This window comes from Spinacia oleracea, chromosome 1 (genome assembly GCF_020520425.1).
Source record: "Spinacia oleracea cultivar Varoflay chromosome 1, BTI_SOV_V1, whole genome shotgun sequence".
In the NCBI taxonomy this organism is placed as follows: Eukaryota; Viridiplantae; Streptophyta; class Magnoliopsida; order Caryophyllales; family Amaranthaceae; genus Spinacia; species Spinacia oleracea.
The window spans coordinates 100,396,553-100,468,641 of record NC_079487.1 but is presented as its reverse complement, the minus strand read 5'-3'; the positions used below and the strand labels follow the sequence as shown (position 1 = coordinate 100,468,641).

The 72,089-nt window shown below is 36.5% G+C and overlaps 5 protein-coding genes across 7 annotated transcripts; 2 read left to right on the top strand and 3 right to left on the bottom strand.

Annotated features, from left to right (window-relative positions):
- Positions 1-14,160: 14,160 nt before the first annotated feature.
- LOC110799084 (protein NARROW LEAF 1) lies at positions 14,161-25,233 on the top strand. Of its 2 annotated transcripts, none has more exons than XM_022004287.2 (6): positions 14,161-14,406; positions 15,862-16,356; positions 17,247-17,390; positions 21,869-22,109; positions 23,330-23,830; positions 24,545-25,233. In XM_022004287.2, the coding sequence occupies exons 2-6, from the start codon at positions 15,868-15,870 to the stop codon at positions 24,937-24,939; spliced, it is 1,770 nt and encodes a 589-aa protein (XP_021859979.1). In that variant the 5' UTR covers positions 14,161-14,406; positions 15,862-15,867; the 3' UTR covers positions 24,940-25,233. The 2 variants fall into 2 exon arrangements, with proteins under 2 accessions (XP_021859979.1, XP_021859978.1); XM_022004286.2 differs by having other exon boundaries at positions 14,162-14,406; positions 15,858-16,356.
- A 13,532-nt stretch (positions 25,234-38,765) lies between these two features.
- Positions 38,766-43,327, top strand: LOC110799077 (aluminum-activated malate transporter 2). The gene is made up of 6 exons (XM_022004278.2): positions 38,766-39,122; positions 39,335-39,475; positions 40,012-40,284; positions 41,415-41,524; positions 41,621-41,767; positions 42,560-43,327. The coding sequence occupies exons 1-6, from the start codon at positions 38,816-38,818 to the stop codon at positions 43,031-43,033; spliced, it is 1,452 nt and encodes a 483-aa protein (XP_021859970.2). The 5' UTR covers positions 38,766-38,815; the 3' UTR covers positions 43,034-43,327.
- An 8,886-nt stretch (positions 43,328-52,213) lies between these two features.
- LOC110799074 (uncharacterized) lies at positions 52,214-56,450 on the bottom strand. The gene is made up of 2 exons (XM_022004275.2): positions 56,271-56,450; positions 52,214-52,710 (listed from the first exon to the last, which is right to left on the bottom strand). Exon 2 carries the CDS (start codon positions 52,680-52,682, stop codon positions 52,437-52,439), a length of 246 nt encoding a protein of 81 aa, XP_021859967.1. The 5' UTR covers positions 52,683-52,710; positions 56,271-56,450; the 3' UTR covers positions 52,214-52,436.
- Positions 56,451-57,694: 1,244 nt separating this feature from the next.
- Positions 57,695-61,835, bottom strand: LOC110799080 (pentatricopeptide repeat-containing protein At4g02750). The gene is made up of 2 exons (XM_022004283.2): positions 60,244-61,835; positions 57,695-59,534 (listed from the first exon to the last, which is right to left on the bottom strand). The coding sequence occupies exons 1-2, from the start codon at positions 61,771-61,773 to the stop codon at positions 58,728-58,730; spliced, it is 2,337 nt and encodes a 778-aa protein (XP_021859975.1). The 5' UTR covers positions 61,774-61,835; the 3' UTR covers positions 57,695-58,727.
- Positions 61,836-63,430: 1,595 nt separating this feature from the next.
- Positions 63,431-68,712, bottom strand: LOC110799079 (syntaxin-61). 2 transcript variants are annotated; one of them, XM_022004281.2, is made up of 8 exons: positions 68,568-68,712; positions 68,266-68,383; positions 67,869-67,982; positions 66,567-66,680; positions 65,972-66,150; positions 64,241-64,331; positions 64,013-64,078; positions 63,431-63,898 (listed from the first exon to the last, which is right to left on the bottom strand). In XM_022004281.2, the coding sequence occupies exons 2-8, from the start codon at positions 68,314-68,316 to the stop codon at positions 63,788-63,790; spliced, it is 726 nt and encodes a 241-aa protein (XP_021859973.1). In that variant the 5' UTR covers positions 68,317-68,383; positions 68,568-68,712; the 3' UTR covers positions 63,431-63,787. The 2 variants fall into 2 exon arrangements, with proteins under 2 accessions (XP_021859973.1, XP_021859974.1); XM_022004282.2 differs by lacking the exon at positions 68,568-68,712 and having other exon boundaries at positions 66,567-66,684.
- Positions 68,713-72,089: the final 3,377 nt, after the last annotated feature.

Sequence of the window (72,089 nt, the reverse complement as noted above, 5' to 3'; positions counted from 1 at the left end):
CGAGAGAGCATGCTAGTCTAATTAACTGTTTGATTGATTGTTGTCGATTGTCTGTCATCCTGGATTGTTGTTCATTGGTGAACCTATGCCCTAGACCTTTTAATATCTGAATTCTCTTGTTTAATTATTGTCGTAGTTTTAGTATCCAAATGTAACACCCCGACCTCTAATTCAATTATTTAATCATAATTAGCAGCGGAATTAACCTAATTCGGTCGGGACATTACCCGCCGTAACTCCCTCTTGGGAATTACAAGGCAACCATCAATCATAAACTATTAAACTCCAAAATTAACATAATAATCCTTTTTAATTCTTCGTTAAAAATACGTAACTTAATCAAAAATCTTTACTTAAACTTGTTACAACTTAACATTAACTTAGGTGAACTTTGTAATAGTGAAATCCTCGCCACTACTCGTTTCCATGGTCCCCAGCAGTACCTAAAACGGAAAACAAAACAGTGAGCCGAAGACTCAGTAACAAGTTACCCTAGCATCGTAACATCATTTCAATTCATTTTATTTAATAAACAGGGAGAATAGAATATAGTAAAACATTTAATAAATCAATATTTCAGAAGCATCATTTCAAAAACCTCATTTCAGGAACATTAATTACAGGAACGTCATTTCATTAATCTTTTTCCTTTTAACAGTATTTATTCTGGTCGTCATGACTTTACAGGAAAACATGGTAGGACGTCTCCTACGAACAGGGGAAGCCAGTGCTTCATAACAGGGGGAGTCAATGCTCCATAACAGGGGAAGCCACTGCTTCATTTCAGGGGGAACCTGTTAGGTTATGATACATATGACAATTCATAAATCATGCGGAAACAACCATTTAGCCAGGAATACATATTATTTACACATAATCATATAGCATAATTTAGATGCATACTCTTTGTTGCGTGCCTTCCCTAGCTGCGCCCGAACCGAACAAGAACAAGTCTTTAGGACTCCAAGTGTCGTCCCTCCGTAGATAGTCCACAGCACGTCCGGATCCGCCTTAAGATTGACCAACTAGAATCGCCCTTAAGGTACTAGAATTTTCGGCACTCTTAGGTAAGAAATATGGCTGAATTTTTCTCTCAAAACTCACTTTGAATACTTGAAATTAATCTCTGAAAATATGTGACCCTAGGCACGTATTTATAGAGTTATGGAAAGGGAATTGGAATCCTAGTAGGATACGAATTAATTAAACTTAGAATCCTACAAGAACTCTATTTAATTAATTTATCCTTTTAGGAATAGAAATTTAATCATGTACTAATTCTAATAGTTTTAGGAATCGTGCATGAACACAAACTCACACACACACGGCAGCCACAAGGGCCGCCCATGCGCGTGCGTGCGAGCAGCAGCCCACGCAGCGAGGCCCACGCAGCCGTGGCCTTGGCGCGCGCTGGGCCTGCCTTGCGGTAGGCCTGGGCGCTGCCTTGGCTGGGCTTGTGGCGCGCGTTTTGGCTTGCTGGGCGATGGCCCGACTTCGTGCTGGGCCTTCGTCCGGCAGGCCTCGTCCGATGCTAATTCGTACGATACGCTTCCGATTAAATTCCCGGTTCCGGAATTCATTTCCGATACGAACAATATTTAATATTTCCGATTCCGGAATCAATTTCCGTTTCGAACAAATATTTAATATTTCCGTTTCCGAAATTATTTTCCGATTCCGATAATATTTCCGATTCTGACAATATTTCCGTTTCCGGCAATATTTCCGATTCTGGCAATATTTCCATTTCCGATAATATTTTCCGATACGTACCATGTTTCCATTTCCGGCAACATCTACGACTTGGATAATATTTATATTTCCGATACGATCCATATTTCCGTTTCCGGCAATATCATCGTTTCCGGAGTATTCATTTCTTGCCTGTGACGATCTCAGCTCCCACTGAAACCAAGATCCGTCGATTCCGAATATCCATAGATGGAGTATCTAATGCCATTAAATACTTGATCCGTTTACGTACTATTTGTGTGACCCTACGGGTTCAGTCAAGAGTAAGCTGTGGATTAATATCATTAATTCCACTTGAACTGAAGCGGCCTCTAGCTAGGCATTTAGCTCACTTGATCTCACTGAATTATTAACTTGTTAATTAATACTGAACCGCATTTATTAGACTTAACATAGAATGCATACTTGGACCAAGGGCATTATTTCCTTCAGTCTCCCACTTGTCCTTAGGGACAAGTGTGCATTTCCTAATTCATTTGTCGCTCGATGCTTGCTCTTGAACATAAGGTAAGAGTTGTCATCCTTATTATGTCCAGAGGTGTTCCTCGGTTTCAGAGTTCAACTGATCAAATAAACAGATAATCATAGCCTATGATTCATCCGAGCACGGCCATGCATTTCACAGTTTCTAGCTCTCCGAGTGGCCTTGTACAACTTTTAAGCATCTCATCCCGATTTATGGGAGGACAATCCCAATCTTGCGATCTTGAGATTAGAATTCGTTTGATAGGTGATTACCTGAGCGTTGCCTTTATAGCCTCCTTTTACGGTGCGACGGTTGGTCAACGTCAAAGCAACCAGTTCTCAAACAAGTAATCTCAAATCACTCAGGTATTGAGGATTTAGTGTCTAATAATTTAATGAAATTTACTTATGACAGACTTTCATCTCTTACAGTAAAGTTTCATAGGTCTTGTCCGATACTAGTCTTCCCAAAGTAAGTATCTATGCAAATGATTATGACATTGCCATGTCCACATAGTTCAAGAAACAGAACTACTAGTCATCTTGCATTCTAGTCGTCTAACATTTTCTATGCGTCCAATTTTATAGAAAACTCCGACTAGGGACCATTTTCAACCTTTGACATTCAAGTTCACTTGATAGACATTTCTTAGTCACAGGACTGGTCCTGACAGTCTATCTTGAATATATCGTCAAATTTGAAGGGACTCATCATTTAATACTAAACCAAGATTAAATGGAATATGAAAATACATTTCATATATGATAAATGTTCAACCCCAATGTTTTATAACCATGGGCCTCAAACCCATCTTCTAAAACAATTCATGGAATTCAAAGCTATGCTTGATTTCCAGTGCTACAACGTGAGTGTTGCTTCTCACTTGTTGCATAGGTTTAGTTATCATGCTTTGCCAATCTTAATATCCTTTTCATCGAATGTTCTTCGAGATATGATGATAAGATCTTTTCGAGTTTGTTTATTATGTGATCTAGTCTTTCTTACTTCGATGGTGTTTTACTCATTTTGCAATGAAGAACCATCAAGTTAGCAGACGTTTTTCTTGCTTCAAGAGTGGTTCTACGCATTTTTCAATGAAGAACCATCAAGCCAGCAGATAGGTGATCTACCCAAGTTCAGTGAAGAACTTTAAACAACCCTGTTTTATTGCTTCTTAGGCAATAATTACTTTTACTTCAACTGTATAGGTTGCTAGTGATGCTTTGTTTGGATTTACCTATCCAGGCAGTTCATAGATATGTGGAAGATTCTCCAACTATATCTTAGAACGTAGAAATTATTATTTTAATTTCCCACGCAACAACTCATGGTCTCCAACCCATGTTGCCATTTTCAAAACACGATGCTCTATAGCTCGTCCTTATCAATGGGTAACTCCAAAGGGTCTTGCTTGATCCTTTGCCAGTGTTTATGCGTGTAGCATCAATATTTAGCATATCTTTATTTCCTTGAATCAAGAACTATTCCTATGTACCTTTTCAAGTACCATAAGTATTCTTGATCTCAATCTAGTTGATCTTTACTTAGATCAATAGAGATTGGTATATGTTCGTCATGCCTAAAGTCATACGATACGTTTTTGGCGATCCTCATATTATATCATACATGATAAATTCTTTTGCAGAATAATTCCCAATTGAATTCTATTCATGTAACTTTAGCTTATCTAGTTTCAGTAGATACTAAATTCAGCTAAATTCTTTGACATATAATATAGGTTAAGAATCTCATTTAGACTCTTTGATGTTTAACTTAGTAAATGCTTATACATAGTTCAAACATCCTTTACTTAGATTTATTCACATGGGTCGAATATCTCCAATGGAGACTTTCGTGTTTGATTTAGTAAATGCCATTACTTAATCCAAAACAATATCATAAGATCTTTGTAAATAGATCTTAATACCCAGTATGTACTAAGTTTCGCCATGGTCCATCATTGATGAATAATCTCAAATCTAAGTCATTAGCATTTGAATGTTATTTTACAATAGAGAGATATGTGTGTGATACACATAGGACCAATTAAGTTTTTATGTACTCCCACTAAACTTCTTATATATCTATAAGAATCATGTATATTTTATGAAACTAAAATACTTATTAGCTTCATTAAAATATAATTCCAATCCCCAATTGCTTGCTTAAATCTGTACTTAGATTTTATAAGCTAGCTTTCTCTTTCAAGCATTTATTTGGATCCACAAATCCTATGACATACCATGTACATAGTTTATTCCAACATTTGATTGAGGAATACGTTTTGTCATCCAATTGCTATATGTACCGATATGCAATCATTGCTTGAATTATAGACTTGAGCATTACGATTATGCATGAGGTTTCAACACAATCCATGCCATGAATTTGCTTGTAACCTTTTAGCAACTAATCTAGCTTTGTGCGTGAACACAATTCTATGTTTGATGGTTTTTATCTTTAAAACAAACTTGCAACCAATAGGTGTGAAACTATTCTTGCAAATCAACAAAATTTCAATTTTGTCATCAAAACATTGAGTATGTTTTATGGCCTCTAACCATTTAAACATATAGTCTATATATGGCCTCTAACCATTTTAGGGAATCTATATTTCGTCATAGCTTTCTTACAAGTCACAAACTCATTAATCTATATGATAATAGTTTGACTGCAAGTTGTAGGTTTCTTCACTATTTAATAGAAGAATCTCATAGTTTCATTGACCTGATCTCTATGTTTCTTCACTATCTAATAGAAGAATCTCATAGTTTCAGTGACTTGAATTCTATGCCTACTTGGGTATAGAACATCAAACAATAGAATATCAATAGCCACTTGAAAGTCCTTTGAATATTCTGTTCTCCTTGAAGCACTTGTAAAGTCTTCTAAGAGATGTCTATTCTTTAAAGCCACTTGTAAAGTCCTTACAGAATAAGTTCGGATTTTCTGAAGCACTTCGAAAAGCCTCCGGAATGTCCGTTTATGTTTGTTGTTTTCCTCGAAGACTTTCGAGGTCTATTTTCTCCCACTTGTCATTTTGGAAACGAATCTCCAAAAGGACATCATTTCGAGCAAACAAACATTATGTTCTCAAAAATTCGTGGTAGAAACAATACCCTTGTGTCTCATTTGAATAATCATAATGAAACATATATCTAGACTTGGGCCTTAGTTTGTCGAATGACAAACACTAAGCTCCCACTGAGTTTTGCAACTCTCTAGATATATTTTATGAAAAGTTATTCTGAAATTACTTTTCAATAGCTTTGACGAATTTGGTTTAGTTTGGTGGTAGTTGAGCATTTTGTTTTAGAAATTATAGGAAAAGTCTTTATGATTCATCATTGATCGAATCAAGTACTAATTGACTTCGATCATTCCAACGTAGATATGCCATATCTTATGGACCTAGATTGTGAAATTATAACACACAATCATTGATGATCATATTTGGTCTCAAGTAATCATCAACATGATCTAATCTAGATCTTTATGATTTCTTGCCAAGTGGATTTTATACTTCTGAATCTTTGAACTAGCCAAATAGATTCAACTTATATCACATTTGAGTAAATAAACCTATATTCACTCAAATCCATGTGAAATAATAAAGTCATAAAATCTTTCTTTAGCTTTGAACTCTATTGTCTAGGCGTTCTAACAATAGTTCATATCTTTTGTTACTTTCAACAAGTAAGACTAGTTGTCTTAAATTGATTTAGAAATCAATCAACTTTCAAAATTCCATCAAAACAGAGATTTTGAATGTTAACTTGTTGATATGGTCTAAGCAACAATGCCAAAGATTAGTGGAACTCAAATCAAGGGGTTGATTTGAACCTAGTAAAGTTCTTTAAAGAGTTGTTTGTTTTAATCAAGCATATTGACTCAACCTGTAATTGACCATTTCATTCAAATAAACAAACAAACATTGTTTTTGTTTTTCTTGAATGTGAGTCTTTCTGTGTTTGAAGCAGAAATTTAGGTATGCTGATTATGGAACAAAATAGCCATTAAGTTCCAGCCTTTGAAAGGACTTAAAACAAACTAGATGACCCTACAACTAATGTAGCATTGCCATGCTTCATTTTCCACTTGTAGGTCATTAGTGTAGCCTAGCTTCCATTGTTTGAGTTATTACCGAAGTAAGAACCTCAAGCGGTATATGATACCAAGGAAGTTTGATTGCTAGGTCACTTCTCTTTAAACATAAACTTATAGGTAGAAACGGAATCGTAAATTCCTTTCATTTGTTCCTTGTTTTCCTATTTCTTGTACACTTTCTTATAATCTTAAGAACTGAATTCTATAGTGTTGACTTTTATACTTTGTTAGACATGTCCAATGTCACCAACAAGGTTCTTTACCATTTTAATTTATGTTGAATATTTTGTTTCAACTAGATGATCTTACCAGAAGCTTCTAAAGTTCTCTAAGCACCGATCTATTCGAATGTCTAGGGACTAGACTCATTCGAAAATTAAATGGGCAAAGATATTAGGTTGTTAACCATTGGTAAAGCTGAGCGTATTAAACTCAATGCTTTATGATCTCAAAACTACATTGTATTTTGAATTCACAAGCACCAATTGGTTTGCCATTCGATTTTGATGTTCGAAAACAACCATAAAAGTCTCTATAAGAAACGTACATTTTAAATTGCTCACTTTCTCTCATTTCCGTGAATCGTTCTTGGATTCACTACCAATCGAGGAAATTTACTGTTACCTTTCTAAAAGGATTTATTGCAGTGCAAGATATTTAATTATAAACAATAATTAAGACATACATTGAAGCATGCAAAGACTAAACATTTATCATGAATAATAACTTGAAAATCAAAGCAATCATGCAATTTCAACAAGTTATTAGCATTTTATTCGAATTTATTGTTCCGGCAGGTGTGAATAAAATGATTCCAAGATCCTAAAATCATTGAAGAATTAAGCACAGTTTGTCGACTTAATCCTAAAACATCTTAGGTAAGCAAAAGCCTTTTGCTAATAGTCTAGAAACTATTCTTGGTTGATAGGTACGTCTAAGAAATTATTAGGTAAACTTATCGATTTTGCCACGACATAAAAGGACTCCTTACTTATATCGTTGAGTTTCACCAAAACTAACATGTACTCACAATTATTTGTGTACCTTGCCCCTTTAGGACCAATAAGTAACACCTCGCTGAGCGAAAACTATTACTAGATTGATGTAAAGGATATCCAAGCAAGTGTATATTTTGGCATGGCACCTTTTAACTCAATTTTTAAGTTTGGAACTTAAGGCTCTTACTATGTTGGTTAGATTTTAAGTGAACTAAAATCCTTAATCATGCAACATAATCAAGCCACAATCTCATGCATAATTAAGACATATTTAAAGCAATAAATAACTTAAAGCATGCATAAGATAAATGTGATCTAGTATGGCCCGACTTCATCTTGAAGCTTTAACTTCAAAGTCCGTCTCGAAAATCTCCGTGGGAGGCACCATTTTCTTCAAATAGGATAAGCTATAATTAAAACTAATTACAACTATTTGATGGTACGCAGACCATATTTGAATTGAAAAACGACTTTGGTACTTTAGACCAATTACATTCAAATTAATGGTACGCAGACCATATTTTCTATCCTATTTGGGCCATACTAGTCACTTCATAACCTGCAAAACAGTACATATACAATATATACCATTCACCCATTCATTATCATGAATGGCCCACATAGCTGGTTAGTAAAACACATTATGCATCACGTAAACATTTGCAGCAATTAATCAAGGGCACCAATAATCTACCAATTATTCAGTCCTTATTAATTCTAATCAAGTTGTTTTAACCTTAAGGATTCGTAGACCTAATCAAGAGTTTATGACTAAAAGGGCTCCCACTTAAACCAATAAATTCATATGCTTTACTAATTTTAAACATAAAAATGTATTTCTAGTCTAACCGGAAACATACAAATTTAATTAAAATTTAAAGCTCATATAAATTTATAATTGAATCCAAAAGTTTAATTTAATTTCAGTCGTATTTAAATTAATTCATGATTTTAATTTTTGTAAAATAATTAGAATAAATAAAATTTATTATAATTACAATATTCAAAATTAAAATCCAAGAAAATAATTTAAATTATTAATTTTAAAATTAATTAAAATTACGTAAACTGAAAAATTTCAAATTAAACCTTCAAAACGATCTAATCGCAACGCAAACACCCTACGCATTGCACGCCCATGGGCCGCAGGCACACAGCCATTGCTGTCCATGTGCGCGCAGCCCATGCGCTCGTCGCATAGCTGCTGCATCTCCATCGCAAGCCATCGCACGCTGTGGTGCTTGCTGCGCGCGCGCCAGCGCTCGACGCACGCGAGCCATCGCTCGCTGTGCGCGCTCGCCAGCGCACGCTGCGCGCGCTCCATCGCTCGCTGTGCGCGCGAGCCATCGCTCGCTGTGCGCGCGAGCCATCGCTCGCTGTGCGCGCGAGCCATCGCTCGCTGTGCGCGAGCAATTGCGCGCGTTCAATGCTGGGCGCAGCGCTCGTGGCACGCGAGCTTGCGCTCGCTGCGCGCGAGGCTGCGCGCTCTTGCGCGAGGCAGTGCGCGTCGTGGCGCAGCTCGCTTGCTGCCCACACGCGACTGCCTTGGCTTGCCTTTCGCCCATGCCCATTCGTCCATAGCTCGTGGCCCACGACACAAGGCAGGGCTGCTGCCTTGTGCTCGTGCACCATGCCTTGCTCATTGCATTCGTGCCGCACGGGCGACGAGCTCCCTTGCTCGTCGTCGCATGCCCGCACTATACAACACCCCTTAAGGGTAACACGAAGCGTCCATTGCTTTGTGCGTGCAAGTTATATGAACGAATCGCATAAAAAATTAAAATTTATATTTAAAATTAATGACAAATTAATAAATAATATTAATTTCAAAATTTTAGGGCGAAAAATCGAAAATTTATTATCCAATTGATTTCCGATTATTATGGATTCAAGTCTAGGTCATAAAAATTTAAAATTTATCATAAATTTACAATTTTTATGGTGGTTTTTAATCATAGGTTTCTAATTAAATTATAATTAATTATGAAAATCAAATTAATTCTAAATTATTCTAATTTTCAACAAATTAATCATAATTACAAATTAGATTGCATAATTAACAAGGCTAGGCATTCAAACTTGTTAAACATATACAGTAGGTCAATCAAAAATTCAAGATTTATCAACAAGAATCGCAAATATTTAATTTAACATCTTAAATTTACGAAATTTTGCATTCGAAAAACTAAAACCTTCGAAAAGTCATAGTTAGGCTTCGAATTTGAGAATTCTGGGTTCGGCAGAAAAATACTGTTTTTGTCAAAATTTTAGAATGCCTTTTACATGCGGAATTGACAAAAAAATCACTTGATTTGGATGAGTAACGAAGAAACTGCCGAAAAACTGCGTACGTATAATTAAATAAACGCAATTTGCAATTAATTAACAATTACGAAAATTAATCACCCCTTTTAATTCTTGCAAATTTGTAATATTTAACCATGTTCATGCAATTTAGATTATGAAAATAATAAGGGGCTCGTGATACCACTGTTAGGTTATGATACATATGACAATTCATAAATCATGCGGAAACAACCATTTAGCCAGGAATACATATTATTTACACATAATCATATAGCATAATTTAGATGCATACTCTTTGTTGCGTGCCTTCCCTAGCTGCGCCCGAACCGAACAAGAACAAGTCTTTAGGACTCCAAGTGTCGTCCCTCCGTAGATAGTCCACAGCACGTCCGGATCCGCCTTAAGATTGACCAACTAGAATCGCCCTTAAGGTACTAGAATTTTCGGCACTCTTAGGTAAGAAATATGGCTGAATTTTTCTCTCAAAACTCACTTTGAATACTTGAAATTAATCTCTGAAAATATGTGACCCTAGGCACGTATTTATAGAGTTATGGAAAGGGAATTGGAATCCTAGTAGGATACGAATTAATTAAACTTAGAATCCTACAAGAACTCTATTTAATTAATTTATCCTTTTAGGAATAGAAATTTAATCATGTACTAATTCTAATAGTTTTAGGAATCGTGCATGAACACAAACTCACACACACACGGCAGCCACAAGGGCCGCCCATGCGCGTGCGTGCGAGCAGCAGCCCACGCAGCGAGGCCCACGCAGCCGTGGCCTTGGCGCGCGTTGGGCCTGCCTTGCGGTAGGCCTGGGCGCTGCCTTGGCTGGGCTTGTGGCGCGCGTTTTGGCTTGCTGGGCGATGGCCCGACTTCGTGCTGGGCCTTCGTCCGGCAGGCCTCGTCCGATGCTAATTCGTACGATACGCTTCCGATTAAATTCCCGGTTCCGGAATTCATTTCCGATACGAACAATATTTAATATTTCCGATTCCGGAATCAATTTCCGTTTCGAACAAATATTTAATATTTCCGTTTCCGAAATTATTTTCCGATTCCGATAATATTTCCGATTCTGACAATATTTCCGTTTCCGGCAATATTTCCGATTCTGGCAATATTTCCATTTCCGATAATATTTTCCGATACGTACCATGTTTCCATTTCCGGCAACATCTACGACTTGGATAATATTTATATTTCCGATACGATCCATATTTCCGTTTCCGGCAATATCATCGTTTCCGGAGTATTCATTTCTTGCCTGTGACGATCTCAGCTCCCACTGAAACCAAGATCCGTCGATTCCGAATATCCATAGATGGAGTATCTAATGCCATTAAATACTTGATCCGTTTACGTACTATTTGTGTGACCCTACGGGTTCAGTCAAGAGTAAGCTGTGGATTAATATCATTAATTCCACTTGAACTGAAGCGGCCTCTAGCTAGACATTCAGCTCACTTGATCTCACTGAATTATTAACTTGTTAATTAATACTGAACCGCATTTATTAGACTTAACATAGAATGCATACTTGGACCAAGGGCATTATTTCCTTCAGAACCTTGGTTCCATACCAGGGGAATCCAGTGCTTCTTATCAGGGGGAACCTTGGTTCCATATCAGGGGAAGTCAGTGCTTCTTATCAGGGGGAGCCTGGGCTCCATATCAGGGGAACTTGACCAGTTCTTACACTTTTCTTTATCATGTTTACATTTCTTTTAATGGGACATTAATCAGGAAAATCTCATTCATTCAGGGTGGTTCAATAAAACCATTAAATCTCGTTATTTCATAAAATCATTACTTTCAGGAATAATAAGTCATTAAATCAATACTTTGCATAAAGCTGCATTATCGTAAATCAATTCAATCAAAACATACTTGTAATCCCGCAAATCATAAAACATCATTATAAAACATCAATCATTCATAACATCATTCGTACATAAATACATTTTGAAGGGATTGCGGGTACTAGCAATAACCGTTACCTCAACCGCAGTTTTTATACTTCCTGTCCGATGGATCGTCCTTCCTGAGCCCCGAGTCCAATTTCTAAATTCACTTGAGCTATTGGGCTAAAAGGAAAGTTGGGCTTGCTTGAATAATTAAAGGAACAAAGTTCCAATATTGGAACCTATTTCTCGCGGAACAGGGCACGAAGCAGGGGAGAACGGACGAAGGGGAAGGAGAGAGGGAAGGGAGGAGGGTGGCTGGCGGCACGGCGGTGCTGTCGAGAGAAACCCGTCAAAAGGCGACGGTGGAGGGTGATTTGCGGCGGCAGAGCACGAGGGGACGGAGGGGAAAGACACGAGCAAAGGCGACAACAGGGGAGGAGGTGCGAACCGAGGAGGAGATCGGGGAGCTTGAGGGAGGAAGTGGGTGGTTCTGGGCGGAGGCACGCCGGGTATTGGAGCGGATATTGGTTGGTGAAGGTGGTTGGAGTGGTGGTGGCTGCGGCGTGGGTGGTGTAGAATGGCAGAAAAGGGGAGGGAGACAGGGGAACGGGGCAGGGGATGCGTGCGGAGGAGGGAGAGGGTGAGGGAGGTGTGGTGGTGGTGCTGGGTGGTCGGGAATGGGGCGCAGCAAGGTGGTGCAGCGAAGGGGAGAAGGGGACAGCAGTGGTGGCAGCCACCGATGGTGGTGGTGGTTCGATCAAACAGGAAAAAAAAGGGGAGTAAAATTGATTTTTAGTTTTTGAAATTCAACTTGAAATTGGAGCTGATTGAATGAAGAATTGGGGCAGATTTTTGCTCTGATTTGTAGTTTTAAGTAGAGTGAAAGAGAAGCTAAGGTCATTGGGGAGCAAGGCATGAACAAGGATCGAATTGAGGGAAAGAGAGGAAGGAAGGAATTGCTTCCTTCTTCCTGGTACACGTGAAGAGCAAGGAAAGGGAAAAAAAATGAAGTTTTTGTTCTTTTAAAGCATTTTGTTGTTTTGTCATTTTACTTTAGTTAGGCAAAAATTCAGAAAATTGATTTCTATTTTTAGGAAATTAATTTGAATAGAAATGTTTAAACAAAAATTTAGTTTTAAATAATCCTTTATATAAATATCGTTAACAAAAAATGAATTTAGTTTCCGAATAAATAAGAATGTTTTGAAATTATTAAAAATCCGAAATCAATTACGAAATAACTAATATTTAAAAAGTAGCTTAAACTCGTAAATTTGAAATTAAATCATAGAATCTGAAAATTAATAAATAGTGTAACAATATTTAAAAATTCAAGCGAAATAAAACTTCGTTAATTAAAAATAAAGTTCGAACTTTAGGACTTAAAACGATTTTAAGCTAAATAAAAATAATTAAGCCTAAACCGAGTTTTAAAAATTCGGGGTATTACACCAAATCAACCAAACTCTTGTTCGCAATAGTCTAGATTTTATTCTTAGTAATAGAAAGAACGCTGTTTCCCTGTGGATTCGATCCTGACTTCCCTTGCTATCTAGCTAGTGACTTTAGGTTTATCTTTGATTAGGTGATACGACTTAAGCCTGTCAGTAACCTCCATCAAGCTAATGACATCCATCGCTCCATTCAAATCTCAATTTCTAATAAACCCATTGAATCAACCCCCAACTTGCAACATCCCCAAAACTTGTCTCTGCTTCCTATATTGAGGTGTTGCTACCGCGCGCCACCGAAACCCGGGTGCTTCCACTAGAAAAGTTGTCTTAAGAGTTAAGAGTCGAAGCTGACAAGCTCCTTGTTGGAGTAAGTAATTCACCCGTTCTTCCTAGAAACTAATATTTCATTAGATCAATATACCTGATTTCAACCACCTCAACTGGTGGTTATGCGGTGAAATCGACGGCAAGGAAGGGATGGGTATCGGAAGCGTGACGACGATAGGAGGCGACTTCCGGTGATATTGCTGGTGGCGACGTCCTTGAGCAAGGAGGGTGACTAGAAGTGGTGTGTGGTTGCCGATCGATGATCTCTCGTCGTTGGTGGTCATGCGCAAATTTCACGCATTGATGAAATCGGAAACGTGCCGATAGTAGGCGGTGATGGGGGCCCAGTAAGAATGGTGGCTGAAACGGCTGGTGACCGGTAGATGGATGAGTGAGTAACATTTGTGGAATCGTACGCGGTGTTCTTTGTTTTAAACTTTTTTTTTGGGAATTTGTGAGTGAGTTTCGACTAGTAGAAAGAAAAGGATGTATAGTAAATCATTCATTGAGATAGCGGTTCATTAAAAAGGAAACCGACAATTCAATTAGCGGTTTATATTATATAACCGCTTATTCAGTTGGCAGTTTTATGTTGGAATAATAAAAAAGTGAACCGATTTTCTTACTTATATAAACGGTAAAACGGAAAATAAAATAAAATGAGGTGTATTTTGAAAATTCAGCTTCTTCTAGCATTTTGATCGGATATCACTCAAAACTATACTCCAAATGAATAAAGTAACAGAAAATCGGGTAAAAGTTACGGAGTATCTCGATGTACAGCGGAAAAGACAGTAATTTTAAAAGAAATAAATTAATTTCGGAAAAAAAGAGTAAAACCCCAAATGAATTTTCTCTCTCCTCAACCTCCAACTCGCAGGAGTGCTGGCGTGCTGCTCTTCATCTCCTTCTTCCGGACTCCGGAGTTGTGATTGTCTCCTCTTAAAAATTCCGAGAGCAAAACCACCATATTCTAGTTGTATCACCACCACTAGTCGGCGGCGCTGCCATTGTGGATTTTCATTTTGGGAACTTCCAACCACCCCCCAGTCTCTACCACTGCTCTCGGTGTTGACAACAGTGTATAGCTTTTTTACCTTATGTATTTTTTCACTTATCCTTTTTGTCTGGACTGTCTTGGATTTTTCTGTTGATTTTATTTGTATTTATAGATCCAAACATTGCTTAATCAATTAGTCTCATGTGGGGATGATGGATTTTGCCTGATATGATGGTTTCAGATTGTTTAATTTATTATGTTGGGTTTTTGTTTGCTTTGTTTTGGTGTTGTTTTGATGTGTAATGAGCCTATACCCAGTTTATATTTGACACTGAAAATCATATATCCTTTTTCAGTTTTTTTATTTTATTTATTAGATTCTATGTTTGGATGTTGATTTGTTTTTTTTAAAGGAGGGAGCAGAGTAGAAAAGACCAATACTTTAAGGGCATAATGAAGTTTAGTTTGGTTGAATTAATTTTTATAATATAATTTATGGGTTTGATTGAAATAAGAATTTGAATTCTGGAGCTTAAGGAGATGTATGTGGTAGGTGGTTCTGTTCAAGACAAGATAGTGTATTAATGTTAGATTCGTACCTGGATGCCTTAAGAAGATGACTAACAAGGCCTCGATTTCATTGGACAACCATCAAGGCCTAGTTTTGAAGGCTATTTGTTTATAACCCTTTAATGTTAGGATGAACTATGAAAATGGAACTTTTCTCCATGGGCCAAGCGCGGGTGCTCCTCCTGACCTAGCTCAGGGACATGCTTATTCAGGATTTTGTCAGATTGGTGGACCTTTCAGTCCATATAAAAGATGTAAAGATTTCATGTAGCCGAGTTGTAGTTAGGAATTTTGACTATCTGATAAACCCCTTATCATTTGTTTGGTGGGTAATGAAACCATGGGTTTTATCCTCAAAGGAAAAAAAAATAATGCAAAATCTGTTTTTTGTAAGAGTAACAGACTTGGATAACCTTACATTATTTCTAAAGCGTAATGCCGTTTTAGTATGATGCATTTTGCAACACATAACAGATACAATGCTCGTTTTTCTGATCTTCCATTGTCGATATGTCCTCATTCACATATCTTCTCTAATGCTAGACTGTCCATTCAATGCAACAAACTTGCATAATCGAGATTTTTGTTTTGTGATTAGTGCAAGCATGAAATCATGTCTTTCAAACTCAAATTACGTGTTCATTTGAAGTCGCGTGAAATATTTTCAATGAATATTTAAGAAGTGTACTTATGTTTTTACATAGATATGTGTTTGAATGTCCAAATTGCGGGGATGATTATGGTGCTCTTTGAATGTAGTTCTTTATTACTTAATCCCCCCTCTCAAATAAAAAGTTCAAGTGGGATTCCGAGAGTTGTGGTAGTGCTTCTCAAATAGATTAATGCACTTTTCTTTTGTTTATGTAATAAGAATTGAACAAGAGACGAGAGTGTAATAGAAAAAGGCATCAATTTTTTTCCCTTGAATTACATGTAAAATTAATAAAATGCTTTACATTTTAGGTAGTGGAAAATGGATCGGGGCCGACTAAACAGACCTCGTTGCTCTGGTCCTATCCCATCGGAAGAATCAGCACTGGATCTGGAAAGGAATTCATGCGGCCACCATTATTTTCCTTCTTTGAGTCCGCCACTTCAGCCCTTTGCATCGGCAGGGCAGCACTCTGAAAGCAGCGCAGCTTATTTCTCATGGCCTGCTTCCTGTCGAATAAGTGATGCTGCTGAAGACAGGGCAAATTACTTTGCAAATCTTCAAAAAGGAGTTCTTCCTGAAACTCTTGGTCGGCTACCTCAAGGTCAGCGAGCAACAACTTTGCTTGAGTTGATGACCATAAGGGCTTTTCACAGCAAAATTTTACGTTGTTATAGTCTGGGAACAGCAATTGGTTTTCGCATCAAAAAGGGTGTGTTGACTGAAGTACCCGCCATTCTTGTTTTTGTTTCAAGGAAGGTACACAAGCAATGGCTGAGCCCCATCCAATGTTTACCTACTGCCTTAGAGGTAAGTTTTATGATATTTTTTTAATTTATGCCTTCATCCTTATCACTACGCTATCAATTCTAGTTAGTTTTTAAATATAAGTATGCAATATGCTTCAATGTGCTCTCTATGTTACTTGACTCTTCATTACATCTCAAGTACACATGTCTGTTCCTCAACTCCAGCCATGTATATGGATACTTGACACTTCATTTTGGACCAAGAATATGGAAATATTAAGTAAGATGGCTGACCGAGTGACTGAGTCTGAGTGACATAGATTGCCAGTGTACCCTTCCTATATTTAATTGTTTGCTTGCTACAACCCCTTTTCTGGCTATGTTGAGGAAAAAAAAAATCATCAATAAGGAAGGATGTATAGAGAGTCAACCTGGCCTCCCAACAAAATAACAAATGCAAAAATGTACAAGGTAAAATTAAACCAGTACGACATTTCAGTTTCAGCAAACAAGTTACATCTGCACTTTAAAACTATTATTTTAATGATAATGTGGTAGGGAGTGTTCAGTAATTCAGCTTTTATGCTTCAGGGTCTGTAATTGTAGTTCATGCAGAAACTTCACAAAAACACCAAATATCATGTGGTTCCAATGAAATTTCCCACTCTTTCTCTATAAAACCGGCAAATATCTTCTTAAGTAAAGCTATCAAACTGGCAGGGGGGATGGCTTTTATAGTATCGCAAAACACTGCGGCAAGTAGGGCTAATGGTTCCTGGTAAATGGACGATATCATATGTGTCTCCACGTTTTGACTTTTGAAAACTTGCTTGAAAGTGATTTTGTCGCTTGTCAGACCTCCTCTTATTATATATGAAGTATTTTGTTAAGTATGCCAAGCAAGAGCAACTTGATATTCCATTATTGATGGCTTTCAAAACTATTTATTAGGGACCAGGAGGCGTATGGTGTGATGTGGATGTCGTAGAATTCTCATATTTTGGAGCTCCAGAGCCTTCTCCTAAAGAGCAACTTTACACTGAGATTGTGGATGATCTGCGTGGGAATGATTCATGTATTGGTTCAGGTTCTCAGGTGCTTCTTCTTTTGGTTTATCAAAACGGTTTCTTGTTCATATTTACTTGACGTCTTTAAGAGTAACATGAATATTTTAAATGTCAGTCTTTAGCATAATGTAAGTTATCTAAATTGTGCGTAAAGTGCATACTTATCTGTTGTCATATACTCCCTCAATTTCGATATAATGGTTAGATTTTACCTTTTCACGCTTGCCAATGTAAATGTTTGAACATTAATATCTCAAATTTTGTATTCGTAAAAGGTATAAAAAGTTGATATTCTGAACGTACATATTGAGACGAATCAAACAAGACCCCACACGACTATTTTTCCTTGCGTATAAATCACAAATGGTATTCAAATTGAAATTTGCGAATAGTGTCAAAGTCAAAGTGGTTACCATTATATCGAAATGGATGGAGTATTTCTTTGTCGACAAAGTCAATACATTTATGTATTTATTGTGCCCTAGAGCTGTGTTTGTAAGTGATCTAAGTTGTGCATAAAAAGTGTAATTATCTATTTTCGTATCTTTCTTTGTCAATCCATTTATGTCCTTGTTGTGCCCTGGGTGTACATAGAAAATATGCTTACTTAGCACAAATATAATATATGCCTATGTTCCAATTGCCCTTCTTACTAACAACAAATACAGACAGGTTTTTGAAAATTGAAGAATAATATGAGTCCTCAAATGCAAAATTAGACTGTTAGAGCTTAGTTTCCGCTGATGATAGTAAAACCGGATTATAGCCTTATAGGGTGAAGAATGACCAACATATTGCTGTATGCCTGTATGGAACGCAGTGAAACAAACATGGATATGTGTTGCTGAATTCGTACCAGACTGACTATGCTAGTTATATTGTCTTTTCCTAGTTTAGTTATGCCAGTTCCCAGCTTTAGGAATGCACAGCTTTGAGATATGTTTTTTTTTGGCAATTAAAATAGAAATTTTATTTAATACTAATAGTAAGGAGATGAATACAAGATCATGGCAGCAAAGAATCAAAACCAACTAGCACAAAATGCATCAGTATTAGCTTTATCCCACCTTCTAGAAGGGGACTAAGCTAACCCATCATGTGCAGCTAGCTTGGAGCCACAACATACCAACAAGGCACTGACTAACTGACTAACTTACGGAATCTCTATAAGCAGGCAAAGCCTAAACAAAAAAATCTAACAACATATTACTTTGAGCTGTAGTTTCTGTTTCTCTACAAGCAACTTTAAACATCACTTCTTTCAGGATAGCTTCAGGAGTTCCACAGCTGCATTTGAAAAGTTTGAATGGTGTCTCACTTGGCTCTTACGAACAATAAAAATGATCAGCATATATAATCACCAGCTTATTTTTTGGAGATATAACTTGGGCACTGCAAACTGAAGTTGCGGAAACTGATTCCTCTTGTTCTTTTTGCCGGACATTCTTGGATCTTAGATTTAATCATGTAACTGATAGCCGACAGCAATGTATCAGCAGATGCATTTAGCCATTTAGGTTTTCCAGTTATGCGGATCAATATTTTTTGAGGCGGATACAATCAATTTAAATTCCTGTGTCAACAGCTACAACCGTTTACCCAATTCCATTCATCTAGAAGAATAAATTAACAGCGTTTATTTACACTTTTTAGTCTCTTCTTGATATTACGAGGCAATCTTTTGGTGTCTTCTGTTAGATAGGAATTCAAGGATTTTCTTAGGAGTCTTCTTACCACTTGCCCTTAGTTTTAAAAAGTGTGCATGAGGTGCGCCTAGGCGTAGGGCACCTAGATATGCTGGCCCATGCGCCTCAAGCAACCCCATTTTCTTAGGAGTCTTCCTATAATCCTATCACTTTCGCTTAGTTTCAAAAAGTTCGAATGAGGTGCGCGTAGGTGTAAGGCACGTAGATGTGCTGGCCCATGCGCCTCAAGCAACCCCAGACGCAACAGTATTTAACAGGCACGCGTTGGACATGCGTTAGACAAGCCCGGCCCTGCCTGTGAAACAAAATAAAGTGCACTCAGAAGACGGGCAAGAAGTAATTGTAAGAAGTTGAAACATGAAAATTTCTCAAAATTCAATCTTATTCGGACCATAAATATTCATTTCAAGTGAAAGCGCTCAGTTATTTTCACTATATCTCTTCAAATTTTGTGTAATTGAAGCACTTAACAGAAGCAAACTCTAATTTGCAAATTGCATATTACGACTAACGCAAAGCTCAATCATAAGTGATTGAGACTGTTGACTTCATTTATGTTTTTGGTGGTTTTCAAATTCACCTGACACCACTAAGCCATTGACAGACAATGTCTGTTTTTCAGGTAAAGATATAGAGAGCACGTTTTATTTTATTTTTATTTTTTGGATACGAATATACAATATGGACAAAGATCTTACTTTATTTTCTCATTGAATTCGCGACCCAAGTTGTGGGGTCAAATACTAGGCCAGTGCTCCGGTTGGTTGCATAGATAAAAAATGCGGTATCGGTCACGGTCGTGGGATCGGTCGCGGAGTCTCGGTCGCGGAAATGATGCGTTTGTCGCGGACCGTGTCGCGGTTGTCGCGTAGGAATTGGAAATTTGAAATAGAATCCCCATGTCAGCCCCACTCACTACCTACTCTAGTCCCCTCCCCTAAACCGTACACATGACCTAAAATGAATTTCTTTGTCTACCTTCTCTTTTCTCTCTTGTTTTAGATTTGAAAATGGAGTTCTCTACTATATTTCAGTGGAGTTTCTCCATTTCTTTCCTTTTTCCCTTTCTTTTTGTCGAAAACATGGGGAATTCGGCTGAAAACCGAGTAGATGTGAGGTTAATAACGTTTAACGCGGACAAAATTCGTTCGAATCGGCTGAACCGGCCGAGATATCGCCGTTTTTAAAAACACCTTTACAACTCGGGATATCTCGTATCGCCAGCCTCCAAAACCTTGTTAACTCGGGCGATACGAGTTAACTCGGGCTAGTTTTTACACCATTGGTTGTCTTCTTGACTAATAACATTTTCTTTTCATTCTCGAAGCTTCTTTTTCCTCTCATGCTGATGCAGTTCTATTTCTTTCTTTTTCTCGTGTCTCTCTCACGTGGTTGGCTTCTGTTCTGTATTTTCTTTCCTTTTCTTTCATGTGACTGATACAATTGTTTTTTCTTATTCCTTGCACTTCCTTCTTTAAGTATGTTAGGATTTGATATTAGTGCTTGGGTAGGCGGTAGCTACTAAGTTGGGCCTGAACAGATGGTTCTATAAGTTATGATGAAATAAAAATGCCAATGCGGAGTCAACATGCCTACACCCACATTAAGAACAGGGCCTTTGTGTTCTAAAATATTAGATACTGGAATCTTTTATCTGAGTTTAGGCAGTATAGATCAAGGGTTGATGTTGAACATCATAAGTTTCTTGAAGTGTTGGCATTGTATTAGTTCCTAAGCCAGACCACCAGAGTCTGTCACTCAGTGCCCTTATATCCATGATCTTGATCAAAACTCATTCTTCATAAAGAGTCTGTCAGTGCTCTATATCTATGTTCTTGATCAAGCTCATTCTTCACTGTTACCACAATCCTCTGCTTGATAGGACCTATTTTAATGCTGTTATTTCTTCAATTGCGAATATTTTCTGTGGGGTTCTGAACTTAAGCTCGCGCAACTCAATCACGAAGAGCAATTTGGCTGCCGGGGGGTAGGTGGGTGGGGGTAGGGGTGGGTGGGGGGGTTCTGGAGTTCAGCATTTCTTGTCCCAGTTTTTGTTAGAAGTTACCATATTTCTTTGAGGTATATGGACCAAATCATGCCTAGTTGTCCGGTTGCTGGATGAAGTAATTGCACTTGCCATTTATGCATCATCTGTATGTTTTGTTCATGAAGATATGAAGTTATAGGTTTTTTGAAATTGTAGATTCTGTCTTAGGCAAAGCTCTGCTCCCTTTTCCATGTTATAGTGTATATAGCTGGAGACGGAGTCAACTCCTTTTTTCACAGATCAAGCATCACTGCTATCCTTTGCAAGCTCGTTGTAGCTTGATTACAAGGTTAACTTCATGTCTGTTAAATGGATTCTTCAACTAGATCTTTTTTCTTGTTGAGGACAATGTGTGATGCTTAACCTAATTTGGGATCTGGAAGAGGCATGGGGTCTCTTTATCTTAATTCAGTGAATAAGAGTGAATCTCTCACTTAAATGTTCCTTTTCTTTCCTCTTGAGATTCTCCTTCTATTCCTCTTATCTTTTTTTTGTTGGCTTTCTCTTGATGAGTTAGTTGGTGAACTATTCCCAAAGAAAATAACGTGAACTTATGTGATGCCTTTTCCTCATATTTCACTCCAATATATAATCATATTGCTAGAGATTTTCGTAATCAGTGGATAAACCGTCAATATCTCCATCCATGCTAGTTTGTGTTTTGGTTTCAAAAATTTTGTGTTAGTTCTCTTCCCTAGGAAATTTGCTGAAATTATCTTTACTATAGTTACTATATAATTTGTTTATCCGCAGGTGGCAAGCCAAGAGACTTATGGAACCCTGGGTGCTATTGTAAGGAGTCAAACTGGAAGCAGACAAGTGGGCTTCCTGACGAATCGGCATGTTGCAGTTGACTTAGATTATCCGAGCCAGAAGATGTTTCATCCCCTGCCTCCAAATCTTGGCCCTGGTGTTTATCTAGGTGCTGTGGAGAGGGCTACGTCCTTCATCACAGATGACCTGTGGTATGGTATATTCGCTGGAATAAACCCAGGTAGCGCGTTTTATCTCACAGTCTACACTTATTCCTTCTCTAGATGTCTAATACTCCCCCCGCCTTACTTTGGTTGTCAATATTTACTTTTCAGAAGTCCCATAATAGTTGTCAAGTTTCGAATAAATAACAAACTAAACCATTTGGAGTTAAAGAAACCAGGCTTGTAAAATCTATCAGTTCATTTGCCTAAGGTTGAGAATAAAAGAATTCAAATGAACCTACTACTGAGATGCTTCTCCTTACAGTCTTTGAAATGGAAGAATTATGATATAGCTTCGCTTAGTGGTTCAAAGGATAGATGTTGATGATGTTGTTTGGTTGCTGAATTGAAGACATAGGTTGAAGGAGCCTTCCTGGAAGGCTTGTTCACCTTCAGTTGAGTGTTTTGTTGTTTGTTTTTGCCTTGTATCATTTTACTGTTTGGTGCCTTGTATCATTTTGCCGTTTGGTGGGTGATTAATGAAGTTTCTTTCTTGCTTACCAAAAAAACCCTAAAAAATTTAATATGGTATGTTACTAATTGGCTATTGGTCAATTAGTAATATACATGATGGTAAACATCACAGTAAATGATCTTTCCTCTTTTTTTTTTTTTTTTTTTTTTGTATGACAACAATATGGGCAGGAGTATTAATCTTTATATTTTAGTTTCAGTACGATTTTCCTTTTTACTTTTTATCTAGAGTTGCCCCCCACTCATTCATCCACTTTGTTCTCGCTACCTTTTTACTCTCCTTCACCTCTGTGCAGATCCCCAATGTATAGATTAAGTTGGGACAGAGGAGGAAATTGGAATTAAATTTTTGTCTAGATGAAAACTTATAAAATATTTCCAACCGAAACACATCATGAAGTCTATGGTTGGTAAAAATTTGGAAATTGAATTAAGATGTTTCAGATTAGAACAAAACAGGAATTGGGAGATACTGTTTACATCACCTAATTTAAGGTAGAATCTTAATGGGATATTATTAAGTTCCAAGGTTAAAAGTTTGTGATATGATGCTGAATTGCTGGTATGTTGTTTTCATGCTATTAATTGTTTTATGTTTTTAACCCAAATCTAGATTTTGAATGTCGAGACTTGTTTGTTCCTTTGTCTTGTCTGATACTTGTGTCCTATGTTGCTATCTCCATGGCTATTTATGTGGATTCGGATGAGATATTTCATTACATATTATTATGCTGATGTATGAATGTTTTTCCAACATTTGCAGAGACATTTGTGAGAGCAGATGGAGCATTCATTCCGTTTGTGGATGATTTTGCAATGTCAACCATAAGTACGTCTGTGAAAGGGGTTGGGGAGATAGGAGATGTGAAGCATATAGACCTGCAATCTCCTATTAGTAGCTTAATTGGAAAACGAGTGATGAAAGTTGGTAGAAGTTCTGGGCTGACAACTGGTGTTGTATTAGCTTATGCACTTGAGTACAATGATGAGAAGGGAATATGTTTCTTGACTGATTTTCTTGTTGTTGGTGAGAACCAGCAAACCTTTGACCTTGAAGGAGACAGTGGAAGCCTCATTATGTTAGTAGGGGAAAATGGGGATAAACCACGCCCAATTGGCATCATATGGGGTGGAACTGCTAATCGTGGTCGTCTCAAATTAAAAGTTGGCTTTGCACCCGAGAATTGGACTAGTGGTGTTGATTTAGGACGTCTTCTCAATCTGCTTGAGCTTGATCTCATCACAACCAGCCAAGGCCTTGAAGGTATTTCCTATTTCATGTAGCTACGAATCTCAAGAAATCTTGCAATCAATCTAATGCATTTTGATATATATATTTTCTGACTACTTATTTTGCCATCTGTTCGACAAAAATGGTTCTTTGTTATCTCAAGGATAGTTAGCATATAGGCTTAGGACTATGTGATTTTTGGAGAGCTTATATGTTTGTCTGAGTGTAGTCAATAACAGTAAATATATTACTATGGAATTATTAAAGTTGCATTTTCATGCAATTTGGATTCTTAAATTGCTATTTGTTTTCTGTTGTTATATCGTGCTCTTCCACAGTCCAGAAGAGCAAAGAAGGAAATCTTTCTTATTATGTCAATGTCTCCTAATTTTGCAATGCAAGATAAAGAACAATATATAACCGACAACTTTTGTGTAAGACCGCCTTACCGAAAAAACCACTTTAATAATTGGTTTCATTGCTTAACTAATTGGTTTCATTGCTTAACTAATTGGTTTCATTGCTTAACTAATTGGTTTCATTGCTTTACTAATTGGTTCAATTACTTAACTAATTGGTTATAGTGCTTAACTAATTGGTTTCAGTGCTTAACTAATTGGTTCGAGTGCTTAACTTATATGACACCAAGGTGGTCTTTTGTGTAAGACCACCTTATATAAAAGTTTGTTATATATAACCCTGATTCTTGTTATTATATCCCGCGATTAAGATAACCTGTGATTGCAGAGGCAGTGCAAGAACAAATAGTTGCATCTGCAACAGCAATGAATTCAGCAGTAGGTGATTCCTCTCCTCCCCCACCTGTTGGACTTCCATTGGATAGCAGGAGATCTTCTGTTCCTGATATTAATACATCAGCAATGGACACAGAATATAATGTGGAAGACGGGGAGAAGGTAAGCCCAAGCGTGGAGCATCAGTTTATCCCTAGTTTCGGCAGACAATCTCCGTTACATAAATTTGACCAAGAGGAGATGAAGCGGCGGTCTAATCTGTCAGTTTTTAGGAATGGTTCAGAAAGTGATATATCATTGCAATTGGGTGACAACGAGTTAAAGAGGAGACGATCAGATGCTTCTGCTAGCTCTGAAGAGCCAGGTACGCAGAAGTTAGAGCTTTAGCCAAGCAGTGTTCATGTGAGTTGTTTAGTATTTGTAATTCTGAATAACTATAATTCAAGATTTAATGGTGGTGTTGGTGGTCAATGTATAAAAATCATGCTAACACCATCATCATTATCATTTGTATTTTCCTTAATCTCTATCCCCATGTCATGTAGAATGCTTCTCGGTGTATAATGGACGACGCCTTATGCCCAACTAGCTAAGATTGAGAATGCTAATATGTTAATTGGGATATTATCCATGATAACTCGGTCGAATGTGTATATGTTCTTAATATGATTTGGGTTTCGACATTGTCCATGGTTACCCTGAAATTACCGGGTTTGGTCTACATAAACTCAATGGTTATACTTAGCTAATGGTGTTCTAATTTCTCTCCATTGGTTTGCTGCAGGCAAAAATATTTGGATTTAGGTCTGAAATATTAGAAGGGAAATCGAGTTGTTATTGAATTACTCTCTTTATATCGTATCATTGTTTGATTTGTAGAGGTCGAATAAGAAATGTAAACGAATAGATAGAGACCCAAATGGAGTAGAGGGGGCATTGCGAGACCAGGATGTGAATGGGGATATGGATATGGAGACTAGGGTGTTAATGAGCCGAGTCGAGACCGAACCTAGGCATGCTTGGCTCGATACTTCTAAACTTAGGCTCGACTCGAGCTCGAAGCTCGACGAGCCTTGGAAATTGAGCTCGAGCTCGGGCTCGGAATTAGGCTCGGTTCAGCTCGAGCTCGAAGTTTAACGAGCCTGGAAAAAGCTCGTAACTTTTGAGCTAAGCTATTGATTCTAGTTCAAAATTTTGATTACTAAACTCAAATCTATTCATCTATTCGGCCCAATTTAATTTAAATTTAACTTCAAAGCCAAAACAGGCCCAAAGTATTAAACATTGAAGGGCCAAAAAATATTGACATCTGCATTGACTTATCCGCCTAACTAGGCATTTGTTTTTATAACATATTTTAGTTAGCTTCTTATTTGTCTGGTCGATGTGGGAGAATACATAGCTTCCTCAAAAACAAAGTGGTTTTGTTTTGGGACTACTTGTATCAGCGAGTTTATTTAGAATAACGATGTGGGAGAGTAAAGAGGTTATTTAAAGGGATGATCTACATACTACAACAAATTCAATTGGAGGTGGTGGCAGAGCTGAAGTCAGAGGTACACGAGTGGTGCTTGTATGATTATATCTTTGATATGAATCATGATGTACTTTTAGTTTTTGATGATAAATAAATTTGAGAAGCCCATTTAAATGAACAAGCCAAATGGCCGACCCAACTAAAGAATAAATTTAGAAATATGAGTTTAATTTATATAGATATCAACCTTTCATTCAGGTGCAATCAACCGATATGGGACTCGATTATTATTACTCTTAAAAACTCGAGCTTGTTCACGAGCTTTCGAGCCGAGCCTGGGATAGCTCAAGCTTGACTCGTTAATATCTCGAGCCGAACCCGAACTCGAGTCGAGCCCGCTCGAGCCGAGCTTTGACCGAACTTTAGCGAGCCGAGCATCAAGCAGTTCACGAGCATGCTCGGCTCATTAACACCCCTAATGGAGACCTTTGTAGAGGAATCTCCAGATATGAGGGTTCTAGGACCGAAAACAGTCTCGTATAGTGAAGCGGCTCGAGGTTATGGAAGAACTATGAATCCACTCTTTGAGAATGGGGAGATGGAAGACGAGGCGGTTTCGGATGAAGACATCCCGTTGGACTGTGATGATAATGATGACGGCTGCCCTACAATCCTGTTAACAAAAGAAGAGAAAAAGAGACTCAGGGGTCCATGGAAGAATGCCCTAATTATCAAGTTATTCGATAGGAGGTTAAGTTACGAGGTCCTTATGAAGAGACTCAGGGCGAAATGGAGCCTTAAAGGAGATATTGCTTTGACGGATGTAGGACATGCTTATTATGTGGTCCGATTCAATAATTTTGTTGATTATGAGTTTGTCATGTCGCAAGGTCCATGGATGATTGGAGAAAGCTACCTGACCATCCGAAAATGGGTTCCAAATTTTGTATCAGATGAGGAACCCATTAAGAAGTTGGCAGCCTGGGTTCGTATACCCCAACTGTCAATTGAGTATTTTGACAAACAATTTCTCCACAAAATTGGGTCACAAATTGGTAAAGTTATCAAGATTGATAGAAATACGGAGTCAATGGACCTAGGGCAGTATGTCCGGTTTTGCATCGAAGTTGATCTTTCAAAACCATTGTTGTCAAAGTTTAGATTGAATGGTAGAGTGTGGAGAGTTCAATATGAAGGTTTGAGAATGATATGTTTCAAATGTGGCCATCTAGGGCACAAGGAAGATAAATGCCCTAAGTTCAATAGTCCGCAACACAATCCGGTGGAAGGAGCAAATGAGATTAATCCTAGTCAGGGTGTAGGGGTAGGAGGACCTCCTAGGAAAGATAGGCCAGAGGTAAGGGACAAGTACGGTGCATGGATGATGGTGCAGCGGGCAACTCGGAAGTACGTACCAAGAGGTAAAGGAGAGCAGAACAAAAAGCAACAAGTAGTGGAAGGAAGTTCTAAACAGAATGGACAGGGTTCGAAACAAGGGAAGGAAGTGACTAGGACCCAAGATCGATTGGTGGGTGAGAAGGGACCAAGTGGTTCAAGGTTTGAATCGTTGGCCGAGGAAGATGTGATGGATGTTAAAGAACCATTGTTGGAAAGGAACGCCACTATGGCTTTGGCTACAAGACAATTGGAAAGTACGGCAATTTGTTCCGAGAAGGATGCAGTAAATCTAGGAGATAATATGGAGAATATTGTGGAAAATTCTGAGAATCAAGATATTATTCTTGATGAGGAGCTGTCAACAGTTGACTTGGAAAAAAGCTCGATGGACACCAATAAATTAGGAAATGAAATTATTAAGGGTGGAAAAAAAGGAAAAGAGAATCATAAAGATTCTTATCCTCCTAAATTACCGGATCCCCTAAAGGTAGTTGAGGAGAAGAGAAACCCTTTGGGCATGCAGAATTGGGTTTTCAATAAAGGCCCAATTAATGTATTGGGCTCTCAAAATATATTAAAACCTATGATTACTTCAGAGGTGGGAAAGGAAAACACGAGTGAGTTTGTTGCAACAAGAACACCGAGTTCCCATCGAAGAGGTATTGGAGTAAGAGGCATTGTTCTAGAACAACAACAGAGTGCAGTTGAGGATCATGAATCCTGTTCACGTACCAATCACCTTGGAAACCAGGATCCCACCGTCGTTCGACGCGTTCATCGACTACACGATGGAAGGCCCGTTTATGGTGGCGGCACACCCCTTAGCCAACAAGATAGTGATGCAGATACACACATATCTCCCACCGGCTCTCAATCCACCAGATATGATGGCAACGTTCGAGCTACCGTTAGAGACGGCAGGACCAATGGATGCGCTGAAGAAGGCGTTCTTAGGGATGATGCATAGCGTTCCTCTGAACGTGTTTGACCGTTACCCTAATTTCCCGATTTTTAATATGTCAATAAAACTTATGGTTTAGAACGTTCAAGGGGCAGGAAACAAGCTGTCGGTAATAAGGGAATTGATAAGAATTAATGACCCTACGATTTTGGTTTTGGTCGAGACTCATCTAAGTGGAGACCAAGCTCAAAAGGTTTGTGATGGAATTGGCTTTTCTAGCCAATTAAGGGTTGAGGCTCAGGGATTTAGAGGAGGCATTTGGATGTTTTGGAGATCGGAGATAGTATCAGTGACCCCGTATGGTATGCACACTCAACATCTTACAGTCAAAGTGGAGAGACTAGGAGAGGACCCGTGGATGTTCTTTGCGATTTATGCTAGTCCAGAAAGTAGAGTAAGAGCTGATCTATGGAAGGAGTTGGAACGTATAAAAGACCAATACTCGGGTCCGTGGTTACTAGCGGGTGATTTTAATGAAACAACGAATATGAGTGAACGTAATGGAAGTGCAAATAATGAGATGCAGAAAAGATGTAGGAAGTTCTCGAACTGGATCCAAAACAATGCACTTATTGACCTCGGTTGTTCGGGACCGGAGCACACTTGGTTTAGAGGTTTAACGGATGATACCTTTAAATCTGCTAGGCTAGATAGGGGCTTGGCTAATGATGCGTGGAGATTGCGTTTCGAAGAGGGAGCTGTTCGGAACCTTCCCAAAACAAAGTCTGATCACTGTCCAATCCTAATTAGCACTACGGGGTTCGCACCTGTACCTACAACGATTAAGCCGTTCCGTTTCCAAGCTGCATGGTTGAACCATCAGAAGTTCCAGGACTTTGTTTAATGCACTGGCAGTCGAGTGCCCCCATAGTCCCTTTCTTAAAAAGTTTTGCTACAAAGATGACCAATTGGAACAGGGAGGAGTTTTATAACATTTTTCGTAGGAAGTCCGAATTATGGGCCAGAATTGAGAGGATACAGGCTGAACTTTCGAGAGGAAGGCAACCCCACCTAGTCAAATTAGAATCGAAATTAAGAAGAGAAATGGATGAGGTGCTTAATGAAGAGGAGATTCTTTGGTTCCAGAAATCAAGAATGGATGCTATTTGTGACGGTGGCAGAAACACACGATACTTCCACTTAGCCACAGTTATTCGTAGAAGAAGAAACAAAATTGATTCATTACAAGACGAAGATGACAGCTAAGTTACGGATGCAGAGGTGGTGAAAAAGATGGTACAGGATTACTGGTGTGGCCTTTTCCAAGAAGAAAACAGGAACACACAAAGAAATCAACTGTTATGGGACTGCTTTCCTATGATAGAAGCTGATGCATATGAGACTCTTACCAGGCCGTTCAGTGCGTGCGAGGTGCAGGCTGCACTTAAAGATATGAAACCTTATAAAGCCCCGGGGCCGGACGGTTTGCAACCGCTATTCTTTCAGCGCTTCTGGAACATTGTGAAATCGAATGTGGTGAGGTTAGTACAAGAGGTATTGGAAGGCAAAGAATTCCCTAGTGGCTTGAATAATGCGTTCCTAGTGCTTATACCGAAAGTTGATGTCCCGCAGCGAGCTCACCAATTCCGCCCAATAGGGCTTTGTAACATTGTCTACAAATTGGTCACTAAGGTAATAGTAAATAGGATAAAACCTGTTTTGCCATCCCTGACCTCTCCAACCCAATGTAGCTTTGTCCCAAAGCGGCAGATTACGAACAATGTAATAATTGTTCAAGTGATGCTCCATTCTATGAGGAATAAACAAGGAAAGTGGGGTATATGGCAGTGAAAATTGACTTCGAGAAGGCGTACGATCGACTTAGGTGGGATTTTATCAGGGAGTCTCTAATGGAGCTGCGACTCCCGCAAAATATGGTGGAAGTAGTGATGTAATGCATCAACTCGGCTAAACTTCAAATCCTTTGGAATGGTGAGCCCCTAGAGGAGTTTAGTCCAACCCGAGGCATACGGCAGGGAGACCCCTTATCACCGTACTTATATGTTGTATGTATGGAAAGATTATCGCACCTAATTGAAAGAAAGGTGAACCTGGGTTCGTGGAAGCGGGCGAAGGCAAGCAGAGATGGTCCACCTATCTCGCACCTTGCCTTTGCGGATGAGTTGATATTGTTCTGTGAGACCTCGTTAGATCAAGCCAAGGTGATGCAAGAATGTCTCGAACTGTTCTGTGATGCATCAGGAAGCAAAGTAAGTATAGCCAAGTCTCGTGTGTACTTCTCTGGTAATACCAATTATGGTATTAGAGACTCGGTTTGTGAGTGGCTTGGCATGGAGGCTACAGATGACTTTTGTAAATACTTAGGAGTTCCCACCATCAATGGTAGGACATCCAAAAGCGACTACCAGTACCTAGTGGAGAAGATCAATGGTAAGCTAGCCGGGTGGAAAACAAAAACGTTGTCCATGGCGGGTAGAGCTTCTTTAATCCAATCGACTCTGAGCACCATCCCTCTTTACACTATGCGAACAACGAAGGTGCCGAGGAACACTTGTGATGATATTGATCGAAAATCCATAAACTTTCTGTGGGGAGAACAGGAGGGCAAAAGAAAGGTTCACCTTGTAGCGTGGGATAATGTGACCAAACCTCGTAGTAAAGGGGGCTTAGGTATCCGCTCGATGAGATAGGCAAACACGGCTTTCGTAGCCAAGTTAGGGTGGAGGTTGTTGGCGGAACCTAAAGCACTGTGGTCACGGGTTATGCGAGCTAAGTACTGTGATAATAGGTGCGACATTGATATGTTCAAGGACAAAGAGAATGCTTCGAATGCATGGAGGGGTATCATGAGCAGTATTGATGTAGTACGAAAGGGTATAAGTATGGCAGTAGGAAATGGGGGCAAAACATTCTTTTGGCACCATAGATGGGCAACTAAGAGACCGTTGGTGGAATTAGTTACGAGTGAACCCCCTTTGCATCTTCAAGACATCACAGTCCAAGAGATGTGGGACTCGAACTTAGGGTGGAAGACGGAGTTGTTTGCAGAATACTTACCCGAAGAAACCTTAGGTGAAATTGCTTCTTTTGATTTGATAGAGGATGACGAGGCAATTGATGATATATTCTGGAATGGGTCGCCGAGTGGAGGGTTCTCCATCAACTCAGCCTTGAATATTATCCGCAATGAAGAAGTGGTAGAGGAAGGTGAGGAAACTAGGTGGAAAAGTATTTGGAAGGCTCCAACACCACAGAAGATGAGGTTTTTCATGTGGCTTGCAAATAAGGAAAGGCTAATGACAAACAAAAATAGGTTCATTAGGAATATTGCTGATGACCCAAGGTGCATGGTTTGTGGTGCGGCGGAGGAAACGGCTGAACATGTGGTGCGATTGTGCCTTGCGGCTAAAAGTGTGTGGCAGAAACTAGGTGTCCTCAATATACAATTCCAAGATACTATGATGTTCTCAGACTGGATTTTGAAAAATATTGAGGAGGGGACTGCAATTCGTGGTAGTGAATGGCCGAGGGAGTTTGTTGTGACATGTTGGTGGTTATGGAGATGGAGGAACGAGAAAAGTTTCAATTCCACACCTAGTATCCCCTTAGACCAAGCAAGCTTCCTGTTTGCGAGAATAGGCGAGATTAAGAGAGCCGTGGAGAGAGCAGACTCGATGCTCATAGCCTCCAATGTGAGAAAACAAGAGGTGTATATAAAGTGGAAGTACCCGAAAGAGGGGTGGGTGAAGTTGAATACGGATGGAGCGGCTAAAGGTAACCCGGGGAAGGCGGGTGCAGGTGGGCTGATAAGGGACACAGGGGTGAGATACATGAAGTATATGCTATGAATCGTGGGTTTTGCTCAAGCACGAAAGCAGAACTGATGGGGGTCTTGAAAGGGCTGATCGTAGCGTGGGAAGGTGGTCACAAGAAGGTAGAGGTTGGGCTGGATTCAGAGATTGTTGTTCGCATGTTGATAGGGGATTCCTATATCAACTCTCAATATTGTCACATTGTTCGATAATGTAAGTCTCTCATCAACAGGGAGGGATGGGAAGTTACAGTGGAGCACTATTATAGGGAGGCTAACCGGGCAGCGGATTGGCTAGCTAACTATGGTGTTCAGTCGGACCAGAAATTAGTCATGTTCGAGGCGATCCCGAAGGATCTTCATGCTGTTTTATTGGAGGACTTGAGTGGAGTCTCTTGGCCAAGAATGGTTGTTGGAAGTCCATATGGACTTGGATGAGCTGTGACAGTAGATAGAGTTGCTCATTTGTTTTGTTTTGCTTTGTTGTTTGCTTTTCGTTATTTAGTTGTGTTTGTTTTTCTTGGGGCTTCGCCCCCTATTGCACCAAAAAAAATATATGAATATTTAAACAACTCGATTATTAAAAGTATTTTAAATCGTTTAATTATCCATATTAACCGGGATTGAAAAGTGCAAATACTCAAGTGACAAACTTATTGTTGTTGTTAGTGTTATGGAAATATAGACTAATAAAATCATAGTAACAACTCATGCATGGGGTTTAACGGCTTAATAGTCATAACTTTATAAGTGATATTCTATAACAATATAGACAAGTGTATTAACGAGATTTTCAAAAGATGAAACATTTTGGAGTACAAGATTTTTTCAAGATGAAGGTGGGGAGTGTTAAAATATTAATCTAGAAAAATCTAGATAATGTGCTTGTACAAATCTAGTAGTGAAATATATTAGTGTAGAAAAATCTAGAAATATATGATTGTAAATTATAATCTAGAATAATCTTAGAAAATGTCTAAGAAAATCTAGATAAATGAGAAGAGTAGAAGAATCTAGAGCATATGACTCCTATATGTATATGTATATATATACATATTGTATGCACTGCAGGAAAATGAGAAATGAAATACAATATTTTGTCTAATGTTCACCCTTGCTATCCATATTAAACCATAAACAACAAATACCCACCAAAGTCTTCCACATCCAAATTTCTAACAACTTACGACATATTAAAAGTTCATATCAGATTGTTTGACCACCACTTGTTGCCTGTTTAGAAGATTGAAGATTATGAAAGGACTCAAGTAACCAAACGTCTTCAAACAAATCAAGCCATTGCATACGTTTACCAGTTGCAATTCCTTAGGTAGTTCAACTTGGGCTTAATCCTAATTTTAAGATGGTCGTCAACACTAAGATCACCCATGTAATTGATCTTTGTGGATTTTTGTAGCTCAAGCAACAACTATTTTAATTTAAATCCCAAAATAGAAACTCAAAATTTACGAATAATTTTTTTTTCAGCACCTAAAATGTTAGAGAAATCGTGTAATTCATATTTTTTAAAAAATTTAACGTATTTTTTATAACATATTTTCTCTTCAGTTTCTCCCCGAAAAAAATGAAAAAAGGTGATAAATAACAAGTTTAAAATTAGTATTTTCCGTAAGTAGTATAACACCATGTTTAATTGGTAAATTTTAATTAATTATGTTTTACTAAAATTTTGAATTTTACTACGTCGTTATTTTTAATTTGTACCTTATATTTTCTCAAACACACATGACGAATATAAATCAATTTTATTTCATTAAAAATATTTTCTATTTATAGATTACTATTTACGAATGATTAATAATATTCCGTAAAAAAATTTAATATCATCAATGCGTTGCACGGGTCCAAAGCTAGTTCTATTTAACAAGACAGAAACGGAACAAATCATAATTGAGCAAGAATTGAGTCAAATTACCAAATCCCATTAATCTCATATAATCAAATAATTAAATGATCAGAAAATTCAATACATGAACATATTAATGGAAAAATGATAAAACCCCCATTATCTATTCACAGATTGATTCGAATATTAAACTTCAATTACTAACATAATCAAGAAATCACAAATTTTAAATTCACTCATTCTACTTTTACCATCTCACTTCCTTCAATAAAACATATATAAGGTTTATTGTTCATCTTCCGCCACATGTTGATCAATGCTACAAATCTTGTATCCACCACCTTTTTCGTGTGAACCAAGTCAAAACCATGTAACCTATGGTCTATATTGTGTATATCCAAATACACAATATCACATATTGTATCAGGGTCAACATACAACAATCCCTTTGAATATGAAAATATTATCGCCTTTTTGGAAAAAAAATCTCATTTAAAGGAAGCCACACAAATTAGAGAGGGTACTAAATGCAGGTGCTATTTTACAAATCAGCAACACCATTCACAAATTAAAATTCAACCAAACATCAATGAGTAAAGAATTAAAAGTGTACAACACAGATATTTAAATAGATTTTTAAACGAGTTCGATTTGTGCAGCCTCTTAGGAATTTGCATAAAAACTAGCAAAATCAAGCATTTTATGCCTTTTTTTTGTAGTTTCAAAGGAATTTTAATGAAATGACTGACAATAATTATTACGTAATTGGTAACATAATTAATGCACTCCAAAACATTAAATTTAGAAATCCAATTTGAAGTCCTACATGGCTACACTAGTATCTTGCTAACGAAATTATATCATCTAATATCCGCTAACGAAATTATGTGATACGTTCATAAATTTTGTGAAAAACAAACTCGTAGCATTTATCATATTCTCTAGTTTTTGAGGAATGACTATCGTCTTCTCTGATTTTTCATGGAAATTATTCTCTTATTCAAGTATTTGATTGTGAAGTTATTGAAAATAAAGCTCAATCGTAATATACTTTGTTATTTTTCCTTTCAATTAAGTAATTATATTCTGGGCTACCTTCTTGCCAAAAAAAAAATAAAATAAAAATCGAACCTTTACTCTACACTTAAGCACAAATATTACAAACCAAACAAATTGAATCGATTATCGCGACCTCACCATCGAATAATATAACCCAATTGATGAACACGTGTAATGCAATAAACAGAGTATCAAAATTCTAACTATACAATTCCTAAACTTAACCTCATGAATGAACTAGGTCAGGGCTCGTGCAACATACGAATGTTATGAAATTTGTTCACGGAGTATTATTAATTACTCGTAAACAATAATTTGTAATTGAGAACTATTTTTGTTCAAATAAAATTTATTTGTATTTGTTATGTGTGGCTGAAAAAATATGTACAAACAAAAGTAACAATATATTATGTATGGTCATCTCCCATCGAATGTCAACCCTTTATTTTTTCATAATTTATTTGACTTTGATTGGTTTTTCCGGGCGAGTATCCATACTAAACAGGCTATTTTTGTAGTATTTCAAAGTAATGATGATATGGGATATGGATTTTGTTTCATTACCTCTCCTTTCTCCTCAGTATGGTTTTCACCATTTTTTCGATTTCTCTTCTCTGACATTCTTCGATTTTATTATAGATTTTTTGATTTTTTTGATGACAACTAACAACAAGATGTTTGTGATTCAAAGTCAAGAGTACGAGAATACCATTGAGAATTTCCCTATTATGGTTAACAAATACTTCGTATTAGGAAGTATTTTTCAATTCTCTAAGGTAGTTTTTGAGCCCTTTAACGTCTATACTAATATATTAAAAGACGCTTATAATAAAGTATATGTGCCACGTGGAACCCCTCTCTCACAAGCATGACATCTCATCTCTCAAACATGAGACCATCAAGATGTAAGGTATAAGTCTTACCATCTTAGCCAACTACTTCTTATGATTTTTACTCCAAGTAAATATATAACTTGGAATAATGAGCATTTATTACGAAGTACTATGTACTAATTCTTACAATTATTTTATACTTTCACTCGATCGATGTTGATGGGAAAAACATTTTAATTTGACACCAAATAATTTTAAGTATAGAAAATAGTTAAAGGTAATAGTTATTCATGCTACAGTCAAACTATAACTACAAGTCCATATTAGGTTTATGTTATTGGGTTACAAAGTTTGGGTCTAAAAAAGTATTTTTTCAGGCCTAATCGGGTTGGGGTTGATTTTAATTTGATTGGATACTGATTGGGTTCAGATCTTAATTTATTAGTTCTACTCGATTTCTTGTTGACTTCGGGTAGGGTACATGTCGGTTGCAAGTCTCAGATCATCTGACTAAGACCGGTTCAGGTTGAGTTTGAGTTGGTATAAGTGAGATTAGTTTGAATTACTTGGGTGAACTAGATCAACAATTTTCTAATACAATTCAATTTAACGAGTCTGAGTCAGTTTTTAACGGAAGTTTTTATTCGACGTCCTATTTTGCTAAAATCGCCCTCGTTTTAAGGGTGAAAGTACTTTAGTACCCTTGTAAAAATTACCCCCTCCCTCCTCTTCCCCTCTCACCTCAACCTTTCACATTTTACCCTTCCCTTTGCTGTCCACCATCTGTCGGCAACCACCACCACCATCTGCCGACAACCACCACTGCACACACCGCACGTCAATTGCCGCCCTTCCTTGTACCACTCCTCCCTTTCCTGTACCTCACCCCCTTTTCTGTTTTTGCGCACCCCTGTAAATCCTGACCACCAGAAAAGCACGACCACCCGAAAACTGCTGCCACCATAAAGGGGAATCCCACCCCTGTAAACTGCCGCCATCCACTAAAACACCACCCATGTGTCGGTCGACAAAGGAGATCCGATTATCTTCCACAACGATGCAGTCCTACGGCGGTGTAAGAGGAAACGTTGAGTGCAGTTCTGCCGAGGCGGAGGAGGAATGGTTGCACGTGGAAGAGCTCAGCGGAGGACTTGCCGAAGATGCCTCCTAAGAGGTCAACCATGCCCTCTCATTCAATGCTGGCGCCAGGGGCTCGTCGGAAGGTATTATTGTTGAATTTTTCTTTTTCTTTTGGTCGAACAGGGGTGCCTGACGCATATGGCGGCTCAGACCATGTCTGGGCCTCACACGGATGATGGCGGCCCGGACCATGTCCAGGCCTCACACAGATGGCGGCCCGGACCATGTCTGGCCTCACACGGATGGCGGCTCGGACCATGTCTGGACCTCACACAGATGGCGGCCCGTACATGGTTCCGACCGCCATCTCTTGGCGACACTACACTAAAAAATAAAAAAAACAAAAAAAACAGAACTTCCGGCGACGAAACGTGCATCATGATTCATGGTTGACGACCACGACGTTGAAGGATCATCGTCGTCCATGATGGTGACAGAGGTGCGGTGGTGTTCGGGCCTGCTATGGTGGTGTTGATGGTGGTGCTTGGGGGGCAGGAGATGGTGGTGTTGTCGGAAGGTGATGGTGGTGGTGGTGGTGGTGGTGCGTCAGGTGATGGTGGTGTTGCTAGAAGGAGATGGTGGTGCTGGGGCGGCATGTGATGGTGGTGTTGCAAGAAGGAGATGGTGGTGCTGGGGCAGCATGTGATGGTGGTGCTGGGGCGGCAGGAGATGGTGGTGTTGCCGGAAGGTGATGGTGGTGTTGGGGCGACAGGAGATGGTGGAGTTGCTGGAAGGTGTTGTGGTTGGGGTGACATTTTATAAGGGTAAAGTCGTCTATTACATTAGATTTTGCGGACGTTATTAGCGTACACGGACGTCGAATAGCGATACACGTTTTTAACATCCTTAATAAATACTCCCTACTTCATACTTTGTATGATACTCTATCTAGCTAGCTAAGTAGTTCAATACAATAAATAATACAAGTCTTAAGTGATTAACCCACTAGCCAAGTAGGCAGCCTTGGCTCTTAATTGACGGTTGACAAGTTTCAATGCACGAAAGGCTCCACCTTTTTTACCCAACCTTATTAGTTACTCTCTCTCTCCATTTTCTTATTGTTCCATAAAACAGGAGTACTTGTACTAGTAGTCTTAAGTGGAGTACAAACTAACAACTCCTATGCAGCCGCAGCCCCCATACTAACTAAAATCAGCGGTCACCTATCTCATCTCTACGGTGCACACCACCGCGCGCCACCGGACATGGTGAAACTGATTCGATCCGTACTCGATCATTTGATCATTAAACTTGATTTATTCCCGACCCAAAGTTGATACGGTCCAAGCTGAACTGACTATACAATCAATGCAGTGTTATACTCCTCCGTTTCACAAAATTTTGCTCAGTAGAAAGGCCCGAAACAGAAAGTAAGAATAAATTTAACCAAAGTGAAATGTTTTAACTTGAATAAACAAATGTCTTAATTAATTCGTACGTAAAAACAACCTGATTGTCACCTATACGCAATAGACACCACTAACCTCTCCTATCTCCACCATGAGTTTCTAGACACTAGTATACAAGTACCACCATTTTACACACGCTTTCAAATATCGACAACACTAAGTGGTTATCATATTATAACATACCCTCCTTTACTTTATCTATTTATAAATTTTATTTTATATTTAATTTGTAGTTTTATTCATTTTTCATGGCCCTATATGGCTATATATACAGCTGACATAATGCTTCTGTTGCTTACCTTCCCATTTCTTAAGCCTTCGACACACAAAAAAAAAAACAAGAGGAAATGGACATGAATGTAATTTCATCTCCAAATAGTGAAAAAAAGGGTGGTTGTACGACTAATTGTACCCTAGCCAACAAATATCTAACGTCGTTACCTAAGAAATTAAAGGACAATGTTGTCAATTTTGCCCTTGAGACGAAAAAGTTAGGACAAGAAGATCCTAGAAGGATTTTCCATGCCTTGAAAGTTGGGTTTGCTATCACGGTTGTTTCTTTGTTCTATTACTTCCAAGCTCTCTATAATGGTTTCGGTGTTTCCGCTATGTGGGCTGTTATTACTGTTGTCGTTGTTTTCGAGTATACTGTAGGTACGTAAATATCTTTAAACACGTACTACTTATATATACGGCATACATATCTATTAATGCGTACATTCTTTATTCTTAATAACGGACATATCACTACGTATAATTTGGAAGTCATATGGTCGAGGCCCATATGCATATATGTTTGGCTAGCAGAGACTCAAGCGTAAACCTGCGTAGTTGGACCGACTAACTTGAAATTGTGTGTTATGCAGGAGCAACCTTGGGGAAAGGTTTAAACAGGATGATATCGACTTGCATAGCAGGGTTTTTAGGGGTGGTAGCCCATTACTTGGCTGATCTTTCGGGTGATACAGGGGAGCCTATTTTACTTGCTCTCTTTGGCTTCATTGTAGGTACGTTATTATTTGTACTAATTAATTTATGTACGCCTAACTCTCTAAGTGCACCCTATACTGGCGCACTTTACATTTTTCTGCTCACATACTTTGCACATAAGCACATGAGTTATCAATTATCTGTTGGTTCAGTGGTGATTGGGGTTGAACTTGGTAGAGAGGATCCGTGTTCGATCCCCCGTAACAACAATTGGGAGGGGACTAGAACCTATCCACCTAGAACTCCCCCCGAATCCGGATTAGCCATAAGGGCGAACGTGCATATAAGAAACATATCACTAATCGAGATGGATTCATTAGGCATAGCGGATCTTCCTTATGGCCTGGGTGGACCATAATATAACTACATATTGCTTAATTAATCTAATGGCATGATCTTCACATAGAACTGTTTAAGATCCGTCACTACAGTCATCGAGAACCAATTACACTATTTTATGCGCGCATATATTATTCATGCAATTTGAGAGTATGGTACGTACTAATTAAAAATGGAATTATGATATAATTAAATTTTGGTTGAATGTCCGCAGCATCAACGATGACATTCATGAGATTCTTTCCAAAGTTGAAGGCAAGATATGATTATGGATTAATGATCTTCATATTAACCTTCGCTTTGGTGGCGGTATCGGGTTATCGGGACGATGAGGTCATAAAGATGGCGCAACAAAGGCTATCGACGATCATCATAGGAAGTTGTATCGCCATGATTATTTGCATTTTCATTTCTCCTGTTTGGATTGGGGCTGAATTCCACTTTCTCATTGCTTCCAACATTCACAAGTTAGCCAATTTCTTACAAGGTATATATACTTTGTACTTCTTATTAGTTTTTATAAAAATTTACTACTCAAATACGAAGTAACTAATTATTCAGTTTGAATTTTGACTATATAATATATATAATTTTACTAAATTTAACTATAATTTTTTTAATATATTTTAAAACAATTGTTACGAAATAAGATGTTAAATGAGTAGTAATTTTTTTTCCTAACATTAACTTTTTTAGGATGTATAATATTTACAAATATATAATTATAAATATTAATGGTCAAACTTGTATACTCGCGTATTCGACAAGTTACACCTTGTCAATTTGTGTCAGTTATTTTGAAGCAAAGTAGTATTCCCCCGTTCTTTTTTTATTCTTTAAGTATTCTGTTTTAGGTTTTTAATTAATTTTAATCTTTACATTTAATTAGAATAATTTCTTTTCTATTTTAATATAAATGCTCTAATATTTAATGTTAGATTTTGGAAAGTGAAAACATTACTATGAATGAACATAATTTAAATAATACATTTAAATAAAAAAAAAAGAATCATTATCAACCTTAATTAGCCGTCGTTAAGTCGCCTACATGATATTAAACGTACAAATTAAAAAGAAAAGGAGAGAGTAGTACTAATATAGCACCAATTTTTAAATGGACTTGGTTCACACTAAATTTATTGTGGACTATGCCTAAAAGAACGTTAATACTCCGTACCTTGTTCTTAATTTATTTTGGCATGTTTATTATGATTATTATGAAAAAAAAAATCAAATTGGTGTTGTTAAATGTTATTCTTAAATAATATGATTTTAAGTCACAATTAAATTTTAAAAACATAGATTACTATGATACAAAAAATAGTTACTACATCTAATAAATTTGGTGTTTAATTAATTAAAGTAACTATATGAATAATAAAGGTCACTATATACGTAAAAAGGGTGTTAGAGAAATTTATTGATTTTGAGTCCATACCAATATTATTGTGGATCAGGTCCACACAAGAATAATCCCTAATATAGTAGTATTCCGTACTACTCCGTATTATTGTATTACTAGTATTACGATCTATGTTTCGCTTTCACTTTTCGAGATTGAATTATAGTGGCTATATACTCATGCATCATCCTCAAATGGGAAAAATAATTCCATAGGATTTGGAAGTGAATATTTGAAAATGAAGGATGAAAAGTCAAAAGAGGAGGAGACTTTTCGTCAACAATACAAAAGTGTCCTAGGTACCAAAACCACTGAAGAGACCATGGTAACATCAATTTGGATTTGTCTTTTTGGTTTGGAGGTTAGTTTCAAATTAATATATTTTTCAATATGAATTAATTTGATGATCATATTATTGTAGGCAAACTTGGCTTCATGGGAGCCTAGCCATGGCAAGTTCAAATTTAGTCATCCATGGAAACAATACCTAAAGGTTGGAGCCTTAACCCGAATGTGTGCTTACAGAGTTGATGCTCTTAACAACTGCCTTAACTCCGACATCCTACAAGTAAGTATGTAACAAAATCGTAACATCTTTTGTGTACCAAAAGAACACAAGTACATACGTAAAAGAACTTGAATTTATAATTTAAAAAGCACAAAAAACATGTGTCCTTGATCTAATTTACACTTACCAAATTTCGAAGTATGTGTTAGAAAATTCTACAACACCTTTGTTTTATAATAGTCTTTACGTTTTCCGTTTTAATCTGTTTCATAAAATTCTTTACATTGTATACTATTTTTAGACATAAAAATTTAATGTTTTACCATTTATCCTACAATATTTACGTATTTCATTCAATTTCTCTTACTTTATTCATTTTATGTTACAATCATCTACTCCTACCTTTTACACAACATTCTCTCTTACTCTATGCATATTCACCCACCTTTTTGCACAATCTCTCTTATTTGCCTTAATATTTGTGTAAATATTCACTTTATACTTTTTTAGGCGCTACAAGTTGACCGACATAAGTATTAAGATAACATAGTAATAAATAATGAAACAAGTGGGTATTTAATAATAAATAAAAGGATTTTTTCATATTAGTTAAATAGAAAAAAAAGAAAAGCGAGTGAGGTGTAAAAGTTATAAAAAAAAATGGAATTATTTTACACATGTATTACTATATACATATTTTATTATATTCACCCACGTCTTTGCACATTTTCTCTTATCTGCTTTGATCTTTGGGTAAAAAACTGTAAAGATCATTATGAAATGGAGGCAGTATGTTTTAAAGTCGAGCTAACATGGTGCAATATCTACTCGATCTGAATTTGGTTATTTTAGGTGGAGACACCAGAAGAAATCCAAGAAAAGATGAAGGAATCATGCAAAAAATTAAGCAGCGAATTAGGCAAAGTGTTAAAGGAGGTATCTTTGGGGTTGAAGAAGACGAAGAAGACGGCAACAGCAAAAACACAGTTAAGAGAAACAAAAAAAGCAGCACATGAACTGAAAATGTTGCTTCAAGAAACAAGTTTATGGGAAAAATTCAATCTGTTAGATGTTTTACCAGCAGCAACAGTGGCTTCAATACTAATTGATATTGTAGATTGTGTTGAGAATATCATAGAAGAGGTTCATGAGTTAGCTTCCATGGCAGATTTTAAGTCCATGGACAGTGCTGTTTGCCCTGAAAATCAGCTGTCCCAGATTATTGTTGTTGGGGAAGTGACGACGACTGATAAGAACAATCATGGTCCAGATCTTAAAGGGCCGACGCCTTCAGTGGCGGAACCAGAAATTAAAAGTTTGCAATAAAGCGAATGGAGGAAGACTATCGATTGATCTTTCGTGATTATAATTTATGTTACTTGGACTCGGGTACTCTTGTCCAACATGATCGAGTACATGCATGCGTGTGTATTCAAGTGTTGGATTCGGCTATTTTGTGAACTATTTTCATGATTTTGGCTCTAAATGAAGTGTCTATATCTAGGATCAGGCACGGATAAATGAGGTGAAGTGAAGAGTATGTCTGAGTAACGTATGTTATAATTATGGAGTTCTTTTGGTTTCCTTACTCAAGAATAAAACCTTATGTCGTTATTGTTAGTACGTTGTTGTATTCTATAGCTATACAGATCCTCGGTCTTAATCACTAGGTCAAGACGTACATCATTGGTGTCGTAGCTACATACATATTTGTAAGTTATTCGTTTAATTACTTATATAGGCAGACATGCTAAAAATGACTCATATCGAGTTGAAATTTAATAACGTATTCCCTATTGCCCATAATTTTTCACCCCCTTTTTCGACTAATTTGCTCTCTTTCCTGCAACTCTCTCCTTCTTTAATTACCCTTCCCTCTCACTTTTAAAAGACCGCAATCCACTAATTAATTCATTCATGCAGGGTTGACCACCATATGCATTATAGGGTGATAGGGTTAGGAAAATTCTTTTTACGTACCAAAAATGAATAAAATAATGCATTCTAAACGTCCAATATTAAAGTTTGTCTGGTACTCTCATTCAACATTTTACTAATATACAAAGTATCGAGCCATTTTTGTAAGGGGAAAGTATCAAGCCATTTTGAAGAAGAAAACTCACAATTGTTCTGTCTTTACTTTTGGTAATTAGCTGTTTTTTTTTTTTTTTTTTTTTGAAGGATGGTAACTAGCTGATCAATTCTCTGAAGCCCTAGCTAGCCGTTCTCTTCCGAAAATAGGTTTTTAAGCCGAAAATAGCCAAATTATAATAAGTACGTATTACTTTATGTTACTTAAAATTTTCAATTTGAACAGGAATAAATATGTCATTTCCTTTATATATATTTTAAGTAACATATATAACATACTCTACCTACTTAATATATAAGAAGAAAAAAATATTTATGTGTAATCTTAAATTATCAACTTTATATATGTGTTTAAGTAACATGGACATAACATACTCTACCTATGTAGAACCAAAGAGTAAAAAACACTAAATGTGAAATAACACACAAGACTATTTTTGGTGTTTTATAAGTATAAACATGGCTTGGTTGGTTGACTTCACGACCAGTTTTTAGTTTTTGATTTTATAATTTTAGAAGTCTTAAACAAGAAAAAAATTGTTACTCCGTACTATGATACCATGTGTTCCATTTCTTTGAATTGTATTTTTTTTTTTTTATAATCTTTAAAACCACCATAGGTTTCCTCTCCACTCGTATATCAATTTCTTTTATTAAATCATCATGTCTTTTCATCTTACTTGTATTTTTTTTAGTAGTTTCACATTTCAATTTCAATTGAATAATTTGCATTAAACTCCCAACTCATGATATACCATCTATCTATTACTTTACTATATACTAAAAGAGACACCAGGAATGACACGTGTCATTTCCTGGTGCGATTTTTTCCCGCCAATTTTTTTTTATTTTTTTACTTTAAAATAAATAAATTACATTACGTTTTTTTAGAAAACTAAAATAAAAATATATTTTAATTACCATAGATGAGTACTGCATAATATATTATTAGAGAAAAGCTAAATCAATTTTATTTTTTCCTTTATGATATAATTTTATTTATGTAATATTATAACTTTTTAATCTGATAAGAAATATAAAAAATATTAATAAATGAATTTCTAATGTTAGTCTACTATTAATAATATAATACATGGTAACTGGTAAGTAAGCATGTTAATTAAAATAATAATACATGGTAATAATGTTAATTAATAATATAAGTTTATTTATCAACATTTTACTCAATTCAAAATATGTTGTATTTGACTAACTCGGTTATGCTCGGGTATTTTCGAAAATTAGTCTTGAGTCATTCGGGTTTGGTTAACTTGTTAGATCGTTCTACATACAAGTAAACGACTATAATTGTTAACTTTGCATAGTAATATGCAAATTTAGTTCATTTGAATATTTTTTTTACACAACTTTGAATTTATACTTTTTCCTATATCACAAGTCTTTTAGTTACTATTAAAATCATAAATTATTTTAGTAGTAGTCGTGCGTTGCACGGGCCCTAAACTAGTTTTTCCAATATTACGGAGTTTCATTCCTCATCTCCTTTACCGCAGAGTGAAATTTAAACCATTTTTTTTAATTAAGAGAGAACCGTTCATTGCACGGGCTAAAGCTAGTTGATGTTGAATAATAAACTTAAAATTAATTATTTTTAGTTTCCTTAAAAAATATACAGGGAATTGGAAACCAAAATGATAACAAACGAATCTAATATATTTGGATTATTTATTACTACGTATTAAAGTAATTTCTATGTTGTTTCATGTTGTCGATTGTGGAATATCTTAAAAGGAAAAAAATGACAAAAATATTGTTTAAATTTAATTTAAATATTCAGAACCTAAAGGAGTCCAGTAATTAATTAGTACCAGACCACATATATCAAATTATCAACCACCTTTCTATTCATAGATCATGCCGCATACACCACTACTCTTATCAATTATCATACATAAAGTGACTTATACCTACTTAATTTATCTTAGCTTTTTCATTTTTTAAATGCACCAACTCAACTAAACTCCATTAATAAAACAAACAAGTAATCAAGTGTATATTTGGGACTGCAAGGCGATAATCTACCTACGGCACGAGCACATACAAGAATTTTCATTTGAAGTGGGGTTAATCTATGGAGGTAGGATTCGATCTCTTATAATCCCCTCACTTTCAATGAGTTTGACTTGTAAGCTGGTGGAAAGAACATGTGAGATGTATCAGTTTAGTAGGATCATTGATCTTACCTTCGAGATGTACCCGTTTAATAGTGTCATTCATCTTACCTTTTAAGAAAAATAACTTTTTTGAAGGGGGGTAGGAAAGAATAAGGAAAACCTCTACCCTGCCTCAAGAATCCCATGTAATAGGATCGTACCTCCGACTTAGCCTAATAAGGTGAAATTCCCTACCAATTATTTTTTCTCATTATTATCCACATACTGATTTTCCCTTCCCACTAATATGAGCCATTGATTATAAAATGTATGGTTTAGATACAACTTTACCTCGTAGAGTTTTATTAAAATGTACTCTAGAGAATCTGGACTCGAACGTTACTTTGTCTCCTTTATTTGCTCGTAAATATTTTTTTTCCTTTATATATTTGGCCTAGTGAGTTGTCATGGTTGATATATTTACTTGCTTAAGTCAACAAAGGATTTTACCTTAAAAAAGTCAAACACATGATTTAGGTTCTCCATTTGAAGAAAGAAAATGTTACACTGTAAACTTTTAATATGTAGTTGTTTCAATATATCAACTTTTATAATCTTTATTGAAGCCAGTAAAAACCCATATATACTTCCTTCAAAAAAAAAAAAACCCATATATACTGGTATATGTAATAAACTACTCCCTCCGTCTCTTTTTGTTTTTTACGTTTTGTATTTTTCACGCGTTTTAACGAATAATTAATTTGCATTGAAATCCCTCAATTTTTTTTATTTAAACGAGATAAATTACGTTTATTTATAATGTTTTCACTTTTATCAAAATTCTGATATTGGGAAATGAAAAAAAAAAAATTAATGTCCCAATGGAAAAGTGTGAGAGATTAAATGACCCAATGAATTTGATTGGTTAAAATAATAATTGGACACAAATTTTGATATAATACTAAGTTATTTATGTGATAATATAAAAGGAAATGTAAAAAACATTTTGAAATACCCAAAAAAGAAAACGTAAAAAACAAAAAGAGACGGAGGGAGTAATAATCAAATATATGTGTTTAAAACCATACAAATCAATTTTCACTAGTAAAAAAAAAAAAACAGAGGTAATAGTTATTTTGATTGTAAACTTGTAGTAGGTTGAATATGGCCAAATGTGGCCTAAGGTTTTACACTTTTACTAATGTTGATCAATTGAGAATACATTGTAACTTTATCGATTAAAATTACGGCGTACACATTTTTAGTGGATGCCACACGCAATTGTTATTTAATTGCTATAAAATCAAGCTGAGATCAGAAGATGTACTTAATTACTTAATTATTGTAATCACGTAATTATAGAATTATAGTGGTGTGACGATGATGTAAAAGTGGAATAGTAAAGTTAAATTAGACCGTCCTTATTGTGTACTTGTATGTACGAACACTAATGACGCCAACTAATTCGTCTTTTTCTGCTTTAAAGTAAACCCACATTTGACATTTCTGATTTGGTTATTACGGTACGACTCAGAATCCTATGTTTTTTTTTGGTTCTACTACAAGGAGTTCCCACCGCCTTCGGCGAGGTAATCTCCCGTGGGAGTTTGCATGGGTACCTCGATGGGCAGCATCCCCTTCCAGTTGAGATTTTTTCCATTCCCAAGGCTCGAACCCGAGACCTTGGTTAAGGAGCAAGAGGCCCTTAACCACTAATGCTAACCTCAATTGGTACTCAGAATCCTATGTCCCATTGCATTTGTATATTTTTATTTTGTTGGATGCAAATAGGAGCCGAGTTTTGGCATGTTCGAGCTACTATTGATAAAGATTGTTAGTGTTTAAATAAGCTTGGAATTTTTTTGTTCGAGCTTGGTTTTTCAAGAGTTTGGTTTATGAACATGCTCGTTTGTATTTCGGGTTTTACTGAACAAGCTTAAATTATTTTTTACAAAATAAATGAATCTTAAATTACCTTTTAAACAAAAGTTTATACATTCTTTTAGTATAATTCATGTTTTTAATCTTCTTTATTGAAAAACGACACCTTCTTCACATCCCTCGTTGTTCAAAGAACTCCTAGCTGCCTATCGATCGGAAGTCATATCGGTATGATTCCTTCAAAATGGAAAATTCTTCCGAAAGCTTCACTGATGCTGTATGTCTTGTGTAAGTGAGATTTTTATTAATTCAATAATAAGACATTGAGCCGTAGGTCCAACTCGGATTTCGAACCTGGTCCATCGCCTTCCCGGATCCAACAGTCTTGAATGCCAGGAAAAAAAAAAGCTTTTTAGGAAGATCGATCTATATGATTCAATGAAGAATGAGCCAAAAATGGAATTTTTAAATAAACGGGAAATTAAGTGCAAATGCTACGGGATGGAAATGAGGGAATGTCTACAATCCCTGGTTTAATCATATACAATTTGAAGGATTTTGGAGGTTCATTGACCAGGCCTTAACGGAAGAACTTTCTAATGCTAGGTCAAACATACCTCATGGTGTTAATTTAGGGTTGAACGGGCTAAAAACAAGTAATCAAACCGATCAAACAATAAGCCAAACTATAAACGTACGCTAGTAATATGGCGAATACGTATTTAACATACTATTGCGAGTTTAACACAAAACTTTAAAAACTAGTGATATCAGTCACACACGTTAAAATAAAATAACAACTCAAATCCCTTTATATGGGCATTATAAATTCTAACAAAGAATCCCTTTATACGGGCATTATAAATTCTAAAAAGAATCCTAGATTAGTAGAACTCACAAAAGAACATAAACAAGTTGTTCACATAACGTGTCTAGCATGAAGTTGTTCGAGTTTAGCTCGTTTACCTAACGAGGTTAAATATTTTAGTTCAATTTTGTTTATTAACTTTACAATTTTACAAAGGAGTTTTGACCGGAATTAACTAACCTTGTTAGCGAGTAGTTCACGGATATATCGGTTCATTTACACCACTCATCATTTGTGTGTTATTTCCTCGATTGACTAAGTTGATTTATACTTCTAGTTAACTAAACATTTTTAATTTTCAACTATTTAGTGTCCCGGGGAATGCCCCATAGTGTTGCATATAGTTTAATTTTTTTATTCATTTCAAATTTACTTACTCGTATTTCTTTATATATGCAATTTGAAAATAATATGAATTTCATTATATATGCAATTTGAAAATAATATAAATTTCATTATATATGCAGTTTGAGAATAAAATTGGTTAACCAACCATTAATGACCGAATATTTGAGTAATTTTTATTTTATTTGTGTAAATTTTTTATTTTTATTTGTATTACTTTACTTATAACTCATAAGAAATTGGGTGATGATAAAGGTTGCAAGTTGCAACAACATTTAGTTGTCACAATCATACGTGTCGCAGTTTAATTGGTACATATAGGCGCCATGTATGCTTTGTGTCATCATAATATTTTTACTATCAATTCAATATTTTTACTATGAAAATATGTAAATAAGGTAGTCGATATAAAGAAGGAAACAAATTAGAATATTAAGATTTTCCTACCTTTTTTGAACATATATAATACATTACATAAGTTAAATATTTTAGTTTTCAATTTAAATCATGACACATAAGCATGTCATGCCATCATTGTGACACGGCTTAAAGGTCGCATGTTGCGACCTTTATCATTTTCGTAAGAAATTTGTTAAGTTGCAACTGTATAATGAGGTACAAAGTCAAAATACATTTTAGAGGGAAAAAAACACATTTGATATCTAAAGGAAAGCACATCATTATTATTTTTCCTATTCTTTCCTCTGTTAATTTTATGGTTTTATATTTGATCTAAATAAATTTCTAGAAAAGATTTATGATTATTAGTAAATAAATAAAAGTAAAGAAAAAAGTGTTATCATAATTATTGTTACTCACACATAAATTTGGGCATTAAAATTTTACACATTCAAAAGAACGACTTTTCTCTTTTTTAACTGTTTTAGACTTGGATTGTTGGAGTGATAGATAAAATTTAGCATTAACATATGAGAGGTCACGAGTTCAAGAATGTGTAGCAACTTTTTTTTTTTTGTAAGGACACAAAACATAATCATGTGTGCATATGACATGACGCCACAATGCATATCATTTGCCAAGTCATTGCGACACATGGAACCATGAAATGTATATACTCCGTAGATAAGTATATCAACCAATAAAATAAAGTATTTAATTCATTTTGTTATCCGTCCATAATCCCCGGCGGAAATGACACCATTAAAAATTAATGTCATGATCAATTATCAATAGACAATAGTGACTTAGATATTCATTAAATTTGGGAACATTTGAAGGAGATTTGTAAAACCACTCAATTCCAACTCTGAATTACGTCAACAGAGGAAGAATAATGAGTACAATTACGACAATTGACGATCACCGGTGGCCGACAATCAGACGAGGTATTGGGCGATTCCGATTGTAATTGATTTTTTTTGATACTTATTAAGGAGTTTCTTTTAAGGTTGGAATACGTATCTAGTAGGATGGGGTTTTAAAATGGTGGTAAAATTTTCGGAAATGACATTCTTATTTATATGCAGAAAAAAGCTGTTTTAAAAAGATCGTTATGATTACTATTTACACAAATATTAAGACAAATTAGAGACAATATGTAAAAATGTGGATGGATATAATAGAATATACATATGTTATGATGGATGAGTGTAAGAGAAAGTGAATGAAAAGTTGTACTACCTCCGTTTCGGAAAGTTCTTTATGTTTTGGAAAATGTGTCTAAAGTATGAAAATTTTAACCATAAAATCTCACTATTATATACCCCCTGTCCCAAAATACTCGCACCATTTTGACTGTACACGTTTGCCAATGCACAACATTGACCAACAATATCTTGAACTACATTATTATAAAAACTTATAAAATATTACTCCCTCCGTATTTTTTTAAGAGATACACTTGGTTGGGCACGGGTCTTAAGAAGAATAAAAGAAGTGGGGTTGGGGTAGATATTTTAATAAATAAGTACATTGGGGACCATGTCCTTTTGAACAAGTGGAGGTGGGGGTGGGGTGGGTGTAGTTGTAAAATTATTTTTTAATTGGATGGTGGGTCATAAAGTGTAGTAGATATATTATTTAATTAGGTGGTGGGGTTGATAAGTTACCAAAAATGGCAAATGTATCTCTTAAAAAAATACGGCCGGAAAAGGCAAGTGTATCTCTTAAAAAAATACGGAGGGAGTAACATTTTGAAAATATATATTAAGATGAATCACCAATATATTATAGGATATATTATATATAATAACATTTGTTTTCATATACTTCACTATAAATAAAATAGGGTCAAAATAAATTATGTAAAGAGTGCAAAAAGTCAAAAGGGTACGAGTATTCCGATACGGAGGGAGTACATCAAAACGTTACATGTAAGATATTTTTAGAATGGTCTCGGTACGTATTTTCAGAATACTAACTTTTTATAATTTTTTCACATATGAAATTGGATATATAAGTAGTTAAATATTGCATTGGAGTCTGTGTAAATAGTAATTGTAAAGAACTTTTTGAACGAATTAGTAAATATTTTGGAGTAAGAGGGGAAAAATAGTAAATTTTCATGTCAAAAAATACAAGGAGCAACCCGTCAAAAAAAAGAAATACAAGGAGCACAATGTACAGAATATTATTGTCTAAAACGGAAAGTGTAATGATCATTGTAAAACAAAGGTAATATAATAATATACGAAGTATATTATTTTACACATAACAATGTGTTTGATTGGAAGGAAAGGGAGGAAAGAAGAGAGAAAAGAAAAGGAGGTGAGGGGAGGGAACAGTGAGCTTGTATTTTCCTTTCAAATCTTTCCATCAATGGAAGGATTTGTTTATTAGAGATGTGGAGGTTGTCTGAATTGAGAATCACGCTTGTTCAATTATGACGCTAACATGCTTTATTGGTTCAAATTAGTTTGTTATTGGTAGTCATCTGATAGTCATTGATGACCTATCAATAACGATTTTGCTTGTACCAATAAAGCAAAACACTTATTGGTAGTGATTAATTGTGTATTGGTTTATCAATAACATAATAACTTAGTGCCAATACAACATATTAACATGGACAAGCGTGGTTCTTGTTAGAGACTTCCTCGGGGAATGAGTCCCTCCCCTCCCCATAAGTTATATCCAAACAAGGGAAATAGAATCCTTCCCTTTCCCTTCCCTCCTTTTCCCTCTATATTTCTATCCAGACACTATGTAAGTGAAAATCACAGAAAATAAGAATTATCCCCAGAAACATTGAGGCAAAACTAACTGCATATCAATATGTGATGGATTTATGAGCTATACCACGAGCCTGCTTACCATGCCACAGTCGACCTTGTAGACTATACATCAGTAGGGTGCAAGAGTCCTAGCGCGCTGTTCCGTTAATTCCACAACATCAAAAATCAAAGATTCAAAATCTATGTAACAAGTTTCAAGTAAATGATTCAGTTTCTACATTTTTCAACAAGTGATTTCATTTTCGCTTCTTTGGTTTCGGCTTGTTTGAAATCTCATCTTCATCTCCTGAGGAGCCTTCTTCAAGTGGTTCATCGGGAACATCTGCAGGAGCATTAGTTTTGGTGATATAGTCTTTTAATATGTTCATGCTTTCTGCCTTCATTGAAACCAACTGTTCTGAGAGAATGCCTGTGCTTCCACTGATTGTGTAGGTTTCAGACCCAAGACGAAATGAGGCTTTCACATGAGATTGAGATTCCATGTAATATTTTTTTTAGAATTTTGGATACCTGAACAAGAAATACACAGAAAATAGCATCAGAAACTTTTTTTTTGGCGAAAGCTGCTAAACTATCAAGTTTAACAAAATTCAGCGTGTAACATTGCTTATCTGCACAGCAAATATTTCCTGGTTATCGTATGATGCAACCCAATACATTGTTGAAGAGCAGAAGAAAAGAGTTAAAACAAATGAAAAATATTAGTCTGTACAATACACAGACAGCTACACACTAGAAACACTCGTAACATTTCTGCTGACCAACTAAAAACTCAGTCATAGTGCTGAGACAGAGTTTAAAGGACATAAATACCACTATCTCATCTGTTATTTTGCAACATGGCCTAAAGACGATAGGTGTGCAACGCGAAATACCTACATCATTTTTTCGCATTACAATTGAAAACGTCTTAGACACTCGCATGCTACCTACCCCAAGTCTATTTCTATTTTCTAACTTAATTTTGGGCTACAAGATAAGAGACAGCTTACCATATTGTCCATATGTATTCTAGTTTGCTAGGGTAGGAATTTTCAACTTCAAGCTAGTGAACAAATTATGTAATAGCAGTTACAGCGCACACATGAAGAACAAGAACGCCACAAGTTCACTTTACCAAGCACCAACTGGATTACAATCATAATTTAAGCAATTCACCAATATCAACAGTTAGAGGAAAGAAATGTACACCATCAAATCAATCTACACTATAATTCATTTCTAACTACTCTTTGGCGTTTTGATCTCCACTTCTGTCCTTTCCATTCTTATAACTGGATTACAATGTCAAGCCTCACAATCCAATTCCACACCAAAAGTGAGAAATCCGAAATTACATATATACTTCTCAGTATTCTCACCATCCTTGCCTCATTCTTACAGTTGTATGCATGTTACATTAATGGTTTACTCTAATCTTTTTCCTTTTCTCTTAGTTTCAGATTACCTCACGAGTCATGAGAATGACTGCGGATGATATGCCTTTGTTCAAATTTATCTAAATTTTCTTATGAAGATGGAACAAGTCAAGGACCCAGGGAAACTCAAAATTAGAACTTTGGTGAACCAGAACAAAAACTTCATATTGGTTAGGATAAATTTCAAGACAAACAGGAGTGCCACTAACACAAAAGTCATGCTATAGATGTAGGGTGTAGGCATATTAGAGACTCGGTGCAATGCTTTAATTCTACTAGTAAATCACGGTGAATAACAACATAAATATCACGAAATGATGGATGAGAGGTGTTGTCCAACAAGACTAATGTTGATATTCCACCTACAAGGAAGTGACATCATACTCCTATTAGATCCTCAACGATTAGTAATTTAGTAGAGTACTTTGTCCAAATAAACGTGTGCACATCCAAGAGATTTATGAATAAGATGATTATGCTTTGCATGATTATGGAGTCATATAGGGACATACATTAAGAGTTGGGTTGATATGAAATAGAGTGAAAGTCTGACGATGATACCCATCAAACACTTGTTCCCTTTCCACTTTCTTTAATTCAAAGTGTATTTGATTGAAGGTTAGCAAAGGGTTTACAACGCTTTCATGTGTTAGAGACTTGGGAGTTACGTGCCCGTGACTCAAATTCTTCATTTCACTTAAAGTACTAGTTTCATACTCTTGACATTCCGACGTGTCTATTATCACCACCAATTTTGTGGTATCAAACCCCATTTTGAAATTTATGGCTGACCTCCATGAAGATCTTTAGAGACGTGACACAAATTGGGGTCTTAAACCAGTAAATGGTAATTGGACTCATTTTGATGGATTTTATAAGGTTAGGGCAGCCTTCAATTCCAAGTACCATGGACATTTTGAAGGGGCATCCATCCACCCACCCTATTGAGATGCTTATGAGATACACTTGGGAATATTGAAAAGAAGTGAGGAATATTGAGATGCTTATGTAGTCATGAGTGAAGTTTGGACACTTCACACATGACTACATGAGTAAGTGAGTCTGAATAACATAAGTTGCAGGCTCATTTGGAAAGATAGTGGAAATCCTTGGAAATTTTCAATCTGATCTAACATACTCCCTCCGTCCCGGAATACTTGACCTGTTTTCCTTATCGGACCGTCCCTTAATACTTGACCTGTTTCTAAAAATGGAAATATTCTAACAATATTATATTATTTCTCACTCCACCCCTATTAACCCCCTACCCCCTACTCCATACAAAAAATAATTAAAAATTCAACCCCTACTCTCCCCAACCCCACCTCTTAACCCACATTTCACTAACTACATTAAAATAATACCCCACTATCAACTACTACCTATTAAATTAAATAAGTCAATTCAAGTCCCTTAAACTCTGTGCCGGTCAAATCGGGTCGAGTATTCCGGGACGGAGGGAGTATACAGTAACAGTTGTTTGATATGATTTGTCTTCCCATTGTCATCTGTTAATTCAATAGATTGATAAATTGACACATATTTAGAAATTTAGAAGCCTAAGGCTAGACATCTATTGAATAGAATCAACCACAGAGGCCTTGATTAAACCCCTTTTTATTTCAATTATTTAAAACTTGTATGATCTATGAAATAAATCATTGTACTTTCCGTCGCTAAGTCCAAATACTTACACAGTGTACTAGTATACTACAAATGCATTTAATCTACCACTCATGATAACAAGTCCTTTACTCCTCAAACCATGCTATTAAACCTACTGACTTGCTAATCTACATACCAGAAACAAAGAGGAAAAAAGATTGCAGCAAAGAACACTTCTAGTTCTAACAATGCTGCCACATAAGCACAAAACCCCCAACTTTGCTTGACGCCACCCAGCAGCCTCGCCGTGAAGCCATAAAGCAGCCCAACTCACCACACCTCGACACACAAAAACACTAGCTACTGCACACACATCACCTCACCCTAACACAATAGTAGCCACCTGACACACACAGGCGCGTCCCTGAGGCACAGCAGGAAGGCGCCCAGCCTCCCGCCCTGACCCAGGAGGTTGAATCTAACCTAATACAATAACTTCTAACATAAAAGGGTTATAAACAAAAGCCTCCGAAATTAGGCTGAATGGTTGAAGTGGTTCAATTGAGGCCTTGTTAATCATCAAACTTCTCAAGGCCTCAGGAGGTTGAATCTAACCTAATACAATAACTCCTTATCAAGAAAACCACCACTACTACATTTCCTCAAACTCCAGAATTCAAGTTTTAAAAAATTGCCCTAATTCTTGTGTCAGTCACTCATAAATCAACCCCCAAATATAGAATCTAATAAATAAAAAACAAAGTGAAAAGGGATAACATGATTTTGAAGTGAGTATAAACTAATTAGACATAAAACAGTTACACCAAAACAAAGAAAACAGGATATGTATAACAATATGATTCCATCACTTGAATTCTTTTAAGCAATCATATCGGGCTTAATCCATCATCCCCACATGAGATATACACTTATTGAATGTTCGAATACAAATTAAATCAACATAAAATAAAAAAAAAATCGATTCAAAAAAAAAGGGAAGGGGAGAAAATTAAATGAGCTATACACCGTAGTGATTATGGTAAATACCGAGAATAGCAGCGGAAGAGAAGGAGTGGTGGTTGGAAGTCCCCAAATTCAAAATCCACAATAGCGGAGGTGCCGCCGATTAGAGGTAGTGATACAACTAGAAGGTGGTGGTGGAGAATTTGAAAAGGAGGAGGAAATAATCAGAACTCGGCTGGAGGGAGGAGATGAACAGCTTCTATCTTGGGATTTTACTTTGTATAATATTACATTATTACCCCCGACATGCTTGGGTAAAGATGTCATGATCCGGCACGGAAAAAGCACGGCCTAATCTAAGCACGAATTAGTGGGGTGTGGGCAAAGCTCGGACCATTTCTTTTTGAAAAAACCATGATAAGGCACGACAAAGCAGACGGCTCGGTCTGGGCCGGTACGAGGGCACATGGGCTATTGGTCTAGGGTCAGGTCACATGGGCTCGACCCAAAGCACGGTCCAGCCCCATCCGTCTTTAATTGGACAATGATCTTTCGGGTGATAAAAGTCAAAGCACATTAATAAAAGGAAAATTAAGGTGATTGCAAATTGCAAGAAGATTGATGTGGTGGTGGACTGGTGGTGGTGATGGTGTGAGTATAAGGGATAAAGGGGAATCTATTATCCTAAATGAGGGTAATAATCAATGAAGTGGGATGGCGGTTAACAATTTACCCCTACAATGAGAGTAATTTCCCTTCTTCCTTTTATTTTCTTTTTACCAACACTAACTTATTCTCTTTACCACAATTTCATCTCCTTATCATCACCTTCAATCTCCTTAATTTTTCTTAATTTGCCTTTAATTACTCTTTAGTGCATTACCCTCAATCCAAACATGCCATGAAGGACAAAACTTATTTAAGTGTTCAAACTTTATGTTTTAAAGGATTTAAGGGTTCTTTATGTATTCACAATTAAAATTCCAGCCAAATCACCAATTGAAAAAGTGATGTACCATAGCAAAATCGCCAATTGAAATGACGATTTTACCAGATAACTTGTCATTTCAATTGACTATTTTTCAAGGTACATCGCCAATATTAATATACTGGCTAAAACAAGAAAAAGTATTCGGAGTATATTGCCATTTGAATTAGCTATTTAGGTCTCCTACATCGCCTGACCCCACTTGGCAAAAACTTACTTTTAGTTAAATTGTCATTATTTTATATATTTTTTTAATATAATTTAGTTAAAATTTCATTAATTTTTAAATAGTGACTCCGCTAGTACGCTACCTATAATTTCTGAATCCACTACTGCCAACCAGATATCTCCAACTTTAATCATTTTCATGCATCTCTAATCTGACTCGTGAGTGTCGGTGTCAAGGTTTTTTTTTAGATAGCTACTTATGGCCTAGCCACAGGATCATAAGTTCACAACTCAAAGAAATTAAAACTCAACTAAATGCCTAAAACTGTAAGGCATCCCAACTAGAGATTTGTACTGGTATTGAGCTTCTTTTTTTGCAATTAAAATCTATTTTATTAAAACCAAAAAACATGTACAAATTTGAAATAAGTGTATAACATCGAAGTATCGAACCATGTAATGCATCTGTATTCATCCTCAACCCATCCTACTGGAAAGAGTTGAGGACGGAACTCTTCATCTGCATAGTGTCACTAATTTATGCTTAATAGAGAATCTAGGCACCGGGGCAGTTGCTTCCTTTTCGTTCTCTGTCCGAACAGTTCTGGACTTCAAAAGCTAAGGACCACAAAACAGCAGCATCACATATACCTCACTTGCACCATTGCATCTGATTACAATAGGTAATTAGGTAACAAATCAGAATTCTTTCCTGCATCTAAGACTGATTAAGAGAGCTAATTAAGTATCAGAAAATATGATACTAACTGCTGAGCATACTGCATATAAGAGCAGCAGCAGAGATATCCCAAAATTTCCAACAAAACAAGAACTGCAAAGAACATCATCCCATTCACCACCACCACCACCAGCAGTATTAACTCTTGAACCAGTAAAACCAGCTCATCAAATTGCCACAACTCTCAATATGTGTAATCTGAACTATATCAGAACTAGCAAACACCAATTCACCATAAAGAAAGGAATTACAGATATAAGTGATCACTCATTTCAGTAGAACACTTGCAAGCAAGTATAAAATTAAAATTTCTCTGAAAACTTGCTCAGGTGACTGACATTGTTGCTTGGAAATTTTCCCATGTCTCTGTATTCAAATATCTGTATATCACTTCATGGGGAAACAAAGAATACAGCTTCTGCCTCAGACCAGATTTATAACTTAATTTGATAGCGATTATAATCGCTGCAGGCATATCAAAAACTGCCCAGTCATATTTCAGCAAATATCTGACATTGACCTTACCATCCAAAGAGTGTGAGTGTCATCCAATACTGGTCAACTCTTAGTTAAAAATAGGCACACAATAGATTCCAGAAGCAACTGCTAATATTCTTTACTATTTCCAACTTCGATCTCTTCATTCTCACCAATAATCCCCACAAGAACATACTCCTTGCTTAAAGTGGTGAAACCGATTAGAATCCCTTACTATTATCAACCGTCCTTCAAGCTTCGAGATGTGCTTAATAGCTGTATGGCAATCTTCGCAAATTCTCAGGTTTTTCATAACGCGTATTGGTTTGTGCTTCGGTAAAGTCAAAATCCCATAAGCAACAGCTAGTCTTTCACTATGATATTTGAGCATATGCTCTTTTTCCTCCTCATCAACATCATGTAACACCAACTTTATGGATGAAACATATCCATCTTGCTTCATCCTTGACTCCAACTCTTCTAAGAACGCATATATCCTGTCCTTTTCTGGGTGGTTAGTATCTCCAGCTGCAAATGTATGGATCTTGTTTTGCACTTCAAGCCAACTATACCCAGGAACCTTTTTCACCCCTTTGTCCCTCATTTTCAGTCTCATTTGCTGAACATCATACCATCTGCCTGAAGCTGCATATAAATTCGAAAGAAGCACATACATTCCTGAATTATCAGGCTCCATTTCAAATATATTCTCTGCAGCCTTTTCTGCAAGCTCAATGTTCCCATGTACCTTAGCTGCACCAAGCAAAGCACCCCAAGTTGCAGCATCTGGTGAAAATGGCATGTTATTCACCAAATTCTGGGCTTCGTCTAACCTTCCTGCTCGGCCAAGAAGATCAATCATACATGTATAGTGTCGTGGGCTAGGAACTAAGCCATAATCAGGGTACATAGCATAGAAATATTGTTTGGCTCTGTCAGCTAAACCAGCATGAGCACAGGCTGACAGCACGGCTACCTGAGAGGCCAAATCCAATAAGAAATCAAGATAGTTTGTAAACAACCAGAATATTAAAAAGTAATAGATCCCAGTTGAACTCCTTTGTCACATGTATCAATGTTAAGATTGGCTACATATGTACATGCGAATAATTTTGTTCAGTATTCATCAAACAATTGGCTGTGAGCAGTCTTCCCGGAAAATGTAATGCATCAAGTATACGGGAAGGGCATGTTAGGAAGTGTCTTTATCATCCAGTTAGAGGTAGCTTCAGCAATAAGGAGAGGGAAGTTGTTTTGTGTTATTTTTTTCAAGGGAAACTCATTTTTATCCAAGATTTTCTTGAGGATTGGAAGTTAGTGAGTCTATAAAGAGAGAAGATTACGAAAGAGAATATGATGAATATGGATGAGAATTTTATTTTTTGACAATTCTGTTAGTTTCTTTTAAGCTGGAATTGTGTACTTTATTTGATGTTTCAATTGCATCGAGTACAATCTACTACCCGTATCAATCTCTCCCAATCTCTTCTTCTTCTTCTTCTTCTTCTTCTTTATTTTTATTTTTCTGTTCATAGCAATCATTGCTGACCAGAAAAACAGAAAATTAGGTTATGATAGTTCAATAATAAAAAGGCACATAAACAGGTATATATAGATGGTTCAGCAAACAAAGTCAATTCCAGAAAGACAACTTTGTATGTAAACATAAGGATTCGTGTAATTACCATGGTTGTATCATCGGCCCTAGCCCCAGATTTAGTCATTGACTCAAATACTATCAGAGCTTCTCTGCCAAACCCATGTCTTGCATAACCAGCAATCATAGTATTCCATGAAACAGTATCCTTTTCAATTATTCCCTGAAATACACAGTTTGCTTTTTCAATGCTTCCACACTTGCAATACATAGCAACCAATGCATTTCCTACATAGGTTGCACTTTCATATCCTATTTTCGTGACTTGCCCATGCATTTGCATACCTAATTCTAGAACACCAGTATCAGCACACGTGCTTAAAACGCAGGTAAACACCGATTTATTTGACCGTTCTCTATTTCTGTTCATCTCTACAAAAAGATGAAAAGCCTCCTCACTATGACCACTTTGAGCATAACCAGCAATCATTGCTGACCATGAAATAGAATCTCGTTGTGGCATCTTATTGAACAAACTCCTAGCTTCTGCAACATCACCCCTTTGTGCATAGCCACTAATCATCGTATTCCAAGAACTAATACTACGAGTAGGCATTGACTCGAACAGTTCCCTAGCTACATCTATTCTCTTATTATGTACATATCCTGTAATTATAGAATTCCATGATACAACACTCTTTTCTGGCATCTGATCAAATGATCTTCGAGCCTCATCCAACATACCATTTCGTATATAACCAGAAACCATTGATGTCCATGTAAAAACATCCCTGCTCGGACACCTCATAAACAAACTCTGAGCTTCTGATATCTGTCCGTTTTGAGCATAAGCCGATATCATAGTATTCCACGAAACCTCATCGCTTTCCGGCATCCTGTCAAAAAGTTCCCTTGCTTCAACCAACCTATTGGTCTTCACATACCCACCCATCAAACAATTCCAAGACACCAGTTTCCACCCTCCTCTTGACTCGAACAATGCAGCAGCTTCATCAACCCTCCCATTATGTACATAAGCAGCTACCATTCCATTCCATGATATAGAATTCTTATTTGGCATCCTTGCAAACATTTCCCTAGCCTCATCTACAAACCCACCACGGGCATACCCAGATAGCATTGTATTCCAAGACACGACATCTCTTTCAGGCATTGTTTCGAAAAAGGATCTAGCAGAAGCTAGATTCTGATACAGAACATAACCATTCAACATCAAGTTCCAAGAAAACAAGTCTCTCTTAGGCATTTCATCAAACATTTTGTGGGCATCTTTAAAGCGATGATTCGACAAGTACCCAGAAATCATTGCATTCCAAGAAACTACAGTTCTTTGTGGCATTATACTGAAGAGTTCGAGGGCCAATTCGAAATGGCCTCTTCTCATGTGATTGGTTATCCGGGTGTTCCATTTGATTATATCTCTGACTGGAGTTTGGAGTTGATTTTTGTTTTGTGAATGATTTTGGGTGTTAAAGTTTCTGGATTTTGTTGGAGTTACAATACTTGTGCTGGTTAGTGAGATTGTGGAGAAATGCTTTCTGTAAACACGAACACAGGAGTGCTGCATTAATCGCCTGCAACAACCATTCCCGCGCATTACTCTGGTTTATTTTAAGATTTATGGAAGGCACCAAAAACAATGTATAGTTTGAACTTCAAACTTTATTATATATATATATACTCCCTCCGTCCCTTAGTACTCGACCTGTTTTGACTTTTTGCACTATTTACATAATTCACTTTGACCCTATTTTATTTATAGTATATAAAAACAAATGTTACTGTATAATATATTGTTGGCTTCATCTTAATATATATTTTCAAAATATTTATATTTTTATAAGTTTTTATAATACGTAGTTAAAGAAATTAGTGGTCAAAGTTGTGCATTGGCAAGCGTGTCTGGTCAAAACAGGTCGAGTATTAAGAGACAGAGGGAGTATATCAACTTTATTGACATCATGAATAACATTTGAGCATGTTTAGCAAATAATAAAATTTTACAAGTATACATCACTTTTTCAACCTCTGTTTGCAATTATATATTAAAAAAAAAAATTAAAAAAAATTGGTCCTTAAAATAACTCATTGCATCAAATTGGTTTTTCATTTGGTGATCATTAACACCAAATGTTGCATGATTTCACTATTTCTCTTTTTCTAGTTTTGTATTTTATTCTCTCTCCTGAACACCAATTTTGGTGTTTAAAAACATGCTCTAACTCGCTAAGTCTAAATAATCTATTATCTATGTTACCTAAGCCCTAAGGTGTAAATGAGTCATGCCGAGCCAAGTAAACCTTAAAAAAGATTTAACACGTTTACATTCCGGAAACAAACTTGCGTAAATGCGACTACACAACACCGTACTCCATTAATATAATTCATCAGCAATATACTTATGCATAAGAAGTATGAATAGTGATATTTAAAAAAAAAAAGTGACGATGTGCTTCTTTCATATACTTCGTACTATCTATATCTATCTATATACTCCCTCCGTCTCGGAATACTTGACCTGTTTTCCTTATCGGGTCGTCCCTTAATACTTGACCTGTTTCTAAAAATGAAAATATTCTAACAATATTATATTATTTTCACTCCACCCCTATTAACCCACCTACCCCCTACTCCATACAAAAAATAATTAAAAATTCAACCCATACTCTCCCCCAACCCCACCTCTTAACCCACCTCCCATTAACTATATTAAAATAATACTCCACTATCAACTACTAACTATTAAATTAAATAAGTCAATTCAAGTCTCTTAAACTCTGTGCCGGTCAAACCGGGTCGAGTATTCCGAGACGGAGGGAGTAATATACTAAAGCAGAGTCCACTAACGAAGATTGAGTAGGTAAGGATGTTGTGGCACGGGATAGCAAAGTAGTAACTTTCTCAGCAACAAGGAGGGTACGTGCGTTTAACCGGTTATAAGAAAGAGAAAGAGGTTGAAGGGCATTAACAATTGTGATTTTTGTTGATGAAATGTTAAAGCGTTTGAGAAAAATGGTAGAAATTTCTTGCAACACATGATGGTATTTTGGCCTTTTGGGGCTGCGGATCAAGGCTTGACTCCAAATTGCCAAATATATTACAAAAACGCCACTGGTTGTACCTTACAATGTATAAGTGGTATCGTTTATGGGTTGTACCTTACAATGTATTATAAGCGGTATCGTGGACCGACTAATATAAGTCACAACGTTAATGGTTGAATGGAATGCAATTAAAAATTGTACACCATAAAGAACAAAAGTTAATTTTAAAAAATATATATAAAAAAAACAAACTTATGGGAGGGCTATCCCCATTCAAAGGTGATTCCCCCTAAATTTCACCTGATCTATAATGTGTATTGGAGTATTACAAAGAAATGGAACACTATATAGCATTTGAGAAACTAAAAGTAATAAAAATGCCGGGGAAAAAAATTACATTTCCTCTTTCTAATAGCTAAGCGTTCAATGAGAAAATTTATAGGATATAGAATGACAAAAAAGAAAACCAACCAAACAGAAAAATAAGTCTCTTTCTCTCTTCCACTTACAAAGTGCATATATCTCCATACCATCATCCATTGCGAAACCACATATATAACATGAAGCTCAAGTAAAGAAAACAAGAATGAATAGTACTATAAACAGAACAACCAAGAACAATATCATCATTAACTGTCCCTTGGCTCCAGCCTTTTTCATAACAATTGCCACCTTTTTCTGCGACAAGGGAAAACAGAGGTTATAGAAGCAGAGACATATTTGTTAGATGCTTGTTTTGAGTACCTAATATAAACCAAAAACAACATTAAAGGCATAACTGATGTAGAATACCTGAAGAAAATCCAGCCGATTTGAAGTGCTGTCCATTTCAACACCCAAATCATCGATTATCTTTTCCTGCAGCAACAGATAAAGAAATACTTAAGTCCGCAAAGAAAGCTCACGTGTAATATGCAAAGTCAGATCTGAATTGCGCAAAACAGAAAAAAAAGAAAATGAGCCATAAAACTCTCCAATTCACTCCAAGTTCACATGAGGAAGTAATAGTAGTATACTAACCTGTGCACGTAATTCATCGTGAATAGTAAGCCCAACATGTCCAATTCTCTGAACACTGGCACTCAGTTCATCAAGCTCTTCATCCTGTTGTCTGTATAGAAAGAATATTTAAGATAACCCTCGATATAGATTAAATATTTGGCCAACATGGATACTATTGGCAGCTACATGTTTCAGTAATCAATTTGAAAGCAATTCTGAAATTGAAGCTTTTTATGGGAGTAATATAATAAGTTTAACACCATGCCATTTGGTCCAAATAAATGGATAACACGCTCGGCCACTGTTTACCATAGCAAATTATCAATCCTCAGAATGCCAAGGTGCTCCTGGAATATAAATTTGTCAATACCACAACTCCATTTTTTTACAACCAGATTAGTTATGTTAAGTAACCGACGATCCTCATCCCCTCTTTCATTACCAGACTACAAAAATGTTAACTTACTTTTGGCTTTGGCAAATTCTTATTCACTTAAAGGGGAACAAGGGTCATTCAAACAAACTTTTACAAACAAAAAAAACAAAAACAAAATATCCATGGTCAGTTAGGAAGACTCCGCTCAGGCAGTCTGCTACTCAAAACCAAAAGCATCCGAACTAAAAAAGGAGTTAAGAAACACTTTCGCGCAACCTCTCATATCTTCTTCTTGCTTCCTCTCTCCCCTAGTCCCCATATTCTTTGCAGAAATTTCTCACTCTCCTTACGTTTTTTTCCTAACCAAAAAGAACAAAAGGGAGAGACCAAGAGACAGAACTTAGCAAATGCATGCATCAGCATCACTGCTATTCTCCTGTGCAAAAGCAAGAAAATCATGCGCTGGATATGTTTCTCTTCTACTCAATTCATACATAGATAACAGGCAGATGAATCCTCAACCATAATACTCTCTCACTCTCCTTAACCAGAAAAAAGAGTACAAGCTGCAAAATATTCCAAAATAGCAAGTAGGACTTAAACATCAGTTGACACATGTTCATGTCAGGCAAAGATGGGTGCATCTATCAAGTGACAAACTAGACTTATGATTAGTGTAAAGCAGGAGTGGTGTAAAACAAAATGTTGAAGATACCCAATGACTACTAGGTACATATAACTACCCTGATTCACCTAAGGGGCTGTTTGTTTCAGACGAAGGAAAGGGAAAGAAAATAACAAAAGGGAAATAAGAGGAAAGGAATCCAGAAAGGGAACGCTATTTCAGTGTTTGATTCAAATTAGAAATCCATTATAGTTCCTTTTCAAGAAGATTGGATTTTGCTGACCACAAGAAGGACTCCTATTTCCTTTTTCCTTACATAACTGAATTATGCAGGAAAATCCCGGAGGAGGTGCAAGAAAATAAAAGCAAGAAGTTCAAAGTTTACATTCATGAACCATGTAAAGTCGGGTATAGAACACTAAATAAGCTTTGACACGATACCAAGCACTGACAGTATATTATTTACTACTAGTTGTTCAAAGCATATAGCTCAACAGCTCAGTATTCTCCATGGCCCGTAGGACACCATAATTGGTAAACACGGCAACTTCTCAAATTGAACCTTTATAACTGAAGTGAACAATGACCAAAATAGATCAACTCATAGGCCAAGGCCAAATACAGGAAAAAAAGGTACCATACACCGTGAAAGAGAAAAACAAACAACACCAACCAGAAACATCTTTGAGAAAATAATCAACCAGAGGCAGGTGACAAGTGTAATACTTTAGAAAAAATGAGGAATTACTTTATTAGAAGCAGTTGTCTATCTGACTCTGATGATATGTAGTCATCATTGTGATGCCCATATTGGTTGGAACTTTCTGTCTGATGTGGGTGTTCCATTGGAAGCCTCATCAGTTCCAAGTGAGAGTCATGGTAGCTCAGCTCCTTTCCAGCTGATACTTTTTTCTTCACAGCGCCCACCTAATAAAAATTACAGTTGCTTGCTTAGGTGAGTCAAACAAGTTGCTTATATCTTCCACGAGAGGTACAAAACATTGATATTGTGCAGACTGTTCCTCAAACTCACACATACACCAGCTCGTGCAATATACAATTATGCTTTATCTAATAATATCAATGCATCTGTCGATGGAAGCTATACATAAAAAAAAGCTCTGGCTCAGTTCTCAAGATTAGCAACGCTTATCAACCATCCCAAATTCCCAATGCAGTTATATCTACATCAATGAAAATTTAAATAGGGGAAATCATGAAAACATGAAAATAAAATAGAGAAGTCAAAATTTCCCAAAGCAACCAAATGCAGTTAACATAAGATTACCCGGTAACATATAACTTTGTTTCATCCAAGAAATCATTTGTAAGCTAAACAGTACCTGATCACGTGCTGTTCTGGTCCATCTGCGACGTCTTTCAAGCTCACCCTCATCAATACCATAGTAGGCAGGATCTTTCGCAGCCACAGAAACTGCTTTGTCCAGCTCATCAACCTTCCTATCAAAAATAAGCTTTCAGTCCTGTACACGACTATTTACGGGACAAAAGAAAGAGAACAACAAAAAAAAGTAAGCTTAAACAAAAACTCATTGCTTCTTATATGTGACATCTCAGCAAGTATCATAGCACATATTACATATATAACCCAAATCAGACATCAAGCGGATTAACAAATTGGGATAAGGGATCCGTGAGACAAGCAGATAGAGGGAGACGAGCAAATCACATTAAACTTATAACAATATAGAAATACAGAAAAGAGTGATTTTTTCGAGAACAATCATGCTGAATTATTAACAGCTTTCGAGGATGAGAGTCTTGAAAGAGAAAAAAATGTGCATGAAAACCTATACAGTCTAGTCTAAAATAAAAACCTTATCTGAAGATGAAAAGCAAAGGAATTTTATCCTTTAAATATAAAACAAATACTTCTTAATAGAGTTTCCATTGTTTCACAACTTCACAAGTAGGCATGGATAAGAAGACTTTAACTCTTAAAGAATATGTGCACGGTGCACCTAATAACCTCAACTTTCCCAGTTAAAATCTCCTCTAATTTTCCTAACAAAGTGCCGAATTGATATTATAATCTCGTGTATCATCTATACGAGGTGAGAAGACATGTACTCTTTTACCATGATACCATGAAGTTGAATTAATTATCTCCGTAACTTCCATCCTCTTCTCCAACCTACATTATAAACATTAACTTATAATTGTAGGCTTCCATATTTCCGCTTCTACAAATTCCTAAAGACATACCTAAATAGAACACAATAAACAGGTTATGTCCAAAATTCATTAAAAAGTTTGTCACAATTCTAATGGCCAAAATGCTTCGCTGTTACCACTCGCCACTGCTAACTTAGGGTGCTCCACCCCGCAGTGAAATTGAGAACAGAAATTCTGGAACAAATAATGCCATAACGCTTTGCAAGACAAAACCGAACACTTATTAGAGGCATCTTAAAACAAAACCGAAACAAATGTCCATAGATGTATTGGTTTGCAAGTACTTCTCATTAACAACTGCACAAACTAATCCAATTCTGGAGAACTATCGCCAAAACTAGCAAATCTACTTAAATATGGATCTTGATACTGCCAACTTAAGAAACAAAATGCAAATAAATTCAAATTGACAAGAAAGTTAAAAGAGGCAAAAGTATTCATATAAATACCTGCCACTCAATGCTCTCACAACCAGTACGCAACTCATCAGTCACGTGCGCTTGCTCTTTACTACCATAAACAGCATGCTCCCATTGTCGAAAGCTCGATAACAGCTTATCAATCTAATACACCACAGTAATTCCCCGTTATTATATCAACACAAAAGCAAGAAAAGGCAGAGTATTCAGAAATTCCCAGATTCACAAACTAAAAATTTAACGAAATTATACATGAATAAACATAAATAACACTGATCGAGGGACGATTTCGTTATTTAAAACCGAATTTAACCATTTTATATAAATCAAATTCAAACATTGCACACAATTGAATTAATAACAAACTAAAACAATACCAAAATCACGCAAAAATAAAAATAATGATCAATTAAAGCAGTAAACTTACGGATTCTTGGATCTCCTCTTTTACAATGTAAAATGGATCTTGAGCGGACATGAGGAATAATTTATCAGTTTAATTTCAGTAAAGAAGTTGGCACAAAATCTGAAACTGACAAGTCAAACTGAAATCGAAAGGAATTTGATTAGGTTAAAAATTAAAAAAAATTGATTCGAACAGAATTGAATGCAAAAGAGGAATTGGGGATATAAATAGATAATAAGACAATGAAAATGAAAATGAAAATGAAAATGAAAATATGGGAGTTTGGGAAGAAATTGAAGTGATGAGTGAGAAGAAGAACGAACCTGGGGAGTTTAGGGACGCTGCTGATTTCGGACGGTTGTTGGATGGTTTCGTGGGACAAGAGAGAGGGGAAGAGGTGTTGGTTTGATCACTTTTCCTACAACGGGGGAGAATTTTAGCTAGTGTTCGGATACTTCAAAATAAAGTGTATCGCTATACGATGTCAGCGTAGGTTGAAATTAGCCACGTATTTAACGTAAAATGATGGTTTTACCCTTCTGTCAAACTTTTACCCCTCCCTTCCTCGGTAGCCTAGTTCAAAATTTCCGGCGACTTTCCAGCAATTGTATCATGACAACTTTCACCTCACGTGAAGAATACAGGCCAATTAAGCACCACCACCTTCATCCTTTGTTGCATCACCACCACCTTCATCTCGGTTCTTCCCACCACCACCTTCATCATCCTCAGTTCTTCCAACCACCACCACATGAAGAAGACCAGTTACTAACCATGGTCTCTGTCGCGTCGTTGTCGAGAATTTTATTTGTTATTAATCTGGAGAAGCGCTGCCGCACGGAAATTGCTACTGGAACCATAGCCAGCCACACTAAAATTGTTGCAGAGACCATGACCAGTCGCACAAGATATGTGGCAGAGCCATGGTCGCCGCCACAATTCTTATGTGGTTGGTCATGGTTTGAGCCGCAATAAGAATAAGAATAAGAATAAGAATAAGGTGGAGAGAACATAATGTTACTTAACGACTAGTCATATATGCACGTGTTGCACGCGTAACTTGTATGTGAATTTTAAGTTTTGCTCCTAACTAATTTTTGTTGTTGAATATGTTTTGAAATATGTTATTTAATCAATGGCATTATCAATTTGGTATACTCTTAAATTACATATTTATCAAATATGGTAAGATTTTAACCAATTAATATTCTAATAATTTCAAAATCAAAGAAATAAGGGTAATTTTGACATTTTACATAGACACCAAACTTGTTAAAAGCTGACTTATGTTAGCTAGAGGTAAGTGATAGAGATATCAGATATAGTTAGAGTCTTAGTGATAGGTGATAGAGGTATAGTTTTTGAAACAATTTCTCAAATGTTATTTTGCTTTTAAAGTAACAAGTAGCGTTATCAAAAATAGTTTTGTTTTAACGAAAGCAGTTAATTGTTATACAATATACTATACACTCTCTCCGTCCCAAATTATAGTCATGTTTGACTAAAAACACGTATTTTAAGAAAAGTATAATATATAGTGTGCGGCAAATTGAAATACAGTACTGATTAATTTGTATGAGAAAATAGAATATAGCACATGTAAAATGGAATAAAGTACATGGGGAGGTTTTTAATGCATTTTTTATTTTGGTCCCAAATGAAGATAATATGAGAATTATTTTATGTTCAAACAAGGAAACAAAATTAAAATTATGGGACGACCGATTTAGAATATAGGACTATAACTTTGGGACGGAGGAAGTACTATATATATCATCATGTGTATGTCAATCCAGTGCTCACTTGAACTATAATATACTTCCAAACCTTTTTTAAAGTGCATTGGTGAATCAATGAATGAAATAATTAATGTCCTACTATAAGGGTTGTCTTGCTTTAATACTTGTGTTTTGTTGTTAGACCAATATGGATGTTGTGTCACTACTCGTTTTAAAGCATCTCAAATCCACTAAAAGCCTCTGTCTGATTTTCTCGTTGTTGATGTAATACCCCGAATTTGTAAAGCTTGATTAATTATGCTAAATTATTTTTATTTAGCTTAAAACCGTTTTAAATCCTAATTTCGAACTTTATTTTAATTAACAAAGTTTTATTTCTCTTGAAATTTTAAGATTTTTACACGATTTACTTTTCGGATTTTATAATTTAATTTTTATATTTACGAGCTTAACGACCTTTTTTTTAAAATCTTAATTATTTTCGGATTTTTAATAATTTCGGAACGTTCTTATTTTATTCGAAAAATTAAGATTTATTTTTGGTTAACGATATTTTTTAAAAAAAGAGAGATTATTTCGAAACTCAGTTTTGATTAACCATTTTTATTCCAATTAATTTCCTAATTAATAATAGAGATCAATTTTATGAATTTTTGCCTAAATAATTGAAATTACGAAAATGCCCTTGAAGAGCAAAATTCCATTTCACTTCTTCTCCCTTGCTCTCCACGTACAAAGCAAGAAGGAGCATTTTTCTTCCTTTCTTCCTTTCCCTTGAAATCAGTCCATGTTCATGCCTTGGCCTCCAAGGTCTTCACTCTTCTTCTTCACTCTACTTTTCATTATAAACAACCATTTTCTTTCCATTTTTCTAAATCAAAAATCAGTTAACCAAAAATGAAAACCACCCTTCCCATTTGCTTCCCTGCTTTGTTCGAACAACCACCACCAAGCTTCCCTCCTTCCTTTCACGGCACCACCGTGCTGCAGCCACCCTCACCACCATCTCCGGCGCAACACCCGACCCAAACACCTCCCTTATTTCTTCTCCTCCTTCGTCGTGACCTCCCCTGCCCCTCCCCTGCTTTTCGGTTCAACTCACCTCCCCTGACTTTTCTCTTCTTCACGCCCAACCACCAGCACCGACGACCACCGCAATCACCATCGCACACCCACCGTACTTCCCCCTGCTCTCCTTCTCCTTCGTCGCACCACGCCCCACCACCTCCCCTGTTTTCCCTTTCCTCGTTCCCCTTGTTGCGCCACCACACCGCAACCACCACACCCCGTCACCCTCACCAATTGGTGAACTGACCTCCGCCGCCCACTTTCCCCGGCGAGCCGCTCTCCCCTCCTCCCAGAACCACCCAACGGACCCCCCAAACTCCCCTGTTTCGTGCAACCACTCCTCCCCTCCTCCTTGTTGTTTCGCCGCCGTGAACCAACCCCCACCATCGTCGTCGCCTTCGGCGCGGTTTGCGCTGCTGCACCGCCCAGCTAAGCCGCCCAACCGCCTTCTTCCTTCCTCTCCTCCTCCCTTTCGTGTTCCCCTTTCTTAGCCCCTCCCCTGTTTCCCTGTTCTTCGCGCCCCTGTTTCCTAATAAAATGAGTTCCAGTAATTGAAACTTTGTTCTTTTATTCCCGAAAAGCCCAAACTTTTGTTTTGGCCCTATATATATATATATATATATATATATCAAAGTAAGTTCTAATATTTCATCAAAATCAATTGATATTTATTTTAATTATGATTGTATAAATTTAAATGGTAATTTCAAATTTATATTTTGGCTGAAAATTTAATTTAGATAATATTACCGTTAATTACGGGATTTAAATAAAGTTTCAAATAAATCGATTTATGAAATATTTATTTTTCGATTGAAATCTCGTTTAATAATAATATTTTCTATAATTTATAAAAATGTATATTTTTATTAAATTCATTATTTCAAAATTCACTATCTATAAAATTATTATTTATAAATATCAGTTTTAAAGAAATTTATCGTTTTAGTAATTAATTCAATAATTTAATACTTTGAAAGAAATCGGACTCGGAGCTCAGGACGAACGAACCAAGGAAAAAGGCCTAGCAATCATGGA

Excerpts from the sequence above, each read along its gene's own strand:
- LOC110799079 (XM_022004281.2), bottom strand. The coding sequence starts at position 68,316 with ATGTCCGCTCAAGATCCATTTTACATTGTAAAAGAGGAGATCCAAGAA. Across the intron at positions 66,681-67,868 it reads GTGAGAGCATTGAGTGGCAG|GTTGATGAGCTGGACAAAGC; the intron begins GTATTTATATGA and ends TTTGATAGGAAG. Across the intron at positions 63,899-64,012 it reads ATCGGCTGGATTTTCTTCAG|AAAAAGGTGGCAATTGTTAT; the intron begins GTATTCTACATC and ends CCCTTGTCGCAG.
- LOC110799084 (XM_022004287.2), top strand. The coding sequence starts at position 15,868 with ATGGATCGGGGCCGACTAAACAGACCTCGTTGCTCTGGTCCTATCCCA. Across the intron at positions 16,357-17,246 it reads GTTTACCTACTGCCTTAGAG|GGACCAGGAGGCGTATGGTG; the intron begins GTAAGTTTTATG and ends ACTATTTATTAG. Across the intron at positions 22,110-23,329 it reads ATTCGCTGGAATAAACCCAG|AGACATTTGTGAGAGCAGAT; the intron begins GTAGCGCGTTTT and ends CAACATTTGCAG.
- LOC110799077 (XM_022004278.2), top strand. The coding sequence starts at position 38,816 with ATGGACATGAATGTAATTTCATCTCCAAATAGTGAAAAAAAGGGTGGT. Across the intron at positions 39,123-39,334 it reads TGTTTTCGAGTATACTGTAG|GAGCAACCTTGGGGAAAGGT; the intron begins GTACGTAAATAT and ends TGTGTTATGCAG. Across the intron at positions 39,476-40,011 it reads TCTCTTTGGCTTCATTGTAG|CATCAACGATGACATTCATG; the intron begins GTACGTTATTAT and ends GAATGTCCGCAG.
- LOC110799080 (XM_022004283.2), bottom strand. The coding sequence starts at position 61,773 with ATGCGCGGGAATGGTTGTTGCAGGCGATTAATGCAGCACTCCTGTGTT. Across the intron at positions 59,535-60,243 it reads GGGCCGATGATACAACCATG|GTAGCCGTGCTGTCAGCCTG; the intron begins GTAATTACACGA and ends TTGGCCTCTCAG.
- LOC110799074 (XM_022004275.2), bottom strand. The coding sequence starts at position 52,682 with ATGGAATCTCAATCTCATGTGAAAGCCTCATTTCGTCTTGGGTCTGAA.